The sequence below is a fragment of the Spinacia oleracea genome, chromosome 5 (assembly GCF_020520425.1).
Source record: "Spinacia oleracea cultivar Varoflay chromosome 5, BTI_SOV_V1, whole genome shotgun sequence".
NCBI classification, from domain to species: Eukaryota; Viridiplantae; Streptophyta; class Magnoliopsida; order Caryophyllales; family Amaranthaceae; genus Spinacia; species Spinacia oleracea.
The window spans coordinates 80,135,994-80,208,082 of record NC_079491.1 but is presented as its reverse complement, the minus strand read 5'-3'; the positions used below and the strand labels follow the sequence as shown (position 1 = coordinate 80,208,082).

The 72,089-nt window shown below is 40.7% G+C and overlaps 2 protein-coding genes across 5 annotated transcripts; both read right to left on the bottom strand.

Moving 5' to 3' along the window:
* Positions 1-23,831: 23,831 nt before the first annotated feature.
* Positions 23,832-30,260, bottom strand: LOC130461637 (uncharacterized). The gene is made up of 6 exons (XM_056829790.1): positions 30,151-30,260; positions 29,998-30,034; positions 26,147-26,194; positions 25,091-25,240; positions 24,920-25,018; positions 23,832-24,841 (listed from the first exon to the last, which is right to left on the bottom strand). The coding sequence occupies exons 1-6, from the start codon at positions 30,258-30,260 to the stop codon at positions 24,314-24,316; spliced, it is 972 nt and encodes a 323-aa protein (XP_056685768.1). The 3' UTR covers positions 23,832-24,313.
* Positions 30,261-34,595: 4,335 nt separating this feature from the next.
* LOC110776954 (uncharacterized) lies at positions 34,596-50,373 on the bottom strand. Of its 4 annotated transcripts, none has more exons than XM_056828012.1 (5): positions 49,804-50,206; positions 47,909-47,990; positions 47,658-47,759; positions 47,430-47,574; positions 34,596-35,359 (listed from the first exon to the last, which is right to left on the bottom strand). In XM_056828012.1, the coding sequence occupies exons 4-5, from the start codon at positions 47,529-47,531 to the stop codon at positions 34,955-34,957; spliced, it is 507 nt and encodes a 168-aa protein (XP_056683990.1). In that variant the 5' UTR covers positions 47,532-47,574; positions 47,658-47,759; positions 47,909-47,990; positions 49,804-50,206; the 3' UTR covers positions 34,596-34,954. The 4 variants fall into 4 exon arrangements, 3 of the variants coding, with proteins under 3 accessions (XP_056683990.1, XP_056683989.1, XP_056683988.1); XM_056828010.1 differs by lacking the exon at positions 34,596-35,359 and adding an exon at positions 35,371-35,985 and having other exon boundaries at positions 49,804-50,208; XR_002530289.2 differs by lacking the exon at positions 34,596-35,359 and adding an exon at positions 39,823-40,057 and having other exon boundaries at positions 49,804-50,174.
* Between the last annotated feature and the right edge of the window lie 21,716 nt (positions 50,374-72,089).

Genomic DNA, 72,089 nt, shown 5'->3' with positions numbered 1-72,089 from the left:
GGCTCACACTTATGTTCCAATCCACAGGGACTAAGAAGAAGTAGAAAGTTAAGCAAGGGAGAAGTCGACCTACGAGTGGGAAATGGAGCACGGATTGCTGCATTAGCTGTAGGAACTTACTATTTGTCGTTGCCCTCCGGGCTAGTTTTGGAACTGGAAGAATGTTTCCATGTTCCAAGTCTTACTAAAAACATCATTTCAGTTTCTTGCTTAGATGCTAAGGGATTTTCCTTTATAATAAAAGACAATAGTTGTTCGTTTTATTTTAAAGAGATGTTTTATGGATCTGCTAGATTAGTCAATGGACTTTATTTATTAGATCACGACAAACAAGTATATAACATAAATACCAAAAAGGCCAAAAAGGATGATTCAGATCTCACCTATCTGTGGCATTGTCGATTAGGCCATATAAACTTGAAACGCTTAGAAAGACTTCAAAGAGAAGGAATTCTAGAACCATTTGACTTAGAGGATTATGGTAAATGCGAATCATGTTTACTTGGCAAAATGACAAAGCAACCTTTCTCTAAAGTTGGAGAAAGAGCAAATGAACTATTGGGTTTAATCCATACAGATGTATGTGGACCAATGAGTACAAATGCTAGAGGTGGTTTCAGCTACTTTATCACTTTCACTGATGACTTCAGTAGGTATGGTTATGTCTACCTAATGAAGCATAAGTCTGAATCCTTTGACAAATTCAAGGAATTTCAGAGTGAAGTAGAGAATCAATTAGGCAAGAAGATTAAGGCACTGCGGTCTGATAGAGGCGGTGAATATCTGAGCTATGAATTTGATGACCATCTGAAAGAATGTGGAATTCTATCAGAATTGACTCCTCCTGGAACACCACAATGGAACGGTGTGTCAGAACGGAGGAACAGAACCTTGCTAGACATGGTCAGGTCAATGATGGGTCAGGCCGAACTTCCATTAGAATTTTGGGGACATGCACTAAATACAGCTGCACTCACTATAAATAGAGCTCCGTCTAAAGCTGTCGAAAAGACTCCATACGAATTATGGTTTGGAAAGCCTCCAAATGTGTCTTTTCTTAAGATTTGAGGATGTGAAGTATACGTCAAACGATTAATTTCAGACAAACTTCATCCAAAATCTGACAAATGTATCCTTGTGGGCTATCCAAAGGAAACAAAGGGGTATTACTTCTACAATACATCTGAGAACAAAGTGTTTGTTGCTCGAGATGGTGTCTTTTTGGAGAAGGATCATATTTCCAAAATGACAAGTGGGAGAAAAATAGACCTCGAAGAAATTCGAGTCGAACAACAAACTCTAGAGAATGCTCAAGATGACATTCAGGATGAAACTCAGAGATCTTTAGAAGAATCTGGTGAGAATCATGGTCAATCTAGAAATGTTACCCCGCGTAGATCGCAAAGATATAGATCTCAACCGGAAAGGTACTTAGGTATTTTGACGAACGAGAGCTATGACGTTCTATTACTTGAAAGTGATGAACCTGCGACTTACAAGCAAGCTATGACGAGCCCTAGCTCCAAGCAATGGCAAGAAGCCATGCAATCTGAATTAGACTCCATGTCTGAAAACCAAGTATGGGATTTGGTCGATTTGCCAGATGGCTACCAAGCCATTGGAAGCAAATGGGTTTTCAAACTGAAAAAGGACAAGGATGGGAAACTTGAAGTTTTCAAAGCTAGATTGGTTGCAAAAGGTTACAGGCAAGTCCACGGTGTGGATTACGATGAAACCTTTTCACCAGTTGCAATGCTAAAGTCTATTCGAATAATGTTAGCAATCGCTGCATATTACGATTACGAAATATGGCAGATGGATGTCAAAACTGCTTTCTTAAACGGCGTTTTAACAGAAACTGTGTTTATGACACAGCCTGAAGGTTTTGAGGATCCAAAGAATGCTAAAAAGGTATGCAAGCTAAAGAAGTAAATCTACGGATTGAAGCAGGCATCCAGGAGCTGGAATATACGTTTTGATGAAGCGGTCAGTGACTTTGGTTTCATCAAAAACGCGGACGAATCTTGTGTATACAAGAAGGTCAGTGGGAGCAAAATTGCTTTCCTAGTATTATATGTCGACGACATATTACTTATCGGAAATGACATTCCTATGTTGAACTCTGTCAAGATTTGGCTTGGGAAATGTTTTTCGATGAAGGATCTAGGAGAAGCACAGTACATATTGGGCATCAAGATTTACAGAGATAGATCTAAAAAGATGATTGGACTTAGTCAAAGCACTTATATCAATAAGGTGCTTGATAGGTTCAAGATGGCGGACTCCAAGCGAGGCTACCTACCCATGTCTCATGGAATGACTCTAAGCAAGACTCAGTGCCCAAAAACACTTGATGAGCGTAGACGAATGAATGGGATTCCATATGCATCATTGATTGGTTCAATAATGTATGCTATGATATGTACACGCCCGGATGTTGCGTACGCACTCAGTGCTACGAGCAGATACCAGTCAGACCCAGGAGAGGCGCATTGGACTGCTGCCAAGAACATTCTGAAGTACCTGAAAAGGCACAAAGATGACTTCCTGGTCTATGGTGGAGATGATGAATTAATTGTTAAAGGCTATACGGACGCAAGTTTCCAAACCGACAAAGATGATTTCAGATCACAGTCTGGGTTTGTCTTCTGCCTCAACGGAGGAGCAGTAAGCTGGAAAAGTGCTAAGCAAAGCACCATTGCGGATTCTACAACTGAAGCGGAGTACATTGCTGCACATGAAGCAGCAAAGGAAGCTATATGGCTAAGGAAGTTCATAGGAGAACTTGGTGTAGTCCCCTCCATTAAAGGACCAATAGCCCTGTATTGTGATAATAACGGAGCTATTGCACAGGCAAAAGAGCCTAGACACCACCAGAGAGTCAAGCATGTACTTCGTAGATTTCACCTTCTACGAGAGTTCGTTGAAAGAAAAGAAGTCGAGATAAGCAAAATTGGAACTGATGACAACATATCAGATCCATTAACTAAACCTCTGCCGCAAGCGAAGCACAACTCGCACACTGCAGCTATGGGAATCAAGCATATTGGAGAATGGCTTTGATGTCTCTGTTTAATGTTTTAAAGTTTTAGAGTTTAAATCTTTGTAAAACATTATTGGTTAATCATTCACAATAAATGAAAGAAATTCATTTTTCCATTTAATTTGTGGTTTATTAAATGATGAGTCCCTTCAACTTGACGATATATTCAAGATAGACTGTCAGGACCAGTCCTGTGACTAAGAAATGTCTATCAAGTGAACTTGAATGTCAAAGGTTGAAAATGGTCCCTAATCGGAGTTTTCTATAAAATTGGACGCATAGAAAACGTTAGACGATTAGAATGCAAGATGACTAGTAGTTCTGTTTCTTGAACTATGTGGACATGGCAATGTCATAATCATTTGCATAGATACTTACTTTGGGAAGACTAGTATCGGACAAGACCTATGAAACTTTACTGTAAGAGATGAAAGTCTGTCATAAGTAAATTTCATTAAATTATTAGACACTAAATCCTCAATACCTGAGTGATTTGAGATTACTTGTTTGAGAACTGGTTGCTTTGACGTTGACCAACCGTCGCACCGTAAAAGGAGGCTATAAAGGCAACGCTCAGGTAATCACCTATCAAACGAAGTCTAATCTCAAGATCGCAAGATTGGGATTGTCCTCCCATAAATCGGGAAGAGATGCTTAAAAGTTGTACAAGGCCACTCGGAGAGCTAGAAACTGTGAAATGCATGGCCGTGCTCGGATGAATCATAGGCTATGATTATCTGTTTATTTGATCAGTTGAACTCTGAAACCGAGGAACACCTCTGGACATAATAAGGATGACAACTCTTACCTTATGTTCAAGAGCAAGCATCGAGCGACAAAGGAATTAGGAAATGCACACTTGTCCCTAAGGACAAGTGGGAGACTGAAGGAAATAATGCCCTTGGTCCAAGTATGCATTCTATGTTAAGTCTAATAAATGCGGTTCAGTATTAATTAACAAGTTAATAATTCAGTGAGATCAAGTGAGCTGAATGCCTAGCTAGAGGCCGCTTCAGTTCAAGTGGAATTAATGATATTAATCCACAGCTTACTCTTGACTGAACCCGTAGGGTCACACAAATAGTACGTAAACGGATCAAGTATTTAATGGCATTAAATACTCCATCTATGAAAATTCGGAACCGACGGATCTTGGTTTCAGTGGGAGCTAAGATCGTCACAGGCAAGGAATGAATACTCCGGAAACGATGATATTGCCGGAAACGGAAATATGGATCGTGTCGGAAATATGAATATTATCCAAGTCGTAGATGTTGCCGGAAACGGAAACATGGTACGTATCGGAAAATATTATTGGAAATGGAAATATTACCAGAATCGGAAATATTGCCGGAAACGGAAATATTGTCAGAATCGGAAATATTACCGGAATCGGAAAATAATTCCGGAAACGGAAATATTAAATATTTGTTCGAAACGGAAATTAATTCCGGAATCGGAAATATTAAATATTGTTCGTATCGGAAATAGATTCCGGAAATGGAAATTTAATCGGAAGCGTATCGTACGAATTAGCATCGGACGAGGCCTGCCGGACGAAGGCCCAGCACGAAGTCGGGCCATCGCCCAGCAAGCACGCACGCCACAAGCCCAGCGCGCGCCAAGGCCACGGATGCGTGGGCCGCGCTGCATGGGCTGCTGCTCGCATGCGCATGGGCAGCCCTTGTGGCTGCCGTGTGTGTGTGTGAGTTTGTGCTCATGCGTGATTCCTCAAACTGCAAGAGTTAGTGTGTGATTAAATTCCTATTCCTAATTAGATAAATTAATTAAATAGAATTCATGTAGGATTCTAATTTCAATTAATTCGTATCCTACTAGGATTGCGATTCCTTTTCCATAACTCTATAAATAAAGGCCTAGGGGTCATTATTTACATACGAGTTTTAAGTATTCAAAACTAAGATTTTTAAGCAGAAAAATCAGCCAATATTCTTGCCTACCCAACCGAAAATATTAGAACCTTAAGGGCGATTCTAGTTGGTCAATCTTAAGGCGGATCCGGACGTGCTGTGGACTATCTACGGAGGGACGACACTTGGAGTCCTAAAGACTTGTTCTTGTTCGGTTCGGGCGCAGCTAGGGAAGGCACGCAACAAAGAGTATGCATCTAAACTATGCTAAATGATTATGTGTAAATAATATGTTTCCTGGCTTTATGGTTTTTCCGCATGATTTATGAACTGTCATATGAATCATAACCTAACACTACCTTTCTCAGCAACCTTAGAGAAAACCAAATCCGCAGACGTCAAAATTAGGGATGCCTAATCAATCCATCTCTCCATCGCCATACATTCCTGCGCTTCTTGGCTTGATCTCGCAACTTGTGCTTGTGCCACCTACAAAATCCCCCCCCCCCCAAATTCAACAATTAAAACTAAATTAATCAAATTATCAGCAACATATACATAAATCTCTAAACCTTAATTTAAAACTGGAACGTTTTAGAAGAGAGAAATGAAGTAGTAACCAACAACAATGAACAGAAAAAAAAATGAAACTTTTTTATGAACAGAAAAAATACATTATATAGAATCCGGTTCTGTTCAAAATAGCTGCATGGAGACTTCAGAACAACTAATTACCATAACATTTTGCAGAACTCATATAACCTAATCACATAATATCAATACACAAAGTTTATAAAAAAAACCAGCATTTTATTTAGCAATACACAGAAAATAGCATAACATTTTGCAAAACATTCCTAACCAAATCACATAATATCAATACACAATTTATATATAAAAAAAAACCAGAATTTTATTTAGAAAAACATCGAAAAGTTGAATAAGATTGGCAGAAAATTAAGAAGTTGAGAAATTTAGAGGAAAACCTTACATCAGCTAGGCTGAAACGAGATGAAATAGTAACCAATTACAAGCACAACCCAAGATCCAAATACAAACTTAAAGCACTCAAAATTGTATTAAAAAGCCCCATTATTAATCATAGTCTTTTTTTTTAATCAAATCAAGCAAAATCGGATGTAAAAAGGTGAAAATTCTAAAAAATGAAGCAAAACCCCCCTCAAATTTTACATATTCAACACTCGAATTTCATGGTTTAAGCAAAATCCTCAAGAAATAAGGCCCACAAAATAGTTAGTTGTACCAACTCTAACAAGTATAATATCCATTCATATCAACCTATGAATTATTGTCCTCAAATAACCCAACCTACTATTAGCAAGATTAGTCGAACCTAAACTACACTATCCCATCGGAAAGCCAAAAGATAAAAGCACCATTCTCAGTAGGAAATTAAATTAAAACATTAAAACAAGCAATGTGGTAAGCTCAGAGAAGGCAAGTGAAAGAAGAAACATTAAAACTGAAATATAGGAAAATTATGATCTCTTGCCCTTCATACTGCGATATTGCCAATATTAGCAAATTTGCTATCCTCATAAATAAGGGATCCACCCATTGCTGTCTCAACCCACAAATCTTCTGCCAATTTCACACAATTGTACCAATCTGTCACGAAATTCAGTAAAAGAAAACAAAAACTAGATCAAATCGTCCTACAAAAATTAGATTAAATCAACAACTCTCAAACGAACTGGACAGAACAAATATTACACATAACACATTTCCACAAATCACGATCGTGCATCTATGATTAAAACCCCAAAAAAATCATTTGGAAGTATCTTATACTTAACAAACCCAAAAAAAACCCAATCATTCGAACAGACCCTAAAAAAACTCAATCATTCGAACAAACCCTAAAAAAACCAATCATTTCCCCCAAACAATTAACGAAATGGACCAAAAATAATAGGTATACACCAACATACAAAAATTGCTAAATCAACTCCAGATCTGGCGATTTGAACCATACACAAACCCCAACACCACAGACATGTTAATTGACGAATAGATTAGAAATATACCTGTGCAATCGACGACGTTTCTTACGAATTGAGATAGCAAAGACAAACGAACTATAGGAGGAGATAGAGTCTGGATATAGCTTAGTTTTCCGAGCAGGGAATGACTTCGCCGATTGTTTTTTCAAGTAGGGAACCACTGGTGAGAGGCGAGGAAATTAAATAGACTCTTGCTGGAGTACCACCGGCGACGGGCGAGACCCAGCGGCGACGACCACTGGTGAGAACCACCGGCGAGAAGCAGGGTAAGCCGAGAGAAGAAGAAGGGAGTACTGAGAGTGGGATATTCGCTGCGAAATTGGTATGAGGTTTGAGATAGAATGTTTGGTCTGAGTTAAAGTTGCAGCGAAATTTTTTTACAAATATGTTATTGCAGGGGGCTTTTATTATGTACGCTGCAAAAATCTCTTTTGCAGGGGGCAATTAATTTGTATGCTGCAACAACCCTTTAAAGGGTTTGACCCGCGTTGACCTACTGGTTGTTGAAGCGTATTAATACTTGTACGCTGCAACAAGGGGGTTGCAACAAGGGTTTTTTCTACTAGTATGCGAATGTTAACGGAGACCTTCGCTTTGAGGTCGAGTCCGTTTTTGAATATGTCCAAGCACGGGACGCAGCCTGAAAGCGTTGTTTCAACTTGCATCGTGTATTTTCTTTCTTTCGAGCCCCCTAGCATTCGTACTTGATGGTTGCTCTTTGCCAAGAAAAGTGCGTATTTTATAACGTCCTTGATCGTGTTTGGGATCGTGCTCGTAAGTGCGAGCGACCTTGGTAGTGGTATGCTACTTTGATGAAATTGTGGAGTGCGACTTCATTTTCCGGGCGACAAAGTTTGCTTAATTTTTCAACGATTAATACATCGAGCTTACTTCGGCCCGGATTGATCTTTTTGACAAATAAACGCTTTTAATTTGAGAAACCAACGACGTAATGATTTTTTTTGTTCCGAAGAATGACCTTGATTATTATATGTTTTTTTTATTGCTTTGAAAAATGTACATATTTTATAGACGAGTCTAAGTTTCGACATTCGCTTTCACTATTTGGGTTCTAAAAGTGCTTTGGGCTTGATCTTGATTACAACAGGGCCCCGTGTCTACTAACACGGTTTTAGGCATTTTCCTGGTTCGCGTTTTGGGAGAGTTGGGCCTTGGGCTGCATTTTCATCGCCCAGGGCCAGGCGTTAGATATTTTGGCGCCCAGGCTCGGGCGCTGAAAATGCTACCTTAGCAGCCCTTTTTATATTTCGAGATTTCTCGACGCGTTTCCGAATGGGATCAGGATGATTTCGTGTATATATAGAGGGTTAAGTACGTTTTTCTTTTTCACCACTGCCAACTTCTTTTCTCTACAATTATCTAGCTTTATTTTTTTTACTCTTGCCATGTCGATTCCTCCTTTCTCCCTCCAACGAGTTGTTAGGCGCTGGCTTAGGGCCCTTAATTCTACAGAAAAGGTTTTGTTGAAGGGATACCACTTAGAGGCACTTTTAGGCTTACAACAAATTAACATTGATTATAACTTTCTGTATGCTGCCCTAAACTTTTGGGATTCTGATCACCATGTTTTTGTTTTTCGGGGCAATGAGGTATGCCCTTTACCAGATGAATTTGCCGCAATCCTGGGTTATCCTACCAATGCTACTCCTGCTACCCCTGACATTTTTGAAGAGGGTAAAAAAACTATAGGGGCTTTCCTAGGACTAGATGATGACACTCTTGCTGAGATCATTGTGGGTGATAAGGTTAATTTGGCGAAGCTTGCAAAACATCACTTTAGGCCTAGTAAAAATATGACTGAACAGAAGTTGAATATCCGGGCACTTGTACTTTGCTTGTTGAACCACTATTTACTGTCGAATAACAATGGTGAGTTTGATGACATAAGGTTGATTCCCCTTATCAGTCAGATGGAGAGTTGCTATTCTATTTTGCCGTTGATTTTCGCTGAGACCTTGTTGGGTGCGGATGAGTTAAAGAAGGATGCCAAGTCTGAAAATTTTAAGGGGAGCCCCCTATTGTTGCGGGTAATTGATCGTTTATTTGCGCGCATATAATTATTTTTTTTCGTTTGCCTCTGCCTGGAGCTGATTTTCAGCGCCCAAGGATGGGCATCGGAATTTCTGGCGCCTTGTCCTGGGCGTTGAAAATGAGTCCCAGGCCTTATTATTTTTCTGATCGTACCCGTTTTTTTTTTGCAGACTTGGCTCATGGAACGACTTAGGCTTCTAGAAGCTCCTGCTGATCTTAAACATTATCGCCCTATAGCTTTAGGCAACCGAAAGTATTTGCACCAAGGCCAGGACGAGGCCAAATGGGCCTCCTATTTTACTCATGGCATATGCTGTATTAAGTGGGTGGTACCGTGGTGAGGTTTGACTAACATGACGAGGGGTTCCGAGACGGTAGTTCATGTTTCTTTGTTGGGATTATCTCGGCCTGTTTACATCTTTCCTTACCGAGTCATGCGACAATACGGCTTAAGGCAGACTATCCCATTTGCTGATACGGTACCACCTAAAGTAGCGGTTTTTTCACGAGCACGGGTTCAAGCGTGGGCTAAGTATTATGGTGGCCTCCCGCGTTGGATCGTGACTACAGATGGTTTTGTGGGTCTTTCCGAGAATTATAAGATGTGGATGAGTTCTGATGATAAGGCTGTGAGAACTAAGGCTCGAAATGAAGAGCCGACTGAACTTTTGATACCTCGAGGTAGGGCTAAGTATGAAAACCGTAATCCTGCTAAATCTCGTGAAAATGGTATTAAGACTGTGAAAGCTCGTCCTGATCGAAAGCAAAAGGAAATTCCTCCCCGTTCCAGTTCTAGGCTTAAAAAGGTACCTAACATGAAGGGGCCTGCTGTTCCCAAAAGAAATGCAAGCTCTAGCGGAGATCGTCGCCGGAATAATGTATGGGTTAGGAAAGTTCAGCCCCTAGTAGAACCAGTGCCTGATCGAATTGATGTTGATAATCCTTCCCCTCCCATTATTTGTGCCCTTGAGGCTGAGCGGGCAATAGCTATTCAAACTGAAAATGTTTCTGAGGCCTTGGCATCCTTGGAAGTTAGTGTCAAGGAGCCTGTTCTTATGGAGATTGACATAGGGGTAGCGCAGAAGCCTGTGGGGGTGGGCCCTGCGAACATTGCCCTCTACAACACTCTATTTGATGATCCGGAAGAACTCGAGTTGTGTAGTTCTTGCTAGGGTGTAGATGCCCTTTATTTATTTCAGTTGTGTTTGTTTTTCATTCCTTAGCACTTTTGTTTTCCTTCTTATTATTTTTAAATATTAACAACGGTTTTTTCATGAAATACCCCCGAATTATGGCGTAATTCACCAAATGCCCCTCGACTTTCAGAAATTCACCAAATGCCCCTCACAAATGACTTAATACCCAAAATACCCTTACTAATGACGCGCCGTTAGTCCTCCGTTAGCCTAATTTTTAAATTCACCAAATACCCCTATTTTATAACTTATTTCATATAATACCCCTATTCTGAAACTTAATTCACCAAATACACATAACTTAAAATTACCCATTTTGATGCTCAGCGGCTAGTTTTTATGTTTGAAAATTAGCCGTTGCTTATTGTTTGCTTATAAAAACCCCTTTTCTGACTATTTATTGTAGTTTTTCTATTGTTTTGTTAATTTCATATCATTTTTGTCATGAGTTTTCTTTCAAAATCATCATCCACACCCATGAATCCACATATGTAAGAGTCCCAAACAATTTCTAATATTATGGGAGGAAATTTTCATCTGAGGCTCCGATACAACACTCAGTAAGTTTCAATTATGATCCAATAAGTTCAGGCCTCATCCAGTAAAGACAATGCACTTTAGCTGAGCAAAAGGCCAAAAAACCCCATTTTCAAAGGGATCTTATGTAAGTGAAGCTGAAGTAATTCAATCTAAAGCTAACACCTTAATTTTCTTATTGTCCGAATGGTAAAGAAACTAAGAAATCAAGTTCAATAACACATACATTTTTATCACAACCTCGATTTCAACTTGGATTCATGATGTGAAAATCTTGAGTTTGGAGGCAAATAAGGGTATTTGGTGAAATAAGTATTAAAATAGGGGTATTTGGTGAATTAAGTATTAAAATAGGGGTATTTGGTGATGTTTGAAAATTAGGTTAACGGAGGACTAACGGCGCATCATTAGTAAGGGTATTTTGGGTATTAAGTCATTTGTGAGGGGCATTTGGCGAATTTCTGAAAGTCGAGGGGCATTTGGTGAATTACGCCAAAATTCGGGGGTATTTCATGAAAAATCCGTATTAACAAAGGCGTGATTTTATTGTTCTGGTTTCTTTGCTTTCTTGTTCTCGCTTTGCTTCTCTTTTTTATTCGCTCATTTCCAACACTTATGCACATTATATATTTTTTGATTGGACCGAATCCATAAATGGGATTGCCTACGTATCCTTGTTAAATAACTTTAACTTAGAATCAGGTCGTGCGTAGTTCTAGCTAGAATGAATTTTAGGATGCCGGATTTGATAAATATGTTCTGAGATGGAAACATATTATCTGAAACGGTAGAATAGGCGATGTTTATTTTGATCTACTGCTTTGCCGTAAGTCGAAATTTGCTTTATGATTTTTTTTTGAGTACATGTGTTTTGCGCATTGTTTGAGTACATCCATAAATAGGCTATATTTTTCATGTTTTTTTTTTGGTATGTATATCTGAATACGCGAACACGTGCTGTACCCCCCAAGTGTTTGTTATTTTTCCGTGTATGTGCGGATAAAATGACGAGCACTTCTGGGTAAACTTTGACAAGCAGAGAGTTTCAACGCACAGACTGGGGCGCTAATGATTTCGACGCCCAGCTCTAGGCGCTGAAAATGATTTCTGGGGTGATTTTTGGGCGTGTTGCTTCTTTTCTTTCACATGTTTCTTGCTTTTATTTCTTTTTTGTTCTTACTTTTTATTCGTCAGAAATCAATTTTGACACTATTTCGGAAGCTTTTTGGACTGTTAGCGTGAGATGCATTTTTGTCCGGATTAATTTTATCTATTCGTGACTCAAAAAGGCCTTGAAAAGGGAGTTAGGGTGTGAAAGATGTGAAAATCTTTGTGTAGGATTTTTAGGTGGGTTGAGGTGCGTGTTGTTAATGGTGGGAATGATGGGTTCATGTTTTATGAATTTTTTTTGTTGAGCAACATTTGCACTGTTTGGTTTCTTTTCTTTTTGATTTCTTCGGGTTGCATGGGTTGACTTTTATGATTGCACGGATTGACCTTTATGTCTTGGAGGTACGGTTTATTTTATGGATTTAGAGAATTGGTTTTGACGTCACGATTCAAGACCGAGTGGGCCTTGCTATTGGGCCTAAAGTCGGCCGCTTCCTTTTTTGATTTTATTATTTTTTTTGCAAATATGATTAGTGCTTGTTTAGTGTTAGAGCAATTTTTTAGGAGAAATCTTACGCCTTTATTAATTTGGAAAGTAAGGAAAACACACTGAAATAAATTAACCTATATTCTAAGGGGTCTTAGGACCATCTCTAGAGTTTCATTTTTTTTCTATCATCTAAAGAACTACTAGGCGTTTTGCTAAAGTGCTCTCTATGGCTCAATCCTTTGGTTTAGTCTCGTAGAACTTTGGTCCTTCGCCTGTACTCATCTTGAACTCTATTCCCTTTGCATTGACCCACTGATATGTCTTCACCCATCCGTTCTCGGTCTCTTCTGGTGTTGATATAGGAGTGATTAACCGGGTTGGATTGTAACCTTCATCTTGTAGGGCTAGGGTGGTTATTACAGTCTCGTCCTCCATAGGCCTCGATTCGTTAAACAATGTCCATAGAGCTTGGTTATCTAATATTTCAGCTGTTTCAGTCTTGGGGAGGTGGGGCGCCTCATCCATAGTATGACAGTCATGGAAAATTTCAAATCCAGGTTTTAGCAGGCCATTCTGAACAAAGGGTTCAGGGAAGTCGCATCATGGGTGTTCTTCTCCTTCTCGGACAAACATACCGTTAAGGGTTCTTTGGTATGGGTAAAGAAGGGTGGTTTGTTTTGTCTTGGTTGGCTTAAGGCGTAGCCTAGACAAGGGGTCAGCGATGTCTTCCTCCGTTGGTGTATAGCCTAGACCAAAGGGAGTAGTTTTGTTGGATGGGGGATGGAACATGTTGTTCTTCTTCCTTATGCCCAATGGAGTTCTCGGGAAATAGCCTTGAGCTAGCAACATTTTAGGGATGACTCGGGACGCTCGCGGATCTAGAAATGCTAAATTGTAGTCCTCAATGACTTGGATGACTTCATCCACTTGAAAGTCGTAAAGGTCTTCTGCAGCATTGGTCGTTCCGACCATAGTACAACTGACGTCGAGAGGAGGGGCGCGTATTTCCAGAATTACCCCGTTATGGTTAAGTTTAACCATTTGGTGCAAGGTAGAAGCCACACCTCCTAAGTCATGGAGCCAAGGGCGCCCTGAGAGGAGGTTGAAAGTGGGCTTGATGTCAATTATCTGAAACTCCGTGGTGCGTGCCACAGGCCCGGTTTATACCGTGAGGTTGATTTTTCCCAACACAGGCGTTCGAGAGTTATCATAGGCTCGCACCCCTTGCGTGGAGGTTTGGAAGTCATCATTTCCTAGCCCCAAGCAATGGGCGGTTTGCAATGGGCAAACATTTACCGCTGAACCGTTATCTACGAGTGCTAAGGGAAGGTCTGTCCTTTGCATCAAACCACTAGATAGAGAGCCTTATTGTGGGCGCCTCCTTCTTTAGGTAAGTCTTTGTTAGTAAAAACTATTGTTTTTTCCTCAACATCTCACGTGACGTGGCTAACCAACGAATCAGGTGTGATGTCCGTAGGGACTGAGATGAGGTCAAGTGAGCGAATAAGTTTTTCACGATGTTCCTTTGAAGTGCACATGAGATCCCAGATGGTAATCTCGGCTTTGGTTCTTTTTAGTTGCTTCAAGAGAGGATTTTCGATGACTTTTGCGACGGTGGTGTGCCGCACGTTTTCAGGAGTCTGTCTGACTGGGATGTCGTCCACGTGAGGTGGGCGAATATCCTGTTGGTATACCCTTCCGGACCGAGTGAGATTGTCAACTTCGGGCTCTTGAGGGGTGGTGTCAATGGGAGAGTGCCCGGGCCAAGTTTCAGTACAGAGGTCCTGGCCCGATACTTAGGACAGGTAGATATCTTCAGCATCATCATCCCACACACCGCACACTTCTCTCTCGATTTGATCCATAGGGACCATGGCGAGTGGTACACCTTGGGGCGTAATATACACCGTAGGGTCAAAGTTCATATTTTCTGGTTGATCGAGAGAGATGTGAAAAGAGCCGAGTGGGCTCTTGTTGTTGTTGGGTTTGCCAACGTTAGGGAGGGGTATTATTTCATCCTCTATCATATCATGGATCGTGTTTTTTAGATTCCAGCAGTTTTCGGTATCATGCCCATTTCCTTGATGGAACTCGCAGCTGGCGCCCTCGACCCAGTATTTATTTTTGAATGGAGGGTCGGGTGTGGGGCCTATGGGCCTTAGTTTTCCTTGTTTGGTTAGTCTTTGGAAGGCTTGTACTAGAGTCGACCCGAGTAGGGCAAACTTTCGGTCTCGGTTCCACCTTCCGGGGCTCCTTCGGGTTGGGGTTTCTTCTACGGCGTGGACCTCTTGGGCTTGAGGCGTGTGGCCCCTGTTGTAGGTATTACTTTTGTATGCAGGCTTGCTTTGTACTGTTTTTGTGAGGTCATCCTCAATCTTTATTCCCACATCGTAAACCCTCTTGAAGGTATCAAGGCCCAAGTATCTAAGATGTTGTTTATAAGCTGGGTCTAGGTTGTCAATGAATTTTTGGACCAATTCAGTTTCAGGAGGCCTATTGATTAGTTGGGCCGCTTGGTCCCTCCATCTAGCAAAGTAGGTCGTGAAACCTTCATTTTTCTTTTGGAAGAGGACTTCCAGCTCGCGCATGGTGACTTGAAAATCCATGTTCGACGAGTATTGCTTGATGAAGACATTGACAAAGTCCTCCGAAGTGGGGAAGAGCTTAGGGTCCTGGTGGTAGTACCATTTGAGTGGCACAGGTTACAAGGACAAAGGAAGACAGGCAGATACATGGACTTGTCCACACCTTTCAAGTTCATGGCATTCACAAAGCTCAAGATATGATCACGGGGATTGTCCGTGGCTTTGAACTTCGGTAAGTCGGATGAACTAAACTTTTCTGGTAGTTTGCCAGGAAAAGGTTCAGGGTCGAGGGAGAAATACTTGCTTCCCATAGTTTGCTGCAGAACCATTTTTTCGATCTTATTCTCGTTATCGAGGTCATGTTTAGCTTGGGCAACCGCTAAGGATTCGTTTTCCATTTTCAATTGATTCATAAGTAGGGTCATTTGGGCCTTTTGGTCCCGCATCTCTTCTATGGACATGTTTGAGGGTGCGAATCGAGGTTGGGGAATCGGAGATCCTTGAAAGGGGGAGTGACGGATGGAGCTTGGAGTTGCTAAATCTTGTGTTGGTGATGTATCTTCGAGACGTGCTAACCTTTGATTCTCAGATCGACGCCAAGTGGCAGAACCAGCCCTATGCGTAAGACAAGCTAAAGTTTAGGCCCAAAGTTAGGCATTACTTAGTCTAGACTTTTGACTCTTTCTATCGGTTTTCTATTCTCACTCTTGTTGTTATATTTTGGCTTTTCTTTTGGTCATTCTTTAGATTTTCGAAAACTTGCCCGCGTGACATTCAAAGTTATATTAATTGGCATGCTTGGTTTTGGTGCCGAACATTGTCGTCATAGGAGGCCTAATGACGACGCAAGGAGTTATTTATTTTGTAAGTCATTTTTAGAATTGAGTGCCTTTTCCGTACGCCCTCGTAGCAAATTTGTTACAAATTTTTTATTGCTAAGTATATTTTGTGCGCGGGCACCGAGGCTGCGGTGCCTGACCAAGAGGCCAGGCAGCAACTTCAGTGCCCAGCGGAGGGCGTAGAAACGTTTGGCGCCCAGCCAGGGGCTCTGAAAATGCGTCCCTGACTGGTACTCGTATTCTGTTCGTGTATATTTTTTCGTACATGCGACTTATTTTTGCGTGCTTTCCTAATAACGTCCTTTACGCGTTGTGCAACGTTGTGGGATCTGTTACAGGCCATCCTAGGCGTCGCTTATTTTTGTGGCGATCGCCCGGGGTTGCGGAACAGGTATTTTGGTATAACTCTTTGGCCAATCGGTGTTTATGAATGTTTGGGCAATTTTTAGGGTCGTTGGTTTTCTAGCGTTATTAGTCACACACAATCACAATATAATCACGTAATTCGCTACACATAACTAACATTACAACATGAAGCAAAAATAATATGTCACGTAGTTTATGATAGGCTTCTATGGGTAATATTTGCGCCTGGCTTGGTACCGCTTCTATCGTAGATCCAACACATGCCCCAGTCGAGGTAGTGCAGTAAACAGACGAATTTCGTCCCAAGAGGCCAATCACGATGTAAGCCAAGGGGGCATGCACCAATGAGAGGGACCTTAGTGGGCGAGCGATTGGGTTTGGGACGGGTGTACTACTAGCGACAAGTGCCGAGTGGACAACATTCGAAGCGTATGCACCCCCCGGTTGGCGATGGGTATCCTTAGTCCCAACTCCCGAGATGAAACATGCCAAGGGATCCGAGATTCGTTATGCGGTTCTGTCCGTTCACATTATTATGCTGATTTTCAGGTCGTCCCAACTTGATAAGGAAATAAACGCGGAGTAGGATCGTTTCACCCTTCGGCTATTTTGATTACCTACGAGCATGAGTATTTCATTAACGTTCCCCAGCGTAGTCGCCACTGTGAGGGGGTCGAAAAAGCACGAGGCTAATGAATGACCTCGTCCCTCGTGGGCGTGACGTTGTCAGATCAAGTGTAGTTAGATTTCCTGTGAGTTTACACCCAATCGACTAGTAATATAGTAGTAGCCATTTAGTTTTTAACGACGCACCCTTGAGAGGTGTGTCACGGTTCTCAGAAAACTAACCACTTGGCTTTGCTATTTCTCCTTTTATTTAGCGAATCTCTGGTTTCTTAGCAGTGTTCTAGTATTTAGGCTTAATTCATCAGCTACAAGGGACAGGATACGTTCTGTTCGACTTTTGGGTCGATTGCGACAGAACGCGGGATCAATTTCGTAGCGTGAGGCTAAGGCTTAGGGTTGGAGTCAATACTCAGATTATGAATTGTGTGTTCTTGTTCACGTCGGTTTTGAGGCTGTATTTATAGGGAAAGAGTTTGTGGAAAGATAGATATTTAGAATCCGAATCCGAAAAGAATTCGGAGAGAACACGTCCCCAGGTATTTTCAGCGCCTAGGGCTTGGCGCCGAAGATTTCGGCGCCCAGACCCAGGCGTTGAAAATAGGATCTGAGCCGTGCCTTTTGTCAGATTTGGACTCTTAATCACGGAGTTTTGAGACTTATCCGAGTTTCTTTAATGTGTATCAACTTATGACGGAATGCGTTTGGGCCCGTTACGAACTCTAGGTTCGTTAGGAATTTAATTAATACCTAACTCTTATTTTCTAATTATAGCAGGAATATAATTCCTTTTGCCAATTCTATCTCTTTTAGGACTTATGTTGGAGTGCAACACCTAATTCTGACAGATTTCTATCTTTTATGTCTTGCCACTTTTAACAACTACCCGTTATGGCAGTTACTATTTTTAGCAGGTTTCTATAAATAACAGGTTTGGCTGAAATGAAAAGGGTGATCGAGATTCGTTATTTTATAGGAGATGCGTTGCCAAGTGGAGATTTATGTTCTCATCATCGAACCTTCCCTTTCGGGAATGGGGACAAAAGTAGGTGTCTACAGCGCCCAGACTGGGCGTGGAAAATGATTGGCGCCCACCCAGGGGCGTGGAAAATGCGTCCCTGACTGGTACTCGTATTCTTTTCGCGTATCCTTTTTTCGTATATACGACTTTCTTTTGCGTGTTTGCCTAATAACGTCCTTTACGCGTTGTGCGGCGTTGTGGGATCCGTTACAGGCTTTCCTGGGCGTCGCTTATTTTTGTGGCGATCGCCCGGGGCTGCGAAACACGTATTTTAGTACAACTCTTTGGCCAATTGGTATTTATGAATGTTTAGGTAATTTTTAGGGTCGTTGGTTTTCTAGTATTATTTGTCACACACAATCACATAATTCGCTACACATAACTAACATTACAACATGAAGCAAAATAATATGTCACGTAGTTTATGATAGGCTTCAATGGGTAATATTTGTGCCGCCTTGGTACCTCCTCTATCGTCGGTCCAACACATGCCCCGGTCGGGGAAGTGCATTCACGAGCGAATTTCTTCCCAAGAGGCCAATCACGATGTAAGCCAAGGGGGCATGTACCAATGAGAGGGACCTAGTGGGTGAGCGATTTGGTTTGGGATAGGTGTACTACTAGCGAAAGTGCCGAGTGGACAACATTCGAAGCGTATGCACCCCCCGGGTGGCGATGGGTATCCTTATTCCCAACTCCCGAGATGAAACATGCCAAGGGAGCCAAGATTCGTTATGCGGTTCTGTCCGTTCAAATTAATATGCTGATTTTCAGGTCATCCCAACTTGATAGGGAAATAAACGCGGGGTGGGATCGTTTCACCCTTCGGCTATTTTGATTACCTACCAGCACGAGTATTTCATTAACATCCCCAGTGGAGTCCTCACTGTGAGGGGGTCGAAAATGCACGAGGCTAATGCGTGACCTCGTCCCTCGTGGGCGTGACATTGTCAGATCAAGTGTAATTGGATCTCCTGTGAATTTACACCCAATCGACTAGTAATATAGGAGTCGCCATTCAGTTTTTAACGAGAATGAGAAAAACTGACAAAACCTGGTTATCGTGACATAAAGGGAGTGCCATTATGTTCGACCACGACGGCCATAGGTTCCCTTGTGATCCCTGATGTGGGGATCGCTCAACGTACACCCGCAGGGCAGAGATTGAGAGTTCGGGGGACTGTAACTACCGATAGGAGTGCTCATCGATAACTCCAGAGGCAGGTAATCCTTACTAGCTCAGCATAAATAATTGAAGGGACATGCGTGAAACTATTAAACTATTCTGAATTGATTTTAGCAATATGCAACACATAATACTAAATTGATCGTGATTATCTTATTAAGATTGATTTAAGGTACCTAGCATGATAATTCAATTGTCCAAGGTATTATCTTATTAGGCGTGATAGATCAATCAAGTTAATAGTTTGACAATTTTATAAAAGGGTGATGAAAGCGATTAAATCATATGAAGGACACATTACGACGCACCTTTGAGAGTTGCGTCACGGTTCTCAGAAAACTAACCACTTGGCTTTGCTATTTCTCCTTTTATTTAGCGAATCTCGGGTTTCTGAGCAGTGTTCCAGTATTTAGGCTTAATTCATCAGCTACAAGGGACAGGATACGTTCTTTTCGACTTTTTGGTCGATTGCGACAGAACGCGGGATCAATTTCGCAGCGTGAGGCTAAGGCTTAGGGTTGGAGTCAATACTCAGATTATGAATTGTGTGTTCTTGTTCACGTCGGTTTTGAGGCTGTATTTATAGGGAAAGAGTTTGTGGAAAGATAGATCTTTAGAATCCGAATCCGAAAAGAATTCGGAGAGAACACGTCCCCAGGTATTTTCAGCGCCTAGGGCTTGGCGCCGAAGATTTCGGCGCCCAGACCCAGGCGTTGAAAATAGGATATGAGCCGTGCCTTTTGTCAGATTTGGACTCTTAATCACGGAATTTTGAGACTTATCCAAGTTTCTTTAATGTGTATCAACTTATGACGGAATGCGTTTGGGCCCGTTACGAACTCTAGGTTCGTTAGGAATTTAATTAATACCTAACTCTTATTTTCGAATTATAGCAGGAATAGAATTCCTTTTGCCAATTCTATCTCTTTTAAGACTTATGTTGGAGTGCAACACCTAATTCTGACAGATTTCTATCTTTTATGTCTTGCCACTTTTAACAACTACCCGTTATGGCAGTTACTATTTTTAGCAGGTTTCTATAAATAGCAGGTTTGGCTGAAATGAAAAGGGTGATCGAGATTCGTTATTTTATAGGAGATGCGTTGCCAAGTGGAGATTTATGTTCTCATCATCGAACCTTCCCTTTCGGGAATGGGGACAAAAGTAGGTGTCTACAGCGCCCAGATTGGGCATGGAAAATGATTGGCGCCCAGCGAGGGGCGCTGAAAATGCGTCCCTGACTGGTACTCGTATTCTGTTCGCGTATCCTTTTTTCGTATATACGACTTTATTTTGGGTGTTTGCCTAATAACGTCCTTTACGTGTTTTGCGGCGTTGTGGGATCCGTTACAGGCTTTCCTGAGCGTCGCTTATTTTTGTGGCGATCGCTCGGGGCTGCGGAACACGTATTTTAGTACAACTCTTTGGCCAATTGGTATTTATGAATGTTTGGGCAGTTTTTAGGGTCGGTGGTTTTCTAGTATTATTTGTCACACACAATCACATAATTCGCTACACATAACTAACATTACAACATCAAGCAAAATAATATGTCACGTAGTTTCTGATAGGCTTCAATGGGTAATATTTGAGCTGGCTTGGTACCTCCTCTATCGTCGCTCCAACACATGCCCCGGTCGGGGAAGTGCATTCCCGAGCGAATTTCGTCCCAAGAGGCCAATCCCGATGTAAGCCAAGGGGGCATGCACCAATGCGAGGGACCTAGTGGGCGAGCAATTTGGTTTGGGATAGGTGTACTACTAGCGAAAGTGCCGAGTGGACAACATTCGAAGCGTATGCACCCGCCGGGTGGCGATGGGTATCCTTATTCCCAACTCCCGAGATGAAACATGCCAAGGGAGCCAATATTCGTTATGCGGTTCTGTCCGTTCAAATTAATATGCTGATTTTTAGGTCATCCCAACTTGATAGGGAAATAAACGCGGGGTGGGATCGTTTCACCTTTCGGATATTTTGATTACCTACGAGCACGAGTATTTCATTAACATCCCCAGTGGAGTCCTCACTGTGAGGGGGTCGAAAAAGCACGAGGCTAATGCGTGACCTCGTCCCTCGTGGGCGTGACGTTGTCAGATCAAGTGTAATTGGATCTCGTGTGAATTTACACCCAATCGACTAGTAATATAGGAGTCGCCATTTAGTTTTTAACAACAATGAGAAAAACTGACAAAACCCGGTTATCGTGACATAAAGGGAGTGCCATTATGTTCGACCACGACGGCCATAGGTTCCCTTGTGATCCCTGGTGTGGGGATCGCTCAAGGTACACCCGCAGTGCAGAGATTCAGAGTTCGGGGAACTGTAACTACCGAGAGGAGTGCTCATCGATAATACTCCAGAGGCAGGTTATCCTTACTAGCTCAGCATAAATAATTTAAGGGACATGCGTTAAACTATTAAACTATTCTGAATTGATTTTAGCAATATGCAACACATAATACTAAATCGATCGTGATTATCTTATTTAGATTGATTTAAGGTACCTAGCATGATAATTCAATTGTCCAGGGTGTTATCTTATTAGGCGTGGTAGATCAATGAAGTTAATAGTTTGACAATTTTATAAAAGGGTGATGAAAGCGATTAAATCATATGAGGGACACATTACAAAGTACCCTTGAGAGGAGCGTTGTGGTTCTCAGAAAACTAACCACTTGGCTTTGCTATTTCTCCTTTTATTTAGCGAATCTCGAGTTTCCAAGCAATGTTCCAGTATTCAGGCTTAATTCATCAAGCTACAAGGGGCAGGGTGCGTTTTGTTCGACTTTTGGGTCGATTGCGACAGAACGCTGGATCAATTTCGCAGCGTGAGGCTTAGGCTTAAGGCTTAAGGCTAGAGTCAATACTCAAATTATGGACTTCTGTGTGTTTCACGTCGGTTTTAGGCTGTATTTATAGAAAAAGAGTGTGTGGAAAGATAGATTTTAAGATACGAATCCAAAAAGAATCTGGAGATAAAACGGCCCCAGGCACTTTCAGCGCCCAGAACCAGGCGTTGAAAATGGGATCTGGGCCGAGTTCTTTTTCAGATTTAGACTCTTAGAATACGGAGCTTTTGAGATTTATCCGAGTCTTTTAGTGCGTATTAACTTATGACGGAATGCGTCTGGGCCCGTTACGAACTCTAGGTTCGCTAGGAATTTAATTAATACGTAACTCTTATTTTCGAATTATACCAGGAATGCAAATTCTATCTCTTTTAGGATTTATGTTAGAGTACAACACCTAATTCTGACAGGTTTTTATCTTTTATGATTTTGCCACTTCTAACAACTACCTTTTACGGCAGTTACTATTCTTAGCCGGTTTCTATAAATAGCAGCTTTGGCTGAAATGAAAGGGTGATTGAGATCCGTTATTTTATAGGAGATGCGTTGCCAAGTGGAGATTTATGTTCTCATCATCGAACCTTCCCATTCGGGAATGGGGACAAAAGTAGGTGTCTACACATACATTGTCAAGAAGATCCTCTCAGGGGGAGCAATCGAACTAACAGACATCGACGGAACAGAATTCAGATCTTTGACCAACCTCGATCAACTCAAGAAGTTCTATGTCTAAGTTCCATGTTCAAATTCAAGAATCCAAATTCATGTCTTGTAAGGTAGTCAGAACTACGTCTGGCCTGATTCCCTAATGGGACACGTAGGCAACCTCATTTCGAGGCCCGGCCACTTTAATACAAAAAAAATTCAAAATTTCCTCAATTAAGGGCATCCTAAAAATCAAATCAAAATTCAAAATTCAAAATTGTTGTTGTTTTTATTCCAAATGTGCCAATTAAAAGCAAAGCATGTTCATGTGGAATTTAACACAATAACTCTTTATTTGGCCCTAAGGCCTTCAAAGCGAATACAAAGTCAGGATCAAGTGAAGCAAAGTTCAAAAGCCTTTTCACTTCTTAAACACATCTTCCAAACACATTCCAAACACAATTCATTCCAAACACATTTTGCCTACAAAGATCTAGTGTCGGGCGACTATGCTCTCGAGTCTTGGCACCTTGAGTACTATCCCCTGGCCCCTCCCGCAATCAATCATCAATCTTCCCCTTGCCTAAGTGGCGGGAGAAGGAACTTGCAAGTCTTCCAAGACGGGAGGACGACGAACCTCCTCTGGATTCTGAACGGTCAAGCACCGGATGGGCCACACTCCCGTCACCTTCCTCGTAGTCAGTTGATGCAGGACGTCTAACTCTAGAACCTCGGACTCTAGCTGGTCCGGAGAGAGAAATGTCCCTCTGGCTTAGGCCACTCATCCATACAATGTACCCCGCAGACAGAGTAACTGACTCAGGTGGGAACTGGATACTCAAGAATGGTTTGGCGACCCAATACCGCCTCCAAACTCCAAGTCGATTTGCATTCAGCGCAACAGGTTTCGGGTTCTCTTCAATACAGTCCGGGATATCCTGTTTCAAGCCATACTGTCTCATCACTCGGGCAGGCGAGTAGATAACCAGCATTGTGAAGCTTGGCACCCTCAAAGCAATAGAACCAGGGGCATGTTTCATAGCAGCAATTCCCCACCAAGGAACTACCCACCTTATACAAGATTCAATCCCAGAGAGTGCGCACCGCCACTCATCCAATGAAAGTCGGCCATGCAGCATGGGCCGCACAGTGAATCCCTTTTTATTATAGCTCGCCATGTTCTCCGGTGGTGCCACCAACATGAGCCTCTCCATAAGCCAAACCTTGGGGAGTATACAAGAAGCGCATTTCAAAATTCAACATTCAAAATTCAAATACAAGTACGAATTCAACATACAAAAAAGCTCTAGATCCTTACTTGGAGTAACACCAGACTCCGAGTACACACTCTTTAGTGTTTCGGACAGCAGAGTACAACCTCCATTATTCAAGATTCCAAAGCCGCAAGCGGCGCAATTTCAAGAAGTCCGGATCAACGCTTCGGGCAGATTTCGGATGAATTTTTTTTTTTCAAAATACAAGCATTCTAGTCCTAGATCGGCGTCCTAAGTCGAGTCTGCATGAGCATAGCAAAAGTTGAATATACTTTGACTTGCGCTTTTCCTGACCAATAAACCTCAGTCAAAGTGGGGGCTTATAGTGGGTATATACACCCGAAAAAAATGGGCAAATTTTTTTCAAATTTTTTGCAAATTTATCATGCATGCATATAGCTACAAAAATTCAAGGCACACACAACGCATACAATTTCAAGCATTCGAACATACAAAAACCAATCTTCAAATTTTACAAACCAATTCAAGTTCAAAGCCATAAAAACCATACAAAAATTTAAGTTCCAATCCATACAAATACAATACAATTCAGCCTAGACAAAATCAACCCAGGCAAGCTGGAACTCGCTACCATGCAGGGTCAGTCTAAGTCATCATCAGCGGTGACGTCAACCACAGGCCCCTTGTCCCTGTTACGCCTCCTAAGGCGCTTCAGCTCCCGATCCAGCTCCGTCCCAGGGGTACTAGGATCCTCCTCCGAGATACAAAGTGTGCCAGTGGAGGGTTGAACTCCCTGCTGAGAAGAGGAATACTGATAAGGCGGCAGCATCGGCATATACGGGTACGACCCAAACATCTGAGCCTGACGCATCCTCTCCATCTCCGCATAACAAGCCCATGAACCTGCACCCCAAGGCTGAGGACTACTTCCTCCGAAGTAGTAACCGGAAGGAGGAACAAAGGGCCGTGAACCGCTAGCACCTCCAAATAAATGCATGGTGGGATCAACATGTACAAAAGGGGAAGCTCCCCGCTCAGCATCAGAATGCCTCTGATGAGCACCAGCACCGGACCCCTGTCCCAGCTCCAAGCTCGGTCCCTCCTGTCCCAAGGACGTCTCCGCCTGAGGCTCCCTGTCAACAGAGTCTCTACGGTCTCGACGGCGCTCCTATGCAAAATACAATTTCAAGAATCAATTTCCCAATTGGAATTTCTAGTATACAAGTTTCAAGATCAAGTGAGGTACCTCTCTGTTCCGGCTAGAAAGCTTCCGGGTTATCTTGGCGCACTGCCTCTTCCAATAATCAAGCAAGAGCATCCAACGACGCACTCTCACCCGAGGCGCCTGCATACAAAGTTCAAGATCAATTTTCCCATACAAAATTACAAACAGTTTCAAAAATGCAACAGTACTTACAGGGGCGTAATGCTCAGGTATAGCATCATATGATTTCCGGTGCGGAGGAGAAGCCCAAGGAATGGTCTTCACCACCTCTTCCCCGTCCGAGTTCTCATAGCGGAGGATCCTATCAGCATGAGGAATGTCCTCAGGATCAATCTCCTCCTCCTACATACAATCATGCAATCAATACAAGAATACAAGAATACAAGAATACAAGGTTGAAAAGCTCACCGGCCCCGAAGCGTACTGGTGGAGCCAGCCTCCTCAGGAAGTCGTCATAGCTCCCCTTCCTGTGTACAAACTCCCTCCAAGAGCGGCAAACAACCTCGCCCCTAGCCTCCGCATAGAGCCGGGCAAGATCTTCATCCAGAGCCAGCATGGACTCCGGTGAATCCTTGGGGACAAGCCTATCCCCTGAATGGTGTTGAAGGACACTCGCTCCCCCAGATACCACATATGGTGATACACCCCTAGAAGCAAAACCCGCCGCCTAGACAGGAAATGGGCACGAGCAGCCGAGACAGGTACAACCGCGTTGGCAAAAGGACGCCATACCACCTGCAAAGCAAACAACTCATGCAACAGTACAAATACAAATACAAGACAGCAAAACAGTACAAAAGATTACATCTTCAGCGGATAGAACTCTTCAAGCCCTGCGAGAAGCCGCCAAAGACGCACCGACGCACACCGCTCCTATCCAAGAGGCAGCATACGGGTAAGCCGCATCTCTAGTACGCTCCGGCGCCAAAGTCGGAAAGTGCTCATAGATCCAAATCTTTCGAGGGACAAGGAGTCTCAAATACAAGCATACAAGTATAAAGTACAAAGTACAAGGAGTCTCAAATACCTCCAGCACGCTCCATAGAGCAGCTATGCTCGGGTCATTCCCAGTGCAGTCCGGGAGGCCCTCTTCATCTCGTACAAAAGGTGGCTGTATGCCAAGCCACCCCAGTTATAGCTCGAAACAGCTCCCAAGTCCCGCAAAGAGGACAAGAATTTGATGTGCACCCGACTATTCCTACTCGGGGCCATCACTCTGCTCACCAAGGCTAGGAGGAAGAGCCTAACCCTATGCTCCGCGGATACACCCCCACCACAGATAGCCTCCACAATCACCTGCACGGAAGCGTGAGCATCATCATCAGACAAGTCAACAACAGGGCCGAGCAAGTCCCTGGCAGCGGCCGAGCGCCACGTCAGCTCACAATCAAAGGTCACATTCCTCTCAGAAAAAGGAAGTCATGTAATCATAGCAAATTCAAGAGGGGTGATAGTAATCTCCCCCCATGCCATGTGGAAAGTGTTGGTGGTATCCCACCACCGCTCTAACAAAGCCCACAAGCGGTTTTTAATCCCCGTTCTCCTCGGAGAACCTCCCATGGTGCGCCAGAAATCGGCCAGGCCCATCTGCAACCAAATCTCCATAGCCTCCGCATCAGGACGAAGAGCATTAAAGGCCCTCTGAACCTCCACCAAGGACCAGTAAGTACGGAGCGGCTTTCCATCGGCCTACAGGTGAACGAGTTAGCTAAAAACCTATACAATTACAAAGTACAAACCCAAAACACAGTACATAACTCACCATGCCAGCGCGAGGCCGCTGAGACAAGTGCCAATCCGGCTGAAACACCAGGTCGGAAGGGATCCAACCAGTACTAGGGAAAGCGGGCGCATCTCGGGGAACCATACCCCCACCTGGCGCATTTATTGCAGCCGCTTCATCATCCGAAGCGTCTTCCTCGGCAGCTCGAACCACAGATGATTCAGCGAGTTTCCTCCGAGTGTGAAGAGGCATACTAAATCAAGTAGCATACAAAATGTCAAAATTCTAAACTGGGGGTTATCCTATGCTGGCCTATACAAAGTCAAAAGATTCGAAACAACAATCCCCAGTGGACCTCTAGTTCAAGATGCAAATTCCTACACCAACGCCTAGGCTACCCACGCCGAAGCAGGTATTCGAATTCCTACACCAACGCCTAGGCTACCCACGCCGAAGTAGGTATACAAGTTCTACATCAACGCCTTGGCTATCCATGCCTAAGCAGATACAAGTTCAAAAAAATTTCAAAAGTACAAGTTCCAACAGTTCCAGTTCAAGTGGCTATCAAACCGTTTTCTACAAGATTCAAAAAGCTTAACCATACAAGCATCATTTCAAAGTACGAGAAAATAAAAACTAAATGCAATCCTAGAGTTATTTCATAAGCAAAAACATGAAAAACTTAGATGGACGAGGCAAGAACAAGACCAATGGAAGAGCTTAATCGACCTTTGAGAGAAAGAGCAAAAGAATTTCAAGTGAATGTGCCTCAAAATGGCACGGCAAGGGGAGCTTTTATAGCTCAACCCCGCGCCAGGCACCGCCCCAGCGCACTGCGCTGCCCTGCTGCATGCGCGAATCTGCGCGCGCGCGGTCTCCCGTGCTGATTGCACGTCCTTTGCTGCTACGGTCTTCCGCACCAAGCATCAAACGTCGCATCGAACCATCCATCGAAAATACGGGTATACACATGTATCTCCAAGTGCAAACAGATGAATATTTCAAGAATACAAAGTCCAAAAAAATACAACGACTCAGGCTCCCAACTCCCAACGGACCCAAGCTCCGGGAAAGTCAGTCGAAATTTCAAAATCCAAGGGCCAGCTAAAAGCTCTTATCCCCAGCAAAGCACATCCCCAACGGATTAACTCCGGATATTCAAATTCAAAAAATTCAAGATTCAAAAATTCAAATTTTCGATGTCAAGCTCCGTCCTGAACTGAAGGCGGAAAAATACAAGTACAAACCAGAGTCATCACCAACCACACCGAGGTAGACTCTATCCTTTTTCTAACGCCTATTTTATGCAAGTACCGGCGTACAAGAGTGGTCTCGATTGCAGAACATCTTGACCATTCTCCGTCCCTTTCGAAATACTTTGACTTGCGCTTTCCTAACCGAACGCTCAGTCAAAGTGGGGGCTTCTGTAGACACCTAATTTGTCTCTCCCCTTTGGGATGATGACGATACCATTATCCTAGTTAGGTGATTGGAGTAACTCCAGGCGGAAATCCCAATTGCTAAGAATATTTCTAAATTCAAGATAAAAAATCCAACCCCGAGACCGTTCCCCTTTCGGTTCCCGTACAAAATACAATTTTCCAAATTCAATTTCAAAATCCAAGTACAATCTCGCCTAGTAGACCATCCCATTGGTTTTACTAAGCCTTTTCCAATCAAAATCATATAAGGCAAGTCAAATTCGGGCGCCGACCCACAAAACCGAGCATGTCGAGCTCCGTCCCGTAAAACCGGAATTCAAAAACCCGAGAAAGGCTTGTTTTTAGACGCTAAACGATGCCTTAACCTCGTCCTTGCTTTGGCAGCATTCAAGCCACATCAGCAGCGTACTGCGCTGGCCTGGCGCCCTGCGCTGGCGTGTGCTGGCGTTTTGCACCATTCCCTCCTATAAATACCCCTCATTTCCATCGAAAAGGGGGGAGCACAACAATACAACGTCGTAATTTCGACATTACGTCTCAAAATACAACTCAAAACTCCTCAAAAACACATACAAAATTCCTAAAATCCGAAGCAATTGGGAGCTCTTGCCTAAATCTAATTAGGTAAATCTGAATCCCATTCTAATCTACTATGTTGCTTTGATTTCTAAATGATTAGCAAGTTGGTGTTTTTAATCAATAAAAAACACCACTTGCAACAATCACACATGTTTTCCAAAAATACAACCTTTTTCAAAATACAAAATACAATTTTCAAAGATTCAAGGATGTCCAAGTTGTTTACAATCATCTCTTGGGCTAGAATCACCATCAAACATGGGGTAATCAAAGATAAACACCTTTTAACATTTAAAGGTTTAGTCTTTGAGATTCAAAACTCCATTTTCAATATACAAATTCAAGTCTTCAATTTTCAAAGATCTTGCCATGTTTAGGGTTATTCATAGTTATTTCCCTAAACTAGGATCATTTCAAGTTCAAATTTCAACCATTTCAAGTTCAAACATTTCAATATTCAAGCTTTCAATTTCAAGTTTAATATGCAAAATCTAGGATATTTGGGTTGAGCAACCTCTCCCAAGTTGAGATTTTTGGCTTTGAATTCGTGTCAGGTGCACTTATTTTTAAGGAGCCGCTTGGCGTTCGAATCTCATGTGCCCAAGTACAAATTTCAATTATGCACCTTTCAATATTGCAATTTCAATATCGCACCTTTCAATATCGCACTTTCAATATCGCACTTTCAATATCGCACTTTCAATACCGCAATTTCAATTCCGCACTTTCAATTCCGCATCTTTACTTGCCTAGTCCATTTCTAGGCAATGTGGATCTACTCCCTAGTCCTTTTCTAGGGGGTCTTGTATTTACTAATTCCGCACTTTATTTAGTATTGTGATGTTGCTTTATGTGCTTTATCGCTTTCATCACCAACATGCTATATACAACAACATACAAAGGTTACATCACGCTTAACGAAGATATTTTTGGACAAACCGGCCTTAGGTTCCTTAAATCAATCTTTAAAGCAAAGTGACCAACGTACAATTAGAAATTCTATTTTGCTCTAAAAATCAAACCCACATAGTCTAATCTAGGGTTTATTTTCGAACTAATGTTGTGCCAACGTACTTGAATATTTCTAAAACTCGCCGAATAAGCATTTTCGTTCCCGAGCCCGGATCTCACCCATCCGTTTCAAGGATTCAAGGCCTTATCCAAAAATGGAGTCATTTGCGGTCTTTCCAAACAAGACCTTAAATAAAGTTCGGTGGCGACTCCTTCGAGGTGCAAAAGTACAAACGGTTCTCTAAACGAGTCGGTCGGCCTCCTAAAACCCCCCTTGTAGGAAACGGGAAAACAACCCCCCTACACGGACGAACTCAGCTCAGCGAGGGTCCTTGTGCAAGTACCGAAGTCGTTCCTTCAAGACCGATGCCACCACCATATCTGCACCGAAAGAGTCTCAAGTAGAGCCTTCTTACAAGGAAATCGGCAAGGGCATCGCTGACTCTAGAATTCGGACAAAGGAAAGGCGGCTATCGTGTAGAAGCTTGTTCGTTTACAACACCAATCTCGAGGACATTCTCCTAAAAAAAGGACCGGGTCTGGGGATAGAGCGACTGTCTCCAAGAAGGTCACCTATGAGAAACCAGAATCCAGACTCATTTTGCATCTTTCATGAAGAGGCAGGGCATGACACTCAAGACTGCCAAAAATTAAAAAGGACGTTGGACAACTATGCAGCCAAGGGGTATCTAAAACAATATCTATGCTAGACGAATGAAGGCAGTACTCAAAGGGGTGCGAAGTCACAGGCGTCCTCACCCGACGTTGATGACATTCCTTCTGATGGAGAATTTGCAGCAGTAATTTCAGGAGGGTTGGCGTCAGGAGGACCTACCAACAAGGGGGGGCAATCCAATATGTCTCATTTCCACCATGGACGAGCGAATATGCCCCATGTAGAAATATCAGAAGACGACTATCGTAAGTCTGCCACACCGTACAATGATGACCCCTAGTCCTAGAAATTAAAGTGGCCAACCTCAGAGTGAAGAGGGTGCTGGTAGACACAGGAAGCTCGTCTGATATAATTAGTCTACAATGTCTACAAAAGCTACGGCAGGACCCGGGGATAATAGAAAGAGTCACGGACCACTAGTAAGTTTCGGGGGAAGCGTTATTCGTCCCGTTGGCTCTATCTCACTACTCGTCTTGATCGACACGGCTCTAGTAACTAAAGAGGACGCCATCAGATTCATAATTGTGCCAGGTCTTACCACCTTTAATATTATACTAGGCCGCCCAGCGCTTAATGACATGAGAGTTGTGATCGTCCCTCATGTGTTACTACTCAAATTCGTGGGAAGCAACGGAGGCGTTGGGGCCTTATATGGGAACCAACAACTGGCCAGGGACTGCTACCTATCTACGTTGGATCCCACAGCTTGGGGCACAACCCCTAAGAAGAGTGGACACACCAGCTGTCAAAAGAAAGAACGAAGAGCTAAGGAATTTCCCACGGCCCACAGTGCGGATAGACGACCCGAGCCAGTAGGGGCACACTACGACGTAGTCTTGAGTCTTGAGGAGCCGTCTCGGACTGTTCCAATTAGAATTCCCCCTGATAACCCAATGGTGGCCGAGTTGGTACAACTACTACGAGAGTACAAAGAAATATTTGCCTTCATAGTGGAAGAAATGACGGGCATTGATCCATTTGTGGCTGTACACAAGCTAAATGTAGATATTGCTGTAAAACCAGTACGACAGAAGAAAAGAAACCACGGCGAAGCTAGAAATTTAGCCGCCGCGACTGAGGTACAGAAGCTGGTGGATGCCAGCCTTATACGCCCTTGTCAGTATCCTGAATGGGTGGCCAATGTGGTTCTGGTGCCCAAACCAACTTGAACAAGGCCTGCCCAAAAGATAGCTTTCCTTTGCCAAAGATAGATCGGCTTGTAGACTCCACTGCAAGACATGGAATGATGAGTTTTGTAGACGCCTACTCTGGCTTGAGGATCAAGAGAAGACCTGTTTTGTTACAGAGCAGGATTTGTACTAATACAAGGTTATGTCGTTCGGCCTGAAAAATGCACTAGCCACCTTCCAACGCTTAGTGAACACGGTCTTTGCTAAACAGCTCGGAAGAAATATAGAGGCCTACATCGATGACATGATAGTAAAAAGAAAACAGCGAATATCCCACCTCGATGACTTAAGAGAAACTTTCGAGACACTTCGAGCATATCAAATGAGACTCAATCCCAAAAAATGTATCTTTGGAGTCACCTCTGGCAAGTTCCTGGGTTTTCTTATAGACGAAAGAGGTATTGAAGCAAACCCTGATAAAGTGCGAGCCGTCATTACCATGACGTCCCCAAGGACAGTTAAAGATATACAACGCTTGACAGGTTGCTTAGCCGCCTTGGGGCGTTTTCTTTCAAGAGCCGGAGACAAATGTCATTATTTCTTCAGCACCATCAAAAAAGGCACCCAGTTTGAATGGACCCCAATGGCAGAAGCTGCATTTCTCCGACTAAAGGAACACTTGCACACTTTGCCTCGTCTTGTCAGTCCTCTCCAAGGAGAAGTCCTATGCATGTACCTAACCATCTCAGATTATGCTCTTAGCGCCGTCCTGTTCACCGAAAGAGAGGGGATACAGCTGCCCGTTTACTTCATAAGCCACGTGCTACAAAATTCTGAACTCAAGTACCATATGGTGGAGAAATTTGGCTTAGCTTTATTCATGGCAAGTAATTAATTTCGCCCTTACTTCTTGGCTCATCGACTGATAGTATACACAGATCAACCTATAAAACGGTCGTTCACCAAACTAGAGGCGTCCGGGAGAATGCTTAACTGGGCAATTGAACTCAATTCGTTTGACATTTCATATGAGTCAAGAAAGGTAGTAAAAGGGCAGGCGTTCGCTGATTTTATAGTGGAGATGACCCGACATGTTCATACAAATAACGACAAGACGCAATGGATAGTTCACGTGGACGGGTCCGCCACCCAAAATGGGTGTGGGGCAGGCATCATCTGCGAATCACCAGAAGGAGACATATATGAGTATGCCATGCGTTTCAAGTTCCAAGCATCAAATAATGAGGCCGAATACGAAGCACTAATATGTGGGATCCAAATGAGCAAAGCGACAGGGGCAGAAGAAATTTTAGCCTTATCCGATTCTCAATGATCGTCAGCCAAGTAAATGGAGAATATGAAGCGAAGGATGACGCCATGATAAAATAATTGGAAATCGTTCGTCGAGATATACCCCGGGCTAAGAAGAACAAAGCGGATGCCTTGTCCAAATTAGCCAGCTCCGCATCCTCTGATACCCCACGACATGTGTTTTGGGAGGCGAAACAAAGCAAAAGCATTGATATCATAGAAACATCCATCCTAGACCGGGCGACCACTTTGATGGATGATATAATCAACTACATCATGAATGGGGTACTTCCAGAGGATCCAAGACAAGCGGAGAAGCTGCAAAACAGATGCTCTTGGTTTGAGATGTGGAACGAAACCTTATGCAAGAAATCTTTCTCTCGGCCCCTCCTCCGCTGTGTAACCCCAGAAAAGGGGCACGAAGTTTTGGAGGACCTGCATCAAGGGTTATGTAGCTCTCACATAGGGGGAAGAGCTTTGGCATAAAATCCCTAAAGACTGGGTATTACTGGCCAACCCTCAAGGAGGACGCACTCGGCCTGGTCAAGTGATGCGACAAATGTCAGGTGTTTGCTCACCTGATTCGCCGCCCTGCTCAGATTTTAACACCTATCACGAGTCCAATATTATTCGCTAAATGGGGAATGGATTTGTTAGGTCCTTACTCCACGGCACCAGGCGGGGTACGCTATGTAATAGTGGTTGTTGACTACTTCACTAAATGGGTAGAAGCTGAAGCATTAAAGAACACTAAGGCACAAGATGAAAAAGCTTGCATCTAGAAGAAAATTATCACTCTATTCGATGTCCCCCAATCTATTGTCTTCGATAACGGGCCACAGTTCAAAATGCCAAAGTTGGAAGACTGGTTGGCCGACCACGGCATCACGGCCTGTTTAGCGTCGATTGGCCGCCCCAAGCCAACGGGCAGGTTGAGGCATTCAACAAGATTATTGAAGGGATAAAAAAGAAGCTCGATAAAGCTAAAGGTCTGTGGGCAGAAGATTACCCAATGTCTTATGGTCCTTGCGAACCACGACGAAAAATTCAACAGGAGAAACACCCTTCTTATTAGCATATGGAGCCGAAGCCACCCTGCGTGTCATGCTATTTGATGAAAATGCCAACTAGGAAATGATGAAGGCGGCCTGGATTTCTTCCAGAAATCAGAGGAAATGCGGCTTTAATACAACAACTATACAAGCTGCGCATGGCTAGAGAGTACAACAAAGAAGTCTCTAGACTGACTCTAAAAGTAGGGGACTTTGTGCTAAGGAAAATGGAAGTCGTCGGACGCGCTAATGAGCAAGGGAAACTCACCCCTACATGGGAAGGCCCATACGAAATCTATGAGGAAGTCCGTGATGGAACTTATCGGATCCAAGACATGCAGGGACGCCCCATTCTACGCACTTGGAACGCGGACAACTTAAAGAAATACTATTTCTGAACCTAATTCCATGTTTTCTTTTTTTATAGCTTGTAAAAACAAAAGACGTCTAAATAAAAACACACCATATAGCACGGCTCGTAGTTTTCTAATGAAAATATCTCTTCGCAAGCCGGACTTGTAGTTGGATCATTCAAAACCTTTGTGGCAAAAATTGATTCAAACGGCCCGGAAGCGTCCCAAACATTATCACCTTCATCTAAGAATAAACTAAAGACTAATCATTTAAAGGCCTGAGAAGTGGCCCAGATTAGCACCCTCACTAGGCTGATCACCTAGAACACAGGGGATACATCGAAATACTATATACTAAAGAAGTATAACAACTTCAGACCTTAGAAAAATGCATAAGGCACAATGTTTTCGTCCCTGCACAGGAGAAAGACCATATCAAGTTGTAAGGAAGACCATATCAAGTTGTATAAACAGCACAATAAAATAAATGAACAAGAACAACAACTTATATGGGCAAAACGTCCATTCCATGGTTAAAACACATCCCATTAACAAAAGTTAGTAGTTATTACAAGTCATTTACAAAATGGCTTCACAAAAGGGCATTAAAACAAAAAAAAGATGCCTTTCAGACCAGAATCCACTAAGCGTCTCATGCGTTGTTGTCCTCTGGAACAAACACAGGGGGAGGACGTCCTTCCTTCAAGGCCTTCTCCACCTCCACATGATGATCAATGATTCTTTCAAACCAGCTGAAGGTGCGCATGTTTGCGAATTCCTTATTCAAATGCCAGCTCAATTCCTCCCTTAATTGACTGCTCCCCCAGAGTAACGGATTGAATGCACACTTCTTTAGAGTTAGCCGCTTCCTTACGAGCCTCCTCCACTTGAAACTCCATTTGAGTAAATTTGGAGTTAAGTTTCAACAACTCGTCGTCCTTCTGCTTGCACTTCTCGGAAAGATCCTTCATCTCCTGGAAGTTCTTGTCAAGCTGCTGAAGACGCTTCTTATTCTCAGCACGAAGAGTGGCCAAAGAATCGACCGTCTCCCTCTTGGTAAGACGAAGCCCTTCCAAGGAAGCAAAATGCTGGTCGCCACATTGACTGTCAAGGGTACGCGCTCTAGTCTCCTCCAATACTAAAGCAACGCGCCATTTCTTCAGCAAATCCAGCTTGATAAACATCTGCAGACCAGCAGAAGTTAAATTCCGAAACACGAGAAAAACAAGACGACTAATTACTAAGAAAAGAACAAAACTCACATCTAGTGCACAGGTTTGCAGAGCAGCTAGTTGGGTTTCATCCGCCTCGGGGAGAGTTTAGGCATATCTAGGGGTATATCATTGGGCATAAGACCCATTACTTTAACCCGGTCTCGGGAGGTATAGTGGCCCGATGAAGGGATCTGATCCAACTCAGCGTTTATGGCTTTCTGAGGATCATGTTTCTCTACTGGAAAAACCATAGGCTTAGAATCCCTGGGAAACACTATAGAACTGTCAGACGAAGAACGACAAGTGCTTACGATGCTGGAATAAAACTTACCATCCGAGTTCCTAGCACTCTCCGCCGTCTTCGGAGGTATGTTGCGACGGACAACTTCAGGAATTCCCCCTAGGGGATCTGGAGAGAGAAGCTCCTGGGTCTCAGAAACGCTCTTCTGAGTCACTTTTTGATGCTTCGGAGACGGTCCTACCGCCGAAGACGGCCCCACTCCAGAATCCCGAGTGGGCTTAAAACGTGGCAAACCTGTTCCCCCAGCCTTGCGCTTTGAGGATGGGACCACCGTAGTAGAAGCCTTCTTCGATTCCTGGCAAAATCACGACGGTCCCGTTTAAATAAAAATGTTGTGTCAAGTATAAATGCTAGGGAGAAACTGGTTACCTTCTTGTCGGCCTCCTGAGGTGAAGGAAATATGTCCTTCACCCAAGGTGCATTTAGTCTAATACCAAGGTTCAGATTAATTGCGAACAATTAATTCAGTGAGATCAAGTGATCGGAACAGCTAGCTGGAGCAATGCTTCCGATCAGTGAGTTCTAATGAATATTAAGCTCACAACTTACTCTTGACTGTACCTACAAGGTCACACCAATGGCATGTAACAGATCACCGGATTAAATGAATCGGATATTCATTTAATAGCTTTTCGGGAATTAGTTTTGGAAAACATATTATACGATACGACCTTGCATCGGAATCGTATATCGTATCGCGAATATTCGTAAGCTGGGCGAAACGAATAAATCGTATCGTACGACGGTGATTCGTTGTATACGAAACGATAAATAATAGCCGTAAGGTATTAGTTGCGAATAAGAAGGGCATCGGAGCTGTCGGCCCGTCAAGCGAAGCACGCAAGCGTGCAAGGCCCAACGAGCCAGTGAGCTCGCGAGCAAGGCGAGCAAGCCAGCCCGCGTATAGCACGAGCACGCAACAGCAGCGGCAGCATAGCAGCAACGAGAAAGCAGGGCCCATGGCCCAACTGCTCGGCTGCGCGCGCTGTGGGCTTCGGCCTGTAGCGTGTGGCTGGGTGTTGGGCTGTGCGCGGGTGTCCGTGTGTTTGGTGTGGCCGGTCAAGGCCTCTTGGTCTTGGCCGGTTACATCATTTGATACAATTAGGTTATTGTATTTCACACACAACTCAGTACATATGTTTTCCAACCCTAAACCTAATTCAGAATATTACGTTCTTCAGTTTTCTCTCTGTGAAAACTGTTCTTCCCAAAAAGCTAAAAACTTTTGATTGATTGTCTAAGCTACGGTTATCAAGACGGATCTGATCGTGTCGGTGAACCAAGTAGAGGAACGACAAGTGTAGTTCTAAGTTCGTGTTCGTTGGCAGATTACTCTGGAAAACACGGTTCAAATGTAAGTATGCTTAATCTGTGCTTTATACATGTTTCCTGGCTTTAGGGATTGTTTCCGCACATGTTATTATGTTTAACTGTATTCCCCTACAGTGGTATCACGAGCCTTATGTATTCAAAGCATGTTTTAGCATGATTTAATTGTTTTTGCTGTTGTCGAAATTTTTGGAATTTTTGTTGATTTTTCGGAATTTTTTTATGAATTATTGGATTAATTGCGTAACTTGTTCTGAAATCAAAAAGATTCGGTTTTTCGACTTTTCTGACACTAGTCTGATTGAAACAATTTTCTAAGATCAACGTATGGGAACGGAATTGCAAAAACAGGCCTCGAAGTGGTGTCTTTTGGGCGTTTTTGTTAATTTTTGAATTAAAATTAAAAGTGTCGGAAAGTATTTCACTTAATTGGTCGACCTAAAAACCTCGGAATTGATTGAAATTTTGACACGATGTTGCTGGATATAATCTTAATCTATGGTAAACATTTCAACCTTTTACGACAAGTATAAACCCTGATTTTTCTTTCCCCAAATTCGTAAATTTTAGACGGCTAATTGATTTTTTAAATAATTTAGATCTAATAATTCGGTTAATTGGGAAAGGGAATATAATTTCATGGGTCAGTGGCTAATTTTATAAATTATTGGATTAAAATTTTGAATGGTTTCGTTAATTTTAATCGCACATAAACCAAATTATTAAAATCTGAAATTTAAATGTTTAGAACGATTTAAAGTTTTAGATTTTATTATTTAAAAGTTCAAATTTTTAGTTGAAATCGTTCATTCTTAAAATTTGAATAATGTTAGCCTTGATTTAATATTTTACGAAATTGGATTGTCGTTAAATTAATTAAATCGTAAAACCGTTGTTTTTCGAAAATAAAATCGTAACTTTTTATGGAAAATAACACAAATGCAAACGTTCGTGAAATTAATTTTTTTTAAATTAAGTTGGTCCGTAGTACGAACCAAATGCACGAACACAAGGGTGGGGTGGACGTGTGGCTCGTCGAACCACGCGAGCTGCCGCATCCGTGCCGAGCCGCAGCGACGCGGTTAGCAGCATGAGCGCTGCGTGCCACGCGCGCGCTGGGCGAGGAAGGGGCAAGCAGGCAGGGATGAGCAGCGACGAAGCACGCAGAGGCAGCAGCAGCTGTGGGCACGTGTGCGCGGCTGCGGGGTGTGCGGGCATTGCTCGTGTGCCTCGTAGGCCACTCAGTGGTACGTTGGGCTGGGCGCAAGCCTAGCCCGAGCAAGCACATGATTTTTTTTTTTTAATTTGTTTATTTCGTTGGGCTTGACCGTGTTTGCATTAATTTGGGCTAACGGAATATTTAATTTAATATTTTATTTACTTGGGTTACGCCGCGAGTTTTAATTTAATATTTAATAATTAATTATCCGGAATAATTATTGGTTTGAGTGGGAGCCACTAAATGAAATTAAAAATGAAATAATTATTTTAATTATTTTTCGTAGGTCGCATTATTTTAGTTAAGTTCAATTTTAATTAGAATAAAGTCTAAGGATTAACAATTTGGAAATTGATTAATCTTTTAGGACGCGTTTATGTGAACGTGAATTTTAATTAATTTACGTAAATACTTGCATAATTATATGGGCCATTCGTTTTAGCATACGAATGGGTGAATGCATAAAATGTATATTTTATGTAATGTTGGTACTCCAAGTGACTAGTATGGCCATTTAGGATAGTTAAATACGGTCTGCGAACCGTTCTATCTTTGAATGTAAAGTTTTAAATATGGTCTGTGTACCATGGAAATTTTGATGTAATTTATTATTTTCAAGTATTTCTAAGTTTAAAACTTTAAGTTAGCAATTGAACGAAAACTCAAGACGATGCCAAGCTAACAAGATGGTGATGAAGATTGGATGCTTCAAGACAAGAGTTTTTGGGCCATACTAGTTCACCATTTTATTTATGCATTTGATATATATATATATGTTATACTTGAATGTATGTATGTATAATTTGCATGAATAGGTTGTTTCGTATGACTCGATTAGATCAAGTTCACTAAATAATGGAACCAACATAGAAACAACTAGGTCCAAAGCAATATTGAGTTTAAAAATTGCCTTCCAAGTCAAGCACTTACAAAAATCTAAGGACCTAACGTAGTAGGTTTACGCCAAAGCGAGGTACTATATTAGTTGACTTAGATGGTAAGGCGTCCCAAAGGAGCACGTTGATTGTGTGGTTTCAACTCAAACAACAATGGCATTATGTTGTGGCAATGGGATAAATTATGGTATTAATTTATTAACCAAGAGTAATTTGGAGATTACTAGAAATAGGTTTTGCTTACCTAGATTACTAGTGGAAAAAACCCTTGTTGAGGGGGGCATTTCGGGCTTGTTGAGGCGAACATGGCCCGCTTCGACAGAGGGGGCTTCAACAGGTCAGAGATCTGTTAGCCCGCCTCAAAAAGATATCTGTTGAGGCGGGCATTTGAAAGCCCCCCTCAACAGACAAGCCTGTTGAGGCGCACATTTATAAAGCCCCCCTTAATAGAGAAGCATGTTGAGGGAAACATTAAATTGCCCCCCTAAACAGACTAGCCTGTTTAGGCGAACATTAAATTGCCCCCCTCAACAGACAAGCCTGTTGAGGCGAACATTAAATTGCCCCCCTCAACAGAAACCAACTAGCAGTCTTAATCAATAGCACTTAAGCTGGGCTACCACTAATATTCTGCTTTACTTTTCTTTTTTAGGTAATAGAAGAACTATAATACTCATAAAATAGACAATTGTAAACAATAAATACTTCCTTCACATTAATATTGAAATCATATTGTTTAATGTAATTTTACAATATAAATTCACACAAAAATAATTTTTGAATCTACAAAATTAGCTGCTACAAAAGGGAGTGACAATACTTCAGCAGCAACATTTTGTGTCTAATACTGTCAGACTCTTGGGAGGAAATATTGTATGCGGAAATGCCTGGTTGCGACCAAAAGCAAAAGGCAGAATTCCTCCCTGTTTTAGCAACAAAAACAGGACATTGAATCATATGCGAAATTACTCTAACAACATTCTATTTAGACATTTATCATCTAGTTTTATTGAATCACTGGTTGTTGGACCACGCGCTAACGCGCGCGGTCCCCCAAGAAATTAAAATCAATTGGTAAAATCAAATTAGCAATTAACCAGAGCGATGTGGGAAAAAACCGGGAAAAAGAAACTTAGCAAAAGAATACACCAGTTAGATAAGGATTGCATGATTCATCCATGCTAATGGGAATATGTTTTTTGAGACGAGTCTAAGTTTCGACATTTGCTTTCACTATTTGGGCTCTAAAAGTGCTTTGGGCTCGACCTTGATTACAACAGGGCCCCGTGTCTACTAACACGGTTTTAGGCATTTTCCTGGTTCGCGTTTTGAAAGATTTGGGCCTTGGGCTGCATTTTCATCGCCCCAGGACAGGCGTTAGATATTTCGGCGCCCAGCCTCAGGCGCTGAAAATGCTACCTTAGCAGCCTTTTTTATTTTTCCATATTTCTCAACGCGTTTCCGAATGGGATCAAGATGATTTCGTGTATATATAGGGGGTTAAGTACGTCTTTCTTTTTCACCACTGCAACTTCTTCTCTCCTACAATTATCTAGCTTTATTTTTTTCTACTCTTGCTATGTCGATTCCTCCTTTCTCCCTCCAACGAGTTGTTAGGCGCTGGCTTAGAGCCCTTAATTCCACAAAATAGGTTTTGTTGAAAGGATACCACTTAGAGGCACTTTTAGGCTTACAACAAATTAACATTGATTATAACTTTATGTCTGTCGCCCTAAACTTTTGGGATTTTGATCACCACGTTTTTGTTTTTCGGGGCAATGAGGTATGCCCTTTGCCAGATGAATTTGCCGCAATCCTGGGTTATCCTACCAATGCTACTCCTGCTACCCCTGGCACTGTTGAAGAGGGTAAAACAACTATAGGGGCTTTCCAAGGACTACATGATGACAAGCTTGCTGAGATCATCGTGGGTGATAAGGTTAATTTGGCGAAGCTTGCAAAACATCACTTTAGGCCTAGTAAAAATATGACTGAACAGAAATTGAATATCCGGGCACTTGTATTCTGCTTGTTGAACCACTATTTACTGTCGAATAACAATGGTGAGTTTGGTGACATAAGGTTGATTCCCCTGATCAGTCAGATGGAGAGTTGCTATTCCATTATGCCGTTGATTGTTGCCGAGACCTTGTTGGGTGCGGATGAGTTAAAGAAGGATGCAAAGTCTGAAAGTTTTAAGGGGAGCCCCCTATTGCTGCAGGTAATTGATCGTTTATTTGTGCGCATATAATTATTTTTTCTCTTCGTTTGCCTCTGCCTGGAGCTGATTTTCAGCGCCCAGGGCTGGGCGTCGGAATTTCTGGCGCCTGGTCCTGGGCGTTGAAACTTGCATCCCAGGCCTTATTATTTTTCTAATCGTACCCGTTTTTTTTTTCGCAGACTTGGCTCATGGAACGACTTAGGCTTCTAGAAGCTCCTGCCGATCCTAAACATTATCGCCCTATAGCCTTAGGCAACCGAAAGTATTTGCACCAAGGCCAGGACGAGGCCGAATGGGCCTCCTATTTTACTCATGGCATATGCTCTATTAAGTGGGTGGTACCGTGGTGGGGTTTGACTAATATGACGGGGGGTTCCGAGACGTTAATTCATATTTCTTTGTTGGGATTATCTCGGCCTGTTTACATCTTTCCTTACCGAGTCATGCGATAATACGGCTTAAGGTAGACTATCCCATTTGCTGATACGGTACCACCTAAATTAGCGGTCTTTTCACGAGCACGGGTTCAAGCGTGGGCTAAGTATTATGGTGGTCTCCCGCGTTGGACCGTGACTACAGATGGCTTTGTGGGTCTTTCCGAGAATTATAAGTTGTGGATGAGTTCCGATGATAAGGTTGTGAGAACTAAGGCTCGAAATGAAGAGCCGGATGAACTTTTGATACCTCGAGGTAGGGCTAAGTATGAAAACCGTAATCCTGCTAACCCTCGCGAAAATGGCATTAAGACTGTGAAATCTCGTCCTGATCGAAATCGAAAAGAAGTTCCTCCTCGTTCCAGTTCTAGGCCTAAAAAGGTACCTAACGTGAAGGGGCCTGCTGTTCCAAAATAAATGCAAGCTCTCGCGGATATCGTCGCCGGAATAATGTATGGGTTAGGAAAGTTCAGCCCCCAGTAGAACCAGTGGTTGTTGATGTCGATAATTCTTCCCCTACTATTGTTTGTGCCCTTGAGGCTGAGCGGGCTATAGCTGTTCAGACTGAAGATGTTTCTGAGGCCTTGGCATCCTTGGAAGTTAGTGTCGAGCCTGTTCTTATGGAGATCGACATAGGGGCAGCGCAGAATCCCGTGGGGGTGGACCCTGCGAACATTGCCCTCTACAAAACTTTATTTGATGATCCGGAAGAACTCGAGTAGTGTAGTTCTTGCTAGGGTGTAGGTGCCCTTTATTTATTTCAGTTGTGTTTGTTTTTCATTCCTTAACACTTTAGTTTTCCTTCTTATTATTTTTAAATATTAATAAAGGCGTAATTTAATTTTTCTGGTTTCTTCGCTTTCTTGTTCTCGTTTTGCTTCTCTTTTTTATTCGCTCATATCCAACACTTATGCACGTTATATTTTTTTTGATTGGACCGAATCCATAAATAGGATTGCCTACGTATCCTTGTTAAATAACTTTAACTTAGAATCAGGTCGCGCGTAGTTCTAGCTAGAATGAATTCTAGGATGCCGAATTTGATAAGTATGTTCTGAGATGGAAACATATTATTTAAAACGGTAGAATAGGCGAAGTTTATTTTAATCTGCTGCTTTGCCGTAAGTCGAAATTTGCTTTATGATTTTTTTTTGAGTACATGTATTTTGCGCATTGTTTTTTCATGTTTTGTTTTTCTTTTTGGAATGTATATCTGAATACGTGAATACGTGCTGTACCCCCGAAGTGTTTGTTATTTTTCCGTGTATGTGAGGATAAAATAACGAGCACTTCTGGGTAAACTTCGGCAAGCAGACAGTTTCAACGCCCAGACTGGGGCGTTAATGATTTCGACGCCCAGCTCTGGGCGCTGAAAATGATTTCTGGGTGATTTTTGGGCGTGTTGCTTCTTTTCTTTCACATGTTTCTTGCTTTTATTTCTTTTTCTTTGTTTTGTTTTACTTTTTATTCGTCAGAAATCAATTTTGACACTATTTCGGAAGCTTTTTGGACTGTTAGCGTGAGATGCATTTTCGTCCGGATTAATTTTATCTATTCGTGACTCAAAACGGCTTTGAAAATGGAGTTAGGGTGCGAAAGATGTGAAGATCTTTGAGTAGGGATTTTGGGTGGGTTGAGGTGCGTGTTGTTAATGAAGGGTATGGTGGGATTACGTTTTATTAATTTTCTTTTAAAGCAACATTTGCACTTGTTTTGGATTTGATTTCCTTTGGTTTCTTTGGGTTGCACGGGTTGACTTTTATGATTGCACGGGTTGACCTTTATGTCTTGGAGGTACGGTTTATTTTGTGGATTTCGAGAATTGGTTTTGATGTCACGATTCAAGAGCGAGTGGGTCTTGCTATTGGGCCTAAAGTGGGCCCCTTCCTTATATTTTGATTTTATTTTTGCAAATATGATTAGTGCTTGTTTAGTGTTAGAGCAATTTTTTTAGGAGAAATCTTACGCCTTTATTAATTTGGAAAGTAAGGAAAACACACTGAAATAAATTAGCCTATATTCTAATGGGTCTTAGGACTATCTCTAGAGCTTTATTTTTTCTATCATCTAAAGAACTACTAGGCGTTTTGCTAAAGTGCTCTCTATGGCTCAAGCCTTGGGTTTAGTCTCGTAGAACTTTGGTCCTTCGCCTGTACTCATCTTGAATTCTATTCCCTTTGCATTGACCCACTGATATGTCTTCACCCATCCGTACTCGGTCTCTTCTGGTGTTGATGTAGGAGTGATTAACCGGGTTGGATTGAAACATTCATCTTGCAGGGCTAGGGTGGTTATTACAGTCTCGTCCTCCATAGACCTCGATTCGTTAAACAATGTCCATAGAGCTTGGTTGTCTAATATTTTAGCTGTTAAGTCTTGGTGAGGTGGGGTGCCTCATCCATAGTATGACAGTCATGGAAAATCTCAAATCCGGGTTTAGCAGGCCATTCTGAACAAAGGGTTCAGGGAAGTCGCAGCATGGGTGTTCTTCTCCTTCTCGGACAAACATACTGTTAAGGGTTCTTTGGTATGGGGGAAGAAGGGTGGTTTGTTTTGTCTTGGCTGGCTTAAGGCGTAGCCTAGACAAGTACTAAGCAATATCTTCCTCCGTTGGTGTATAGCCTAGACCAAAGGGAGTAGTTTTGTTGGGTGGGGGATGGAACATGTTGTTCTTCTTCCTTATGCCCAATGGAGTTCCCGGGAAATAGCCTTGAGCTAGCAACATTTTAGGGATGACCCGGGACGCTCGCGGATCTAGAAATGCTAAATTGTAGTCCTCAATGACTTGGATGAGTTCATCCACTTGAAAACCGTAAAGGTCTTCTGCAGCATCGGTCGTTCCGACCATAGTACAACTGACGTTGAGAGGAAGGGCGCGTATTTCCAGAATTACCCCGTTATGGTTAAGTTTAACCATCTGGTGCAAGGTAGAAGTCACACCTCCTAAATCATGGAGCCAAGGGCGCCCTAAGAGGAGGTTGAAAGTGGGCTTGATGTCAATTATCTGAAACTCCGTGGTGCGTGCCACATGCCCGGTTTTTAACGACAATGAGAAAAACTGACAAAACCCGGTTATCGTGACATAAAGGGAGTGCAATTATGTTCGACCACGACGGCCATAGGTTCCCTTGTGATCCCTGGTGTGGGGATCGCTCAACGTAAACCCGCAGGGCAAAGATTGAGAGTTCGGGGGACTGTAACTACCGAGAGGAGTGCTCATCGATAACTCCAGAGGCAGGTTATCCTTACTAGCTCAGCATAAATAATTGAAGGGACATGCGTTTAAAGTATTAAACTATTCTAAATTGATTTTAGCAATATGCAACACATAATACTAAATCGATCGTGATTATCTTATTTAGATTGATTTAAGGTACCTAGCATGATAATTCAATTGTCCAAGGTATTATCTTATTAGGCGTGATAGATCAATCAAGTTAATAGTTTGACAATTTTATAAAAGGGTGATGAAAGCGATTAAATCATATGAGGGACACATTACAACGCACCCTTGAGAGGTGCGTCACGGTTCTCAGAAAACTAACCACTTGGCTTTTCTATTTCTCCTTTTATTTAACGAATCTCGGATTTCCAAGCAATGTTCCAGTATTTAGGCTTAATTCATCAGCTACAAGGGACAGGATGCGTTCTGTTCGACTTTTGGGTCGATTGCGACAGAACGCCGGATCAATTTCGCAGCGTGAGGCTAGGCTTAAGACTAGAGTCAATACTTAGGTTATGGAATTGTGTGTTGTGTTCACGTCGGTTTTTAGGTTGTATTTATAGGGAAAGAGTTTGTGGAAAGATAGATCTTTAGAATACGAATCCAAAAAGAATTCGGAGACGACACGGCCCCAGGTATTTTTAGCGCCCAGGGCTGGGCGCCGTTGAAAATAAGATCTGAGCCGAGGCGTTTTGTCAGATTTGGACTCTTAAACACGGAGCTTTTGAGACTTATCCGAGTTTCTTAGTGCGTATCAACTTATGACGGAATGCGTCTGGGCCCGTTACGAACTCTAGGTTCGTTAGGAATTTAATTAATACGTAACTCTTATTTCAGAATTATAGCAGGAATAGAATTCCTTTTGCCAATTCTATCTCTTTTAGGACTTATGTTGGAGTGCAACACCTAATTCTGACAGATTTCTATCTTTTATGACTTTGCCACTTTTAACAACTACTTCTTACGGCAGTTACTATTCTTAGCAGGTTTCTATAAATAGCAGTTTTGGCTGAAATGAAAGGGTGATTGAGATTCGTTATTTTATAGGAGATGCGTTGCCAAATGGAGATTTATGTTCTCATCATCGAACCTTCCCTTTCGGGAATGGGGACAAAAGTAGGTGTCTACAGTCACTTCATGATTTTCATGTGCTAATATCTGGTTTGTTATGTGATTAGGGAAACAATGTTCATTGCGTTCCTGCTCTGATGTTTATAGTCTTTTGATCAGTCATGCAGCTCATGCCATATATACCTAGGCGAAATATCACTCAATGTTTCATTAGTGTCTTTTGTTCCATAACCTTTTCACCCAGAGGTCATTTGTCTTAATTAAAATTTCCAATTTGTTAAGCTGCCAATATTGTTGACTGATACTATCCTTTCCATGCTCTTTCACAGTTCCACATTTCCTAAGGCACTAACTAAGATGAACTATAGTCTTATATAAATTTACTGGTGTTAGGTGATATATTACTGAGTTTTTATTCTCTGATGTCTTATCTACGAGCTTTTTTTTGTAATTCAATGGAGGAACAAAGTTTTGGACCAAATTTTTTTCCGTCTGGCATCCATTTTGTGATTTTCTTCTCTTTTGGAAAAGCTCAATCGTATGATGGTAGTACCGCTATTATATCAAAGTTAACCTTAAGATTTTATTAGAAAGTTCATTGTCCAAGGCTATTAAATCATCAATGTTTCAGTGAAATTAATTTTGATTTCTAACTATATATACTCTTTTATCCCATAATTGATTCTTTTTGCTTCTGGTGCTACCATCAGCATGATTTGCATAACACTAATAGTCACTCCTAGAAAATTTCTTCTGATCTTCATCATATCTATTTTCCTAAAGGACATGTCTACCACCAAGAAGATAACTCCTTCAAACCTATCCTATATATTGATTTCAGGTTCAAACATTTGGAATTTCCTGAACACAACTTGTATTAAATGGCCTTTAGCATGTCAGACTCAAAACCGGCCTGTAGCATAATATTCATACACATCAATAGATTTATGATAAGGTCAATTATTCACAGCAGCATATTAGTATTCATAGCAGTAGCAAGACCAGCAGATTAGTATTCAAAGCAATAAATTAGCAACAGATCAGTAGATCACAGTAGCAGCAAGACCAGCATATTAGTATTCAGTAGCAAGACCAGCAGATTAGTATTCACAGCAGTAGCAAGACCAGCAGATTAGTATTCAAAGCAATAAATTAGCAACAGATCAGTAGATCAATATTCAGAGCAGCAAAGAGTAGCAGGTCCAAGAAATATATTATTGGACCTATGAACTAATTATGAAGCAAAGAAATGTCCACGGGAAAATTTTGCAACGCCATGAAGCACTTAGTAGGACAGGAATAGCAGGACAATGACTTGTAATTATGGAAAAATTAAAGAACTTTACCAAATCCATGAAGATATAAACGCTTCCATCTTCGTGTCTAAACAACCTAAGTAAATATATACTTGGTTGTAAAAAACTTATCCCATTGCTCACGAACCACATCTATTTCCTCATCGGTATAAGGCGCATTTCTTGGAGTGTAAGCCTGAAATAAGTAACATGATAAGTAATGCTACTTGCAAATTAAGAATTCTACTGCGTACAAGTACTAGTGGTAAAAGAACGAACATTATCTAACCGCTCATCAGAGTTATGGTGTAAAGTGACTATTTCATGCATGAACTTCATAATGTAATAGCCACACTCGCGGGCGCCGACTTGTTGAGCACACTGATTTGGAAATAAATCATAAAATATATATCCAAGTAGTTACCCAAAAAAATGTAAAGCTAATTAATAAGCATGATAGACCTTTACAGGGAAGCCTTTCAACCCCTTCCTAGTCGATCTATACGGACAAATCCCACGATTAAACTTACACTTGGTATGCCCTCGAAGTTGAGTAAAACTTCATGAATCTGAAAAGCCAACTCTTCACCCCCCATCAGTTGTCTGTTATCCCTGGCATATTCCAACAGAAAAGCCAAAGTACAAAACAACTAAACTGATCCATACAAATTCACAATCAAGAATGAAACTTAACCAATTAAATATGTTATCAACTCAAGAAATCAGATAGCATTGAATACTGAAAAGACAATTGGCATTCAGTTTTGGCTTGTCAATAATCTGAAGTGATTTACTGGTTACAAAATGATGTCAGCATTTAAGTCCCATGGAGACTCTAGGAGAATTAAGAGCAGATGCTGAGATACCCGTTATGTATGCGTTTTACAAAAATAATTATTAATTTAAATTAAGTGATTTAGTAAAATACAAAGTTGTCTTCTATAACAACCGTTTCATAATCCTTATACTTCGTATTAATAACCTAGGTCTACATCTCTTGAGTCTTGACCTTTAATCAGCTTTTTTCTTCTACTGAGCCACCTCCAACTTTTGTAATCAGTATGAAGTTTACCCATATTTATTTGCTTCCCTTTAATCAACACTAAATAATACAGGTTTATCAAAATCTTGAACATCAACAATGGCGAAAATGATGATTCTAAGGTACTCCTAACACTTGTGATTGTATTGTGAGAAGGTGAGTTTTAGTTATTCCTCCTTATTTTTTACAATTTCTTTTTAACTCTGTATTGTGCTCTTGTAACACCTTCATTTTTTGATGAGTTGTTAACATACTTAATTGAAATTTCTCGTCATCTTACTCCTCTCTGATCTCCTCTTCTCATCTACTTTCTCAAAAAAATTTCCCTTGATATATTCTCATGACTAATCAAGATCCAACTATGCCGTAATTGTGAGGTTTTTGAAAAGGTAAGATCCCACCTTAATTAGAGTTAACTCTTTATTTTCTTATTTGCTACAAGTATGTTTGATATCATCACTTTAAATCATGGTTTTTGAAATCTATTTTTAAATAAATTGATTGACTATATTGATACGAAGTATATATAATTCTTTCTAAAATACTCAAATTTCTCTTCTTTTTTTTTGCTTTTAATATTCTTGCAGGTCTATCAAATAAATCGAGGAAGATGGATACCAGATAAATTTTTATTTTTCAATATTTTCCAAATGAAGCTCTATTGTAAATCTATTATTTCTTAATTGGTAGTACTTAAATTTCATATTTGTATTTGAATTTTTATAATATCAATGCTCCATAGTTCGGATTTTGTTAACGTCTGGATATTTGGGATTGAGCATTTCGAATTAATTTTACGTATTCCGTATAAACAGTTATTAGCACAAAGAGAGGTCACGAGCAAGAACATTGAGGTGATACGCATACAGTCAATACAGATACATTTTGATAGTTCAAATGTAGTTGTCATTCCCCATCTTAACACTAATCTTTCTTCCCAAATGCTGTGTATATGCTCTTTGCTTCCTTTACAACGATACACTAAAGAACTCTCTATTCCCAAAGACTGAAGTTTATTGAATCATCAAGGCAGAAGCCACTATACAAGATGACAGTGTTGACAGAGGTATGACCCAAAAACTTTCCCCCTTTCGGCAGTGTTTTGATTTCCTAACTTTGATATTTTCTGACTCTTATTATGGGTAATCGGGATGGTATCGACGAGATTAAACATATTACAAACAATTGAACTAAAAATTCCCAATTGAACAAATTACTAACAATTAAACTAAAAAACCACAAATATCAAACCCTAATTTGTAAATTCATCCAATTTTGGAACACTAGCCTAAATTTTCTGCATAATCAACTCATTATGCTCAACTACTTGAAGGGAAACTGAATTTTAAGACCAAACAAAACAAGAATCAATTATAAACTAACCTTGATAAGAGAAGAGAAACATAGGCAAGCGAGATAGGGAAGACGACCGTCGGGGGCGACTACTATGGAAGAGGAGGCGAGCTGCTGGTGGTGGTTGTGGTGGAGCTGTGCGGTGAGAAGTATGCGAACTCGCCGGCCAGGAATGCGCTAGAACGTACTTGTTCCAAGGGAAGGAGAATTGAAGGGGAATAGCATATTAGCAGTGACACACAAAATATTGAAGGGCAACTTTTTTTTTTTTTTTAATTTTTTTTTTTGTGAAGGGGAAATATCTGTTGAAACGAAAAACAAAAAGCTCGCCCCTTTAGACTAGTATCTAATGAGGCGGGCATTATAAAGCCCCCTCCAACATGTTCTATTGAAACGAACCCTATAGGGATTACACTAATATAAACCTGGTCCACGCTAACTTAGCGTGGACCAAGGCAATGGAGTAATTTGTATGGGCGACATGTGTAACTGTCACGTGATAGTCATTTTTTTTAATTTTAAATATTAACTATATGTGTATTATAGTAACTATGTGTTTTAAAAAGTTACTATGTGTTTTGTAGAGTTTCAATGCGATTTGTGTCTAGCCCACTTTATATACGTTTTAAACTTTTTTATTTTTCAAAATTTCAGATCTACATTGTGTCCATTTCTCTTTCATTTCTTTCTCTTCATTTTCTCTCTTTGCTTTTCAAAATTTAGCCCAAATTTCTAGGTTTTGTTCGATTTTATTCGTAATTATCTTATAATTCTTATAATTGGATCTATTAGATGAGGAAATATTGGAGGAAGTAGTAGATGGAGAAGGAGGTTCGTCGTTGCCAAAACCGAATCGAAGAATTTGCGCTCGTCTACAAATCTTCGCAAGAATTTTTAGAGATCACATCTCGGTTTGTTGTTTTTTAAAGAATTTAAAGTCTATTTTTATTTAAAATTGAAAATATTTGTTGTTTTGGAGAAATTAATGTTTGTGTTTTGCCAAAATGTTATTTTCACTTCGCGAATTCGATCAGTGAATTCACGATTTTAAATAATAACTATATGAGTAATACAGTAACTATATGGTTTAAAGAGGTACTATGTAATTTTAATGGTTATTATATGTGTACAATAGTTACTATATTATTTTAATGGTTACTATATGTGTACAATAGTTATTATTTTGTTGAGTGATTTGAAATGTTTGTTGTTTTATTGAAATTAGGGTTAGTGTTTCACATAGTTAGTATATAAATGATATAGTTACCTTTAATTTATGTTGCGAAATAGTGTTTTTAATAGTCACTGAAATGTTCGTTGTGTTTATGTTAGTAGTAGTTTTTAGAGTAACTATATTTTTAAAAAAGTTACTATAACTTTATAACAATAACTATGTGTTTAAAATAGTTACTATATTTTTTAGAAAGTTATTATAAGTTTAAAACAGTAACTATGTGTTTAAGATAATTATTATGTTATGAACAGTTTATAGTGACTTTTTGATAAGTAATAGTTACTATACGATTACATTATGTACTATGTTATTTAGAGTATGTTTTTGTTCACTTCTTAGATAGTGACTATATGATTATAATGGTTACTATATGTGTACAATAGTTACTATATTATAATAATAGTCCCTATGTTTTATATAGTTACTATATGTTTTATATAGTAACTATATTTTTGAAATAGGTATTATGTTTATTTTATCATGATTTGTTACCATATGTTTATTTTCTTCAAGAGTTACTATATTATTTATATAGTTACTATATGTTTGAAATATGTATTATGTTTATTTTATCATGATTAGTTACCCTATGTTTATTTTCTTCAATAATATTTGTATGTTTTATATAGTTACTATAGGTTTGAAATAGTTACTATTTTAATTTATTATGTTCTGTGCATGTTTTTGATGTTATTCTATATTTTTAGTGATAGAGTTACTATATTATTATCACACCAACTATGTCTGCAACTATGTGACTACATGACCAAGAATAATATTTATAGGTATTATATCTTGTATAATAGTAACTATATGTTTGATTTAGTTATTATGTATATTATAATGTTCTTTTTATGTTCTTTGTTGTCCTCTATGTTATTATTAATAAGAGTTACTATGTTATGATCACATTAACTATATGATCATAACAATAACAATATATGCAACTCTGCTAATATATGACTATCACTAATATTAAAATATACTATATCATGTATAATAGTAATTAACTATATATTTTTAATAGTTACTATGTCATTTTGTTCTTTTTATGTTCTATTTTTTTGTCTTTATGTTATTAGTAATAAGAGTGACTACATTATTATGACAATAACTATATGACTATAACAATAACAATATATCTGGAATTCCGTGAATATCTTACCACCATTAATTCTAAGAGTTATTGTATGATGCATAATAGAAACTATATGTTTTACATAGTTACTATGTCATTTTTTCACACTTAAATGTTAAATTATTAACTTAGTTTATATATTATTAATTCAGAAATACAAAGATGATTCATCTAGAATTGAAGTCGTGCGAAGAATAACTTCTGCAAGGAAAACAAAAGCTTGAGAAGAACAACAAGAAAATTTTGACAACAATGAAAACCAAGGACGTGGTAGAGAAAAGAGAGGACGCGGATGTTGAAGGAGAGGACATGTTGGTGTAAAGAAGGGACGTGGACGTGGCGATTAGTACTTTTTAGTTCAAAAACATTTGAGTTTAATGTGTCTTATTGAATAGATGTAAATAATTAGAATGTCGTAGCTAAAAACAACTAATCATGTAGTTAATGTTTTCTTAATTATTGTTCAAGAGTTATAATTACTCTTACTTTTGATATTGTTACTCTTTTTTTATTTCAGTAATTATATGAAATAATAGTAACTATAATCTAAAAAGTTACTATATGACCTCGAAAGCATTTATATTATATTATTTATTTTAAAATATACTTCGTAGTAATTGTTCTACAGTTAAAATTACTTTTTTATATGATTTAGTTATTCTTTAGATAGAATAGTTATTCTTATCGAAATGGCTATATTATTATTTTTTCATAGTTACTATTATGAAGATATAGTTACTTTACGGAACATATAGTTACTCTTTAGATAAAATAATTACTCTTATCGAAATGACTATATTTTTTTCATAGTTACTATTATGAACTATAGTTAATTTACAAAAATACCCTGGTCCACGCTAATTATAGCGTGGACCGGGTCCATACAAGTGGGATTGTAAAAGCCCGCCCCAACCTGTTAGTAAATCATTTGACCCGCGTTGACTAAGTGGTTGTAGAGGCCCACTTACATATGCCCGCCTCAACAGGGGGGCTACAACGGGGTTTTTTTCCACTAGTGATTAAGATATGCCAAAGCTGCTGAAGGATTTAGGACTTTTAGGGTCTTGGAATCGTTTCATTCATTTTTGGACCATGTTTTTGCTTTTGCATGAATGAAATGTTTAATAGCTTTAATGTTTGAATGCTAGAATTTATTTTAAAGTTATTAAGTTATGAATGGTTATTTATTGCGAATTCTTTTCAAATGTAGTAATCAATGGCCGCAAACAATAACAACACTTTCAACCTGCGTTCAATTCTCGACAAAGAGAAGTTGAATGGCAACAATTTCCTCGATTGGCAAAGGAACTTGCAAATAGTTCTAATGCATGAGAAAAAAGAATATGTCCTAGAGGAAGAGTTACCAGAGGCCGCCGGGCCGGAGGTGACTCAAGCTGCCCTTAATCGTTGGATCCAGGCCAACAGTGTAACACCTTAATAATTCCTTGCTTTTTATAAAATATTTTCCAACTTAAAACATAGGAATTACCAAGATATTACCGCCACCGTGATAACGGCTAAGGCTATTTACCAGAATTACGCAGCGGAATTAACTAACTTTCAAACACATTAAATAAATAGTTAATGGTTATTAAAACAAGTTGGAACCACTGAGGCCCAATCCAAAATAAACCGTTTAAAAATCCATTAACTGAAGATAATAGTCATGACTTTAAAATAAAATAAAGAGTTTATAAATTACGGAAGAATAAAACTCTCAACTCGAATCCCATGATAACTTCTCCCGCAAGTTATCTCTATGAACCTGCTTTATTAAAAATCTACTCCCCAACAACGCAAATGCAATTGATGGATCATCATAGGGTCATTAAGGCAAAGGCCATGACCATAAGACATGAAGCACGAAGTCAGCGAAAGCTGAGTACGAACAAGCTAGAATAACATTATATCCTAACATGCTTCACTCGACAATATTAAATAATCAACATGCAAAAGCCATATAACAAACGATTAAACATGGAGACAAGACTCGACACATGACACGACTCTTGACTCACAGTTTATTAAAAAAGTAGCTTCGAACGGGTAAAGTAAAGTATCCTCAAAAGGAAAGAAAAGGGTGATGGGAGCCCACCATGCACCACATAATAATAAGTCGGACTCCTACCGACAGTCGGATCCTACCGACGGAATTCCAATGCACAACGGCCTGAAAAGAAAGAATGAAACAACTTCTTGTATCATTCGAGGAGTACAAGTTTTCCGGCAAGTCTCCCCCCATTGTTCATACTCAAGGTATATACGTTCCAAGAGTTTTGAAGCTCTTTTGGGTTACACTTTACGTTAATTAATATGTTATGTTCAAGGCGACTCAAGACACAACATACAAACAATTAATCAATTAAACAATTCAACAATGACTCTTCAATATTTTACTTCTTTAAGACTTGTGATCAAACATAGACTCAAGTGAAATTACTCCCATTGTTCCTTATCAAAAACACTGTTTGAGATAACCCGACATTGCCTATTAACAAGCGGGGTGTGCCCTTAGCACGAATTGTCCTTAATTCAATTCACATAGACTCTTCAACATATTCTTCCCCTTGGTAGAATATATGTTGCTCACTGGCAACATTCGATTGGCTCAATAATTATAATATAGCATAATAATAATAACAACTTGCATGCGCACTACTCATACATGCAAACCAACTTGAACAACATGCTTGACATAATTCAACGATTATAAAAGTCCATAACATGATAGTTCAATAGAATCTATAAAGCATAATTCAATTCATAACATGCTCGTTCACATAGATTCAACAATAATAACAACATGGTCGTTCTCAACATTAAACATGAATTCATAATAACATATTCATTCCCAATCATCAACATGAATTCATAACATCATATAAGTTCACATGATTCACATTCAATACACTTCATAAAGTCCTCAAGGGATGGGTGGTCACCCTAGTCTTGTACGTACCTGGAATACCTAAGTACGGGGGCCACTGTGCGAATCACGACTCACTAGAAATCAACTCCTATAAACAAAACAAGAGAACTAAATTATTATCCATGTTTACTAAATTTCCAGCAAATATTTAAGAAACTAAAACCCTTAGTTTAATTAGAAATCATTCATTAATTGGTAATTTAATAGTCTCAAATAGTCAACTCAAGTCCTAACATAAAAACATTGACTTTTTAGCTTTAAAACCCTTAAAAACCAAATTTTCAAAGCTTAAAAACATTCTGAAAATTTAAGTTGATTCCCATAATTTAAATTGTCATTAAATTATGTGAATCAATTGCTCAATCAATTTGAAACCAAAACCCTAAGAATGGTTTAATCCGAAAACATGTTTTGACTTCAAAAATCAACACATTATAAGCTTATTAAATCTGAAAATTATAAACTCAATCATCAAAACCAATTTCTTTAATTAAAACATACTACTAATCCAATACGGTGTTCATAACCGTTTTAATAAATCTAAACAATCCAATAATTAAACTTAATCACAATAATCGAATCAATTTAAAAAAACTGAAAATTAATATTTTTGAAAACATAATTTCATTAAACCATTGATCAACACGCACACACACAACGATTAATTAATCGTGTGTGTGTGTGCCGACCAACAGTACACACGACAACAACAAAGCAACAGCAGCAGCGCAACGCACCACAAAGGCGCGCGCGCGCGTAAATGGGCAGGTGAGCAAGGGGCACAACGCACAGCGGGGCACTCGACACACGAGCACGAGGCTCAGCGCACGCGGGACAGCGGGACTGCGGGGCTGCGGGAGCAGCAATGGTGCTGCGCTGCGGGGCGAGGCACGAAGAGAGGGGCAGCAAGGCTTGGAACACGGGGCTGGGCACACAAACGCACGACACCACTCGTGCCTTGGGCTGTAAGAAAGTCGGACGAGAGAGGAAGAGAGGGGCGTGGGGTGTGCCGCAAGAGAGAGGAAGCGAGGAGAGAGAGAGTGTGCTGAAATTTTTGTGAGGGTTTAATGAGAGGGTCTATTTATAGTTTTTCTCTCCCATGTGGGCTAGGTTATGGTAGTTTGAGTTGGGCTTACTACCAGGCTCAATTCATTAAATACCTTGCAAGCTTTGTTGGGTTTAATTAAACCAAAACGACCGGGCTTTAAGTTTATTAAATTCGTTTTTGAAATACGACCCAAAAATTCCCGATTAAATAAATTCCTTGAATTTATTTAATAAATTCCGGTTTTCGAAATAATTAATATTTAAATTAATTAAAATAAACGCGCATTTAATTCTCATTAAATGAAAATAATTTATAAAAATACACGAAATGTTTTATAAATATAATAAAATATATTTATAATTATAGAAAAATACGAGGTATTACAGTCTACCCTCCTTAAAAGAATTTCGTCCCGAAACTTGGGCACGGAAATCAGAACTTTAAAACTAAACTTGAGACTATTTTGAGACTTTAGTGCGTTTTTTTGCAAAAAGTTTTAGTTGCTGTACTCTTTAAGTAATTCAACATGACAATAAACAGTGAAACTTCACTGGAAACAACGATTCAAGCATATCCTAAAGGATAAATTGGGTAAATAAGGTAAAAAGCGCGAAATTCTACCGCACTCTACCCCCCTTAAAGAAAACGAGTTACGGCCCCTTAACTCAACTAACCTCGGGAAAAAGCTCGGGATATTTCTTTCTCATTTCCTCCTCCTCTTTCCAGGTACCTTCCTCAGACTCTTGGTTAGACCACAACACTTTTACGATCTTAACATCCTTAGTTCGAGTGCTACGCACTTTGCTATCAAGTATCTTGACAGGTCTTTCCTCAAAGGTCAAACTTTGATCTAACTCTATGGTCTCCGCTTGTAGTACATGAGACTTATCCGGGACATACTTCCTCAACTGGGATATATGAAATACATTATGCACACTATGCAAGTCCATGGGCAAGGCTAGTCTATACGCTATTTTCCCTATCCGCTCTAGGATCTCATATGGGCCTATATACTTTGGGCTAAGCTTTTCCTTCTTCCCAAATCTCATCACACCTTTCATTGGTGAAACCTTTAGCAACACTTTGTCACCTACTTGGAACCCTTCATCCCTACGCTTTAAATCTACGTAGCTCTTTTGGCGATCTTGCGCGGCTTGGATTTTGGATTGAATAGTCCTAACCTGATTCATAGTGTCCTCTATCAATTGGGGACCTACTACAACGGTTTCACTAATGTCACTCCAACATAGTGGACTTCTGCATTTTCGTCCATACAGGGCTTCGAATGGTGCCATTCCAATACTGGCATGATAGCTATTGTTGTATGAGAACTCAATTAGATCTAGGCTATCTTCCCATCCACCTTGGAAATCAATCACACAAGCTCTTAGCATATCCTCTAAGGTTTGAATAGTTCTTTCGGTTTGTCCATCTGTGGCTGGGTGGAATGCTGTACTCATTTTCAATGTTGTACCAAAGTTCTTCTGCAACACTTTTCCAGAAATTCAAAAGGAACCTAGAATCCCTATCTGATACGATATCCTTAGGAACTCCATGTAATCTCACTACATGTTTGATGTAAGCTTTGGCAAGTTGTTCCGTTTTCCAGGTTTCTTTCATTGGTATGAACACTGCTGACTTAGTCAACCTATCGACCACCACCCAAATGGTGTCATTTCCACTTTTCGACTTGGGTAAACAAGTGACGAAGTCCATTGAGATACAATCCCACTTCCAACTCGGAATCTCTAAAGGTTGGACCTTTCCCTGAGGTCTCCTATGCTCAATCTTAACCTTCTGATAAGTCAAACACCTTGCCACGAATTCAGCCACTTCATTTGTCATCCTTGGCCACCAATAGACCTTCTTCAGATCCTTATACAGCTTATCACCTCCCGGTTGAACAGAATATAGTGTATTATGACCTTCTCTCATCAACTTTTCCTTAAGTTCACTACACTTTTGAGGTACGCACCATCGTCCTTTATACCTCAAACTTCCATCTTCGTGGATCTTAAAATCAATCTCCTTTCCTTGCGAAATCTTTTCCTTGATCCGCTCTAACTTAACATCACCATCCTGATTCTCCCTAATTTCATCAAATACTGATGACTGGATGGTTAAGGCATTCATCATACTCTCAAGGCATTCTCCACTCACTATTTCTAGATTCAGTCGTTGCATGTCCTTACACAGCTCGTTAGCAACTACTAACGCATTCACACCATGACTTGATTTCCTACTCAAGGCATATGCGACTACATTGGCATTTCCTTCATGGTATTGAATATCTAGATCATAGTCCTTGATTAACTCCAACCACCTTCGTTGGCGCATATTTAGGTCCTTCTGTGTGAAAATGTACTTCAAACTCTTATGATCCGTAAATATCCTACATTTCACACCATACAGATAGTGCCTCCATATCTTCAATGCAAACACTATGGCGGCTAACTCTAAATCATGGGTAGCGTAATTGGATTCATATGGCTTCAACTGCCTCGATGCATACGCAATCACTTTCCCGTTCTGCATCAACACACACCCTAAACCATTTTTAGAGGCATCATTATATACATCATAAGTACCGCTCTCATCTGGCAAAGTTAACACTGGCGCGGTTGTCAATCGCGTCTTTAAGGCTTGGAACGCTTCCTCACACTGGTCAATCCACTCAAACTTCGCCTCTTTCTTCATCATGGATGTCATTAGTTTGGCGATTCTAGAAAAGTCTTGCACAAAGCGTCTATAATAACCCGCTAAACCAAGAAAACTTCAAATATAGGTGACACTCTTAGGTGTAGGCCACTCACTAACAGCTTTTATCTTTGCAGGATCCACTGCAACTCCTTCCTTAGATACAAAATGTCCTAAGAACGCAACTCTTTCCAGCCAGAATTCACACTTCGTGAATTTGGCATACAACTGATTGTCTCTTAGGGTACTCAACACTGACCTTAAGTGTTCCGCATGATCCTCCTCATTCTTAGAGTAGACCAGAATATCATCTATGAAAACCACTACAAACTTGTCCAAGAATGCATGGAATACTCGGTTCATTAAGTCCATAAAGATTGCAGGTGCATTGGTTAACCCAAATGGCATAACTATGAACTCATAATGACCGTATCTAGTCCTAAATGCAGTCTTTGGTATATCGTGCTCTGCGATTCTCAACTGATGATAACCTGACCTCAAGTCAATCTTTGAAAACATTCCCGCTCCTTTCAACTGGTCAAATAGATCATCTATCCTAGGCAAAGGATACTTATTCTTGATTGTGACCTTATTGAGCTCCCTGTAGTCTATACAGTGTCTCATACTACCGTCCTTCTTCTTCACAAACAAGACTGGCGCTTCCCAAGGCGATGCACTTGGTCTAATATAACCTTTCTCTAGCAATTCCTCAAGTTGACCTTTTAACTCACTCATTTCTGCTGGAGCCATCCGGTATGGGCCTTTCGAGATGGGTGTAGTTCCGGGTGCTAAATCTATGGTAAAATCGATTGGTCGATTGGGCGACATTCCCGGGATCTCTTCCAGAAACGCGTCCAGGAATTCACTCACTACTGCAATATCTCCTGGTTGCTCTTTCATTACATGGTCTAGGTCTCTTACATTGCATAAGAAAACAGGGTTCCCTTTGTGTATTAACTTCACGAGTTCCATTGCCGTGACGATTCCTACACTCCTAGGCTTCCCAAAACGGCGATATAATACAACCTTTCCTAGACTAGACTTCAAGTGAATCTTCTGCTTCTCACAGTCAATCTTAGCTTTGAACATGGCCAACCAGTCCATTCCCAAAATCACATCTAAATCTCCTAACTCAAACTCAATTAGGCTAGACAAGAATATGGTCTTGGCTATGGTTAAAGGTACATTATTATGGATCTTGGTGCATTTCACGATCTAACCGGTTGGTATCACTATGGGTACTTCTTGTTAGGTTATGATACATATGACACTACATAGATCATGCGGAAACAACCATTAACCCAGGACAACATATTATTTACACATAATCATATAGCATAATTTAGATGCATACTCTTTGTTGCGTGCCCTCCCTAGCTGCGCCCGAACCGAACAAGAACAAGTCTTTTAGGACTCCAAGTGTCGTCCCTCCGTAGATAGTCCACAGCACGTCCGGATCCGCCTTAAGATTGACCAACTAGAATCGCCCTTAAGGTACTAGAAAATTTCGGCACTTTATGAGCAAGATGTGTGTTTTAATTTTCTCTCAAAAAACTCACTTTTGAATACTTTGAAACTTGTGTATAAATTATGACCCCTAGGCCTTTATTTATAGAGTTATGGAAAAGGAATCGTAATCCTAGTAGGATGCGAATTAATTGGAATTAGAATCCTACATGAATTCTATTTAATTAATTTATCCAATTAGGAATAGAAATTTAATCATACACTGACTCTTGTAGATTCAGGAATCACGCATGAGCACAAACTCACACACACACGGCAGCCACAAGGGCTGCCTATGCGCGTGCGAGCAGCAGCCCGCGTAGCACGGCCCACGCAGCCGTGGCCCTTGGCGCGCGCTGGGCCTGCCTTGCGGTAGGCCTGGGCGCTGCCTTGGCTGGGCTTGTGGCGCGCATGCTTGCTGGGCGATTGGCCCCGGCTTCGTGCTGGGCCTTCGTCCGGCAAGCCTCGTCCGATGCTAATTCGTACGATACGCTTCCGATTAAATTTCCATTTCCGGAATCTATTTCCGATACGAACAATATTTAATATTTCCGATTCCGGAATTAATTTCCGTTTCGAACAAATATTTAATATTTCCGTTTCCGGAATTATTTTCCGATTCCGGCAATATTTCCGATTCTGACAATATTTCCGTTTCCGGTAATATTTCCGATTCTGGTAATATTTCCATTTCCAATAATATTTTCCGATACGTACCATGTTTCCGTTTCCGGCAACATCTACGACTTGGATAATATTCATATTTCCGATACGATCCATATTTCCGTTTCCGGCAATATCATCGTTTCCGGAGTATTCATTTCTTGCCTGTGACGATCTTAGCTCCCACTGAAACCAAGATCCGTCGGTTCCGAATATTCATAGATGGAGTATTTAATGCCATTAAATACTTGATCCGTTTACGTACTATTTGTGTGACCCTACGGGTTCAGTCAAGAGTAAGCTGTGGATTAATATCATTAATTCCACTTGAACTGAAGCGGCCTCTAGCTAGGCATTCAGCTCACTTGATCTCACTGAATTATTAACTTGTTAATTAATACTGAACCGCATTTATTAGACTTAACATAGAATGCATACTTGGACCAAGGGCATTATTTCCTTCAGTCTCCCACTTGTCCTTAGGGACAAGTGTGCATTTCCTAATTCCTTTGTCGCTCGATGCTTGCTCTTGAACATAAGGTAAGAGTTGTCATCCTTATTATGTCCAGAGGTGTTCCTCGGTTTCAGAGTTCAACTGATCAAATAAACAGATAATCATAGCCTATGATTCATCCGAGCACGGCCATGAATTTCACAGTTTCTAGCTCTCCGAGTGGCCTTGTACAACTTTTAAGCATCTCATCCCGATTTATGGGAGGACAATCCCAATCTTGCGATCTTGAGATTAGACTTCGTTTGATAGGTGATTACCTGAGCGTTGCCTTTATAGCCTCCTTTTACGGTGCGACGGTTGGTCAACGTCAAAGCAACCAGTTCTCAAACAAGTAATCTCAAATCACTCAGGTATTGAGGATTTAGTGTCTAATAATTTAATGAAATTTACTTATGACAGACTTTCATCTCTTACAGTAAAGTTTCATAGGTCTTGTCCGATACTAGTCTTCCCAAAGTAAGTATCTATGCAAATGATTATGACATTGCCATGTCCACATAGTTCAAGAAACAGAACTACTAGTCATCTTGCACTCTAATCGTCTAACGTTTTCTATGCGTCCAATTTTATAGAAAACTCCAATTAGGGACCATTTTCAACCTTTGACATTCAAGTTCACTTGATAGACATTTCTTAGTCACAGGACTGGTCCTGACAGTCTATCTTGAATATATCGTCAAATTGAAGGGACTCATCATTTAATAAACCACAAATTAAATGGAAAAATGAATTTCTTTCATTTATTGTGAATGATTAACCAATAATGTTTTACAAAGAATTAAACTCTAAAACTTTAAAACATTAAACAGAGACATCAAAGCCATTCTCCAATATGCTTGATTCCCATAGCTGCAGTGTGCGAGTTGTGCTTCGCTTGCGGCAGAGGTTTAGTTAATGGATCTGATATGTTGTCATCAGTTCCAATTTTGCTTATCTCGACTTCTTTTCTTTCAACGAACTCTCGTAGAAGGTGAAATCTACGAAGTACATGCTTGAATCTCTGGTGGTGTCTAGGCTCTTTTGCCTGTGCAATAGCTCCGTTATTGTCACAATACAGGGCTATTGGTCCTTTAATGGAGGGGACTACACCAAGTTCTCCTATGAACTTCCTTAGCCATATAGCTTCCTTTGCTGCTTCATGTGCAGCAATGTACTCCGCTTCAGTTGTAGAATCCGCAATGGTGCTTTGCTTAGCACTTTTCCAGCTTACTGCTCCTCCGTTGAGGCAGAAGACAAACCCAGACTGTGATCTGAAATCATCTTTGTCGGTTTGGAAACTTGCGTCCGTATAGCCTTTAACAATTAATTCATCATCTCCACCATAGATCAGGAAGTCATCTTTGTGCCTTTTCAGGTACTTCAGAATGTTCTTGGCAGCAGTCCAATGCGCCTCTCCTGGGTCTGACTGGTATCTGCTCGTAGCACTGAGTGCGTACGCAACATCCGGGCGTGTACATATCATAGCATACATTATTGAACCAATCAATGATGCATATGGAATCCCATTCATTCGTCTACGCTCATCAAGTGTTTTTGGGCACTGAGTCTTGCTTAGAGTCATTCCATGAGACATGGGTAGGTAGCCTCGCTTGGAGTCCGCCATCTTGAACCTATCAAGCACCTTATTGATATAAGTGCTTTGACTAAGTCCAATCATCCTTTTAGATCTATCTCTGTAAATCTTGATGCCCAATATGTACTGTGCTTCTCCTAGATCCTTCATCGAAAAACATTTCCCAAGCCAAATCTTGACAGAGTTCAACATAGGAATGTCATTTCCGATAAGCAATATGTCGTCGACATATAATACTAGGAAAGCAATTTTGCTCCCACTGACCTTCTTGTATACACAAGATTCGTCTGCGTTCTTGATGAAACCAAAGTCACTGACTGCTTCATCAAAACGTATATTCCAGCTCCTGGATGCCTGCTTTAATCCGTAGATTGACTTCTTTAGCTTGCATACCTTTTTAGCATTCTTTGGATCCTCAAAACCTTCAGGCTGTGTCATAAACACAGTTTCTGTTAAAACGCCGTTTAAGAAAGCAGTTTTGACATCCATCTGCCATATTTCGTAATCGTAATATGCAGCGATTGCTAACATTATCCGAATAGACTTTAGCATTGCAACTGGTGAAAAGGTTTCATCGTAATCCACACCGTGGACTTGCCTGTAACCTTTTGCAACCAATCTAGCTTTGAAAACTTCAAGTTTCCCATCCTTGTCCTTTTTCAGTTTGAAAACCCATTTGCTTCCAATGGCTTGGTAGCCATCTGGCAAATCGACCAAATCCCATACTTGGTTTTCAGACATGGAGTCTAATTCAGATTGCATGGCTTCTTGCCACTGCTTGGAGCTAGGGCTCGTCATAGCTTGCTTGTAAGTCGCAGGTTCATCACTTTCAAGTAATAGAACGTCATAGCTCTCGTTCGTCAAAATACCTAAGTACCTTTCCGGTTGAGATCTATATCTTTGCGATCTACGCGGGGTAACATTTCTAGATTGACCATGATTCTCACCAGATTCTTCTAAAGATCTCTGAGTTTCATCCTGAATGTCATCTTGAGCATTCTCTAGAGTTTGTTGTTCGACTCGAATTTCTTCGAGGTCTACTTTTCTCCCACTTGTCATTTTGGAAATGTGATCCTTCTCCAAAAAGACACCATCTCGAGCAACAAACACTTTGTTCTCAGATGTATTGTAGAAGTAATACCCCTTTGTTTCCTTTGGATAGCCCACAAGGATACATTTGTCAGATTTTGGATGAAGTTTGTCTGAAATTAATCGTTTGACGTATACTTCACATCCCCTAATCTTAAGAAAAGACACATTTGGAGGCTTTCCAAACCATAATTCGTATGGAGTCTTTTCGACAGCTTTAGACGGAGCTCTATTTATAGTGAGTGCAGCTGTATTTAGTGCATGTCCCCAAGATTCTAATGGAAGTTCGGCCTGACCCATCATTGACCTGACCATGTCTAGCAAGGTTCTGTTCCTCCGTTCTGACACACCGTTCCATTGTGGTGTTCCAGGAGGAGTCAATTCTGATAGAATTCCACATTCTTTCAGATGGTCATCAAATTCATAGCTCAGATATTCACCGCCTCTATCAGACCGCAGTGCCTTAATCTTCTTGCCTAATTGATTCTCTACTTCACTCTGAAATTCCTTGAATTTGTCAAAGGATTCAGACTTATGCTTCATTAGGTAGACATAACCATACCTACTGAAGTCATCAGTGAAAGTGATAAAGTAGCTGAAACCACCTCTAGCATTTGTACTCATTGGTCCACATACATCTGTATGGATTAAACCCAATAGTTCATTTGCTCTTTCTCCGACTTTAGAGAAAGGTTGCTTTGTCATTTTGCCAAGTAAACATGATTCGCATTTACCATAATCCTCCAAGTCAAATGGTTCTAGAATTCCTTCTCTTTGAAGTCTTTCTAAGCGTTTCAAGTTTATATGGCCTAATCGACAATGCCACAGATAGGTGAGATCTGAATCATCCTTTTTGGCCTTTTTGGTATTTATGTTATATACTTGTTTGTCGTGATCTAATAAATAAAGTCCATTGACTAATCTAGCAGATCCATAAAACATCTCTTTAAAATAAAACGAACAACTATTGTCTTTTATTATAAAGGAAAATCCCTTAGCATCTAAGCAAGAAACTGAAATGATGTTTTTAGTAAGACTTGGAACATGGAAACATTCTTCCAGTTCCAAAACTAGCCCGGAGGGCAACGACAAATAGTAAGTTCCTACGGCTAATGCAGCAATCCGTGCTCCATTTCCCACTCGTAGGTCGACTTCACCCTTGCTTAACTTTCTACTTCTTCTTAGTCCCTGTGGATTGGAACATAAGTGTGAGCCACAACCTGTATCTAATACCCAAGAAGTTGAATTAGCAAGTATACAGTCTATAACGAAAATACCTGAAGATGGAACGACTGTTCCGTTCTTCTGATCTTCCTTTAGCTTCAAGCAATCTCTCTTCCAATGCCCCTTCTTCTTGCAGTAGAAGCATTCGGATTCAGAAGTGGGTTGACTGACCTTCCTCTTTGCAGATTTGGCGCCAGTTTGCTTAGTTGGGCTGGCCTTGTTGCCACCTTTCTTAGCATTCCTCTTCTTTCCAGATTTCTTGAACTTGCCCCCACGCACCATAAGCACATCCTGCTTATCACTTTTGAGCGTCTTTTCAGCGGTCTTCAGCATACCGTGAAGCTCAGTGAGCGTTTTGTCCAGACTATTCATACTGTAGTTCAGTTTGAACTGATCATACCCGCTATGAAGAGAATGGAGGATGGTGTCTATAGCCATTTCCTGAGAAAATTGCTGATCCAGCCGACTCATATTCTCAATGAGTCCAATCATTTTGAGAACATGTGGACTTACGGGCTCGCCTTTCTTAAGCTTGGTCTCAAGAATTTGCCTATGAGTCTCGAATCTTTCGACTCGAGCCAGATCTTGGAACATGTTCTTCAACTCACTGATGATTGTGAAAGCATCTGAGTTGATGAACGTTTTCTGCAGATCCGCACTCATGGTGGCGAGCATTAGACATTTCACATCCTTGTTGGCATCAATCCAACGATTGAGGGCAGCCTGAGTGACCCCGTCGCCAGGAGCTTCGGGCATCGCCTCATCTAGGACATACTCCTTTTCTTCCTGCATAAGAACTATTTGCAAGTTCCTTTGCCAGTCAAGGAAGTTTTTCCCGTTCAACTTCTCCTTTTCGAGAATTGATCGAATGTTGAATGAATTGTTGTTTGCCATATTAAAAACTACAATTGAAAAGAATAAACAAATAAATAACCATTCACAGTTTCTCTTAATAAACTTAAATTCTAGCATACATGCATAATTCAACGTTTATTAAGCATTTTATTCAAGTTATGTGTTCCGGCAGGTGTGAATAAAATGATTCCAAGATCCTAAAATCATTGAAGAACTAAGCACAGTTTGTCGACTTAATCCTAGAACATTTTAGGTAAGCAAAAGCCTTTTGCTAATAGTCTAGAAACTATTCTTGGTTGATAGGTACGTCTAAGAACTTATTAGGTAAACCTATCGAATTTGCCACGACATAAAAGGACTCCTTACTTATATCGTTGAGTTTCACCAAAACTAACATGTACTCACAATTATTTGTGTACCTTGCCCCTTTAGGACCAATAAGTAACACCTCGCTGAGCGAAAACTATTACTAGATTGATGTAAAGGATATCCAAGCAAGTGTATATTTTGGCATGGCACCTTTTAACTCAATTTTTAAGATTGGAACTTAAGGCTCTTACTATGTTGGTTAGATTTTAAGTGAACTAAAATCCTTAATCATGCAACATAATCAAGCTTATGATCTCATGCATTTTAAGACATATTTAAAACAATAAATAACTTAAAACATGCATAAGATATTTGTGATCTAGTATGGCCCGACTTCATCTTGAAGCTTTGACTTCAAAGTCCGTCTTGAAAATCTCCGTGGGAGGCACCATTTTCTTCAAATAGGATAAGCTATAACTAATTACAACTATTTGATGGTTCGCAGACCATTTTGAATTAAAAAATAACTTTGGTGCTTTAGACCAATTACATTCAAATTAATGGTACGCAGACCATATTTTCTATCCTATTTGGGCCATACTAGTCACTTCATAACCTGCAAAACAGTACATATACAATATATACCATTCACCCATTCATTATCATGAATGGCCCACATAGCTGGTTAGTAAAACACATTATGCATCACGTAAACATTTGCAGCAATTAATCAAGGGCACCAATAATCTACCAATTATTCAGTCCTTATTAATTCTAATCGAGTTGTTTTAACCTTAAGGATTTGTAGACCTAATCAAGAGTTTATGACTAAAAAGCGCTCCCACTCAAACCAATAAATTCATATGCTTTACTAATTTTAAACATAAAATTGTATTTCTAGTCTAACCGGAAACATACAAATTTAATTAAAATTTAAAGCTCATATAAATTTATAATTGAATCCAAAAATTTAATTTAATTTCAGTCGCATTTAAATTAATTCATGATTTTAATTTTAGTAAAATAATTAGAATAAATTCCATTTATTATAATTATAATATTCAAAATTAAAATCCAAGAAATTAATTCAAATTATTAATTTTAAAATTAATTAAAATTACGTGAACTGAAATTTTCAAATTAAACATTCAAAACGATCTAATCGTAACGCAAACACCCTACGCGTTGCACGCCCATGGGCCGTACGCACACAGCCATTGATGGCCATGTGCGCGCAGCCCATGCGCTCGTCACATAGCTGCTGCTGTCCTATCGCAAGCCTCCGCACAGCGCCCCATCGCACGCGAGCTATCGCTCGCAGTGCGCGCGCGCGAGATCGCTCGCTGGGCGCGCTGGCTCGCTCGCTGAGCGCGCGAGCCATCGCTCGCTGGGGCGCGACATCGCTCGCTGGGCGAGCGACATCGCGCGCTGCGCGCGCGAGCCATCGCTCGCTGGGGCGCAACATCGCTCGCTGGGCGAGCGACATCGCGCGCTGCGCGCTGCGCGCGCGAGCAGTGTTGGGCGCAGCGCTCGTGGCACGCGAGCTTGCGCTCGCTGCGCGCGAGGCTGCGCGTACTTGTGCGAGGCAGCGCGCGTTGTGGCGCAGCTCGCTTGCTGCCCACACGCGACTGCCTTGGCTCGCCCTTCGCCCATGCCCATTCGTTCATTGCTCGTGGCACACGACACAAGGCAGGGCTGCTGCCTTGTGCTCGTGCACTACGCCCTTGCTCATTGCATTCGTGCCGCACGGGCGACGAGCTCCCTTGCTCGTCGTCGCATGCCCGCATTATACAACACCCCTTAAGGGTAACACGAAGCGTCCATTGCTTCGTGCGTGCAAGTTATTTGAACGAATCGCATAAAAATTTAAAATTTATATTTAAAATTAATGACAAATTAATAAATATTATTAATTTCATAATTTTAGGGCGAAAAATCGAAAATTTATTATCCAATTGATTTCCGATTGATATGGATTCAAGTCTAGGTCATAAAAATTTAAAATTTATCGTAAATTTACAATTTTTATGGTGGTTTTTAATCATAGGTTTCTAATTAAATTACAATTAATTATGAAAATCAAATTAATTCTAAATTATTCTAATTTTCAACAAATTAATCATAATTACGAATTAGATTGCATAATTAACAAGACTAGGCATTCAAACTTGTTAAACATATGCAGTAGGTCAATCAAAAATTCAAGATTTATCAATAGGAATCGCAAATATTTAATTTAACATCTTAAATTTACGAAATTTTGCATTCGAAAAACTAAAACCTTCGAAAAGTCATAGTTAGGCTTCGAATTTGAGAATTCTGGGTTCGGCAGAAAAATACTATTTTTGTCAAAATTTTAGAATGCCTTTTACATGCGGAATTGACACAAAAATCACTCAATTCGGATGAGTAATGAAGAAACTGCCGAAAAACTGCGTACATATAATTAAATAAACGCAATTTGCAATTAATTAACAATTACGAAAATTAATCACCCCTTTTAATTCTTGCAAATTTGTAATATTTAACCATGTTCATGCAATTTAGATTATGAAAATAATAAGGGGCTCGTGATACCACTGTTAGGTTATGATACATATGACACTACATAGATCATGCGGAAACAACCATTAACCCAGGACAACATATTATTTACACATAATCATATAGCATAATTTAGATGCATACTCTTTGTTGCGTGCCCTCCCTAGCTGCGCCCGAACCGAACAAGAACAAGTCTTTTAGGACTCCAAGTGTCGTCCCTCCGTAGATAGTCCACAGCACGTCCGGATCCGCCTTAAGATTGACCAACTAGAATCGCCCTTAAGGTACTAGAAAATTTCGGCACTTTATGAGCAAGATGTGTGTTTTAATTTTCTCTCAAAAAACTCACTTTTGAATACTTTGAAACTTGTGTATAAATTATGACCCCTAGGCCTTTATTTATAGAGTTATGGAAAAGGAATCGTAATCCTAGTAGGATGCGAATTAATTGGAATTAGAATCCTACATGAATTCTATTTAATTAATTTATCCAATTAGGAATAGAAATTTAATCATACACTGACTCTTGTAGATTCAGGAATCACGCATGAGCACAAACTCACACACACACGGCAGCCACAAGGGCTGCCTATGCGCGTGCGAGCAGCAGCCCGCGTAGCACGGCCCACGCAGCCGTGGCCCTTGGCGCGCGCTGGGCCTGCCTTGCGGTAGGCCTGGGCGCTGCCTTGGCTGGGCTTGTGGCGCGCATGCTTGCTGGGCGATTGGCCCCGGCTTCGTGCTGGGCCTTCGTCCGGCAAGCCTCGTCCGATGCTAATTCGTACGATACGCTTCCGATTAAATTTCCATTTCCGGAATCTATTTCCGATACGAACAATATTTAATATTTCCGATTCCGGAATTAATTTCCGTTTCGAACAAATATTTAATATTTCCGTTTCCGGAATTATTTTCCGATTCCGGCAATATTTCCGATTCTGACAATATTTCCGTTTCCGGTAATATTTCCGATTCTGGTAATATTTCCATTTCCAATAATATTTTCCGATACGTACCATGTTTCCGTTTCCGGCAACATCTACGACTTGGATAATATTCATATTTCCGATACGATCCATATTTCCGTTTCCGGCAATATCATCGTTTCCGGAGTATTCATTTCTTGCCTGTGACGATCTTAGCTCCCACTGAAACCAAGATCCGTCGGTTCCGAATATTCATAGATGGAGTATTTAATGCCATTAAATACTTGATCCGTTTACGTACTATTTGTGTGACCCTACGGGTTCAGTCAAGAGTAAGCTGTGGATTAATATCATTAATTCCACTTGAACTGAAGCGGCCTCTAGCTAGGCATTCAGCTCACTTGATCTCACTGAATTATTAACTTGTTAATTAATACTGAACCGCATTTATTAGACTTAACATAGAATGCATACTTGGACCAAGGGCATTATTTCCTTCACTTCTATCTCTTCAGGTTCTTTCAATCCTAACTTCTCTAAGATACCCTTTGATATAAATGAATAAGTCACACCAGAATCAAATAGTACTTTAACTAAAACGGAGTTAATAGAAAAAGTACCAGCTATGACGTGAGACGAGTTTTTGGCTTCCTGCCTAGTGATCACATTCAGCTTTCCTTGGGCAACTCCCTTGTTATAGCCACCTCCATTGGCATTTCCATTGGCATTTTGGTTCCCATTCTGCTGATAGTTCCCTCCGGGTTTTCCATTACCCTTGCCATTATTGCCATTATTTCCACTCTGGTTACCTCTTGGGTTTCCACCATTGTTCCCCCCATTCCGGTTTTGGTTATTCCGGTTGTTGTTCTGGCGGTTGCCTTGGTTGGGTTTCCCATTCTTGGCCCAACACTCAAATTCTCTATGGCCTAACTTCTCACAAAACCTACAGACAACTTGGTTTCCATTACAGTCTTGACCTAGGTGATTAGTATGGCAACGTCTACACTCATAGACTCTCGTTCCATTCCCTGCAGACTGATGTCTATCTCCATTGTTATTGTGGAAGTTTTTCCTGTTTCCTCCCTGGTTTCCCCTGAACTGGAAATGATTGTTTCCTTTGTTTTTCTTAAAGTTCCCTTGATTCTGTTGGCCACCACCTTGGTTATGGTTACCAACATCCTTCCTCTTTTCACCAATTCCATTCTTCCTTTGCTGCAGACCATACAAATGGGCAGCTTTTCCATATAGGGTGTCAAGAGATGTAAAGGTCTCTCCAATAAGCATTGGTTGCAAGTCCATAGTCAATCCACTCTCAAATCTCTAGGCTATAAGCTCCTCCGTTTCCACCACTTCCGGTGCAAACCTAGACAACTCTATGAACTTCGAATAGTACTCTGTCACAGACATACCATCCATTTTCAATTCGATGAACTCTTGAGCTTTCTGCTTCTTCAGGTATGGTGGGTAAAACTTGTTCTTTAAGGCTGCTTTGAATGATTCTCGTCCAAATCCAGGTGTAGCTCTCAAAGCATTCTCACATCTTTGCCACCATAAATCGGCTTCTCCCCTAAGGTAATAAACAACACTATAGACCCTAAGGTTCTCTGGGAAATTGACATCTACGATAAGCTTATCGAACTCCCTTAGCCATTTCTCAAGTACAGTTGGGTCTATCTCCCCTTGATACAAAGGAGGCTTACTTTGGGCCACCTTCTTAAACATCTCACCAGCTGGATCAATTCCCTGGTTATTCCTATTCTGTGCTAAGTTCTGCACTACTTCAGCTAGTTGCCTGACCACGTCGGCAATTCCTTGGGTAGTCATTTCCCTTCTCCTGAATAAAACAAAAGACTAACTTTAACAACTGAGGTTGGACACTGCCTTACTAACACATTGCACTAACTAGTCATTCAACTCGTGCACATACACGAAAATTTTCGGACCCTAAGCAAGATAGGCGCCTGATTATGGGTCGCTTTTTCCCTTAGTCCGCATCACAAAGTTCAAGTGGTGAAAATTGGACCACCTTGCAAGTATAATTTCTTTGAAAAAATGCATGAAATTCCTTTT

Coding starts and splice junctions, on each gene's coding strand:
- LOC130461637 (XM_056829790.1), bottom strand. CDS start 30,260: ATGCAAAATGAGTCTGGATTCTGGTTTCTCATAGGTGACCTTCTTGGA. Junction 25,019..25,090: donor TACCTGAGCATTACGCCCCT/GTAAGTACTGTT, acceptor CTTTGTATGCAG/GCGCCTCGGGTGAGAGTGCG. Junction 24,842..24,919: donor TTTCTAGCCGGAACAGAGAG/GTACCTCACTTG, acceptor TATTTTGCATAG/GAGCGCCGTCGAGACCGTAG.
- LOC110776954 (XM_056828011.1), bottom strand. CDS start 47,531: ATGTGGTTCGTGAGCAATGGGATAAGTTTTTTACAACCAAGTATATAT. Junction 35,986..47,429: donor TTTATATCTTCATGGATTTG/GTAAAGTTCTTT, acceptor TGATTTTGCCAG/GAATCGAAGAAGGCTTCTAC.